This window comes from Cajanus cajan, chromosome 7 (genome assembly GCF_000230855.2).
Source record: "Cajanus cajan strain Asha chromosome 7, NIPB_CcT2T_4, whole genome shotgun sequence".
Taxonomy (NCBI): domain Eukaryota; kingdom Viridiplantae; phylum Streptophyta; class Magnoliopsida; order Fabales; family Fabaceae; genus Cajanus; species Cajanus cajan.
The window spans coordinates 30,915,128-30,987,216 of NC_138523.1; the positions used below are offsets into that span (position 1 = coordinate 30,915,128).

General features: G+C 38.7%; 1 protein-coding gene across 1 annotated transcript; it reads left to right on the top strand.

The window, feature by feature from the left end:
- Window positions 1-45,124: 45,124 nt before the first annotated feature.
- On the top strand, window positions 45,125-54,165 carry LOC145949515 (uncharacterized). Its single transcript, XM_083059509.1, has one exon. It carries the CDS (start codon window positions 46,755-46,757, stop codon window positions 50,103-50,105), a length of 3,351 nt encoding a protein of 1,116 aa, XP_082915635.1. The 5' UTR covers window positions 45,125-46,754; the 3' UTR covers window positions 50,106-54,165.
- The last annotated feature ends 17,924 nt before the right edge of the window (window positions 54,166-72,089 follow it).

The following is a 72,089-nucleotide window of genomic DNA, read 5'->3' on the forward strand; positions in this document are numbered from 1 at the left end:
AGCTTCAATACGGCCGTATTGAGTTCAGTACGGCCGTATTGGGCTTTTTCCCTCCACTTCTTTATTTTGAGCTATTCTAAGACCTCTGGACCTACAGAGAACCCTCCTAGGGCCTTCGAGGAGTCCTTCTGGCTGATTATCCTTCAGTCTTCGAGAGTCTTCAAGCTTTATTTCCGACCCGGACAATTTTAGGGGTCTACAAGAAATAATGAAGAATGATTTTATTATAATCATGATGGAAACATGTGCCCTATCGAGGCTCGGGGGTCGGGCTGTCCCCGAGGAGTGATCTCTAATAGTCACTGAATTTACACATCCCTATTAGAAGGAAAAGGACATTTGATGACGACAGCTGGCCTTGACGTTTGTGAACCAGCCTTCCTAAAGATCTGGCTTAAAGAACGTCGAGAAGGATCTTGATTCCTCTTCGTTCTTTGATCTTTAACAGGGTTGTATCCTAACCCTTGTTTCCCCGGATTGTCCTTGATAATGGGTAGCTCCGGGATTCCTTGGGAGTCCTTGCCTAATTCTTGTCTTGGCAAGTATCCGTTCTTTGTGAGCGTATGAGCTACCTTCTTCATTTCTCGGGGAAACGTTTCAACATTGGCGATTTCCAATGCTTGGAAGGCGGTTTCTAAAGCTTCCTCTGCTGCATCCACATAAAGTATGTTGGATGGCTTGCTGATGAGTATGTCATCTTTAGCTTGTTCGGTCACCAGTTTGTCACCCACTATGAACTTGACTTTCTGGTGGAGCGTAGAGGGTACAGCTTTTGCATTATGAATCCAAGGTCGGCCGAGGAGACAGCTGTATGCAGGAGTAATATCCATCACTTGGAATTCGACGTTGAAGATAGTGGGTCCAATTTGGATTGGAAAATTGATCTCTCCCACCACTTCTCTTTTAGAACCATCGAGGGCTCGAACGATCATGTTGCTCGGGCGCATTTGGACTCCCTTGATTGCCAATTGCTTGAGCGTTCTTTTTGGCATTACGTTCAAGGAAGATCCATTATCTACCAAGACTTTTAGCGATGCGATACTCCTTGCACTTTATAGAGATGTGCAAGGGCTTGTTGTGGTTTGATCCCTCGGCGGGGATTTCTTCATCGATGAAGGTGAGGTGATCATTAGCCTTGATGTGACTAACAATCCCCTCAAACTCGTCTTGGAGATAGTGTGCGACACGTATGCCTCGTTCAAGACTTTCAACAGATCTTGTCGATGCGGTTCGGAGCTTCGGATCAACGACGACAGCGTAATCTTTGCTGGCGTCTTATGAAGTTGATCCTCGATGGAGTACTCGCTCTATCGGATATACTTTAACAGCTCGTCTGTCTCCTCCTCAGATTCTTTTTCCTCGGTTTTCTTTTCTTCTTTTTCTTTATTCTTGGGGGCTTTATCATGAAGATCTTCGGGAGTGTAGATCCTGCCACTCCTAGTCATGCCCCCAAGTCCAGCGATGTTGGAGATATCGCTGTCGGCAGAAGAGTGGATGTCGTATATCCACGGCACAGCCTTATTTGATTTGCAAGGGAAAGGCCTTGGAACTGTGATCCTTAATGGTGTTGGACCTTCCCCTTTGTTTGTCTTGATTACCAACAACGGAGTTGATGTGCGCTCGCTTGGCGCGGTTGTTGGCTTACACTTAATAACAAATGGCGTGCGATCCATCTTGAACATACGCATCGATTATTTCTTTCTTTTTATTAATGTTTATTAATGAATTACTAGGAGAGATGTATGAATGACTCCTAGATCTCTCCATGATCTATATGCATGATATGAGATGATGAAGTTGAATATGCATGCATAGTGTTTATTCAACTAAGCATTATCATGTTTTTAGGATGTTCCTAAGATGATGCATGATATTGCTTGGTTTGGATAAATAACCCTTTTTTCTTTTTTTTGGGTATTTTTATTTATTATTATTATTTTTTTTTTTATATTTTTTTTTTGTATTTTTGGGTGAAAAGGGAAACTACCTATATGAATGTGATGAAGGTAGATGTTAACACCATGCAATGGAAGATTCTTATCCCCATTTATTCTTATTTTTTTTTTAAAAAAAAAAAAAGAAATGTTGTATGTTTAAATAATGCAATGTATGCTCATACAATGTCACATAATCAATGCACAAACAATTCACTCATCCACGAACAGTCACGAGCGAATCACGAGGTAGGGGTCTCCTACAGAAAAGTGCATATTCAAGGAGGATCTAACTGTTCTCACTTGGTCAAAGGCCCCCAAGGTGCCCCCATTATAGGGACCCAATTCCTCTCATCGTAGGTCGATGGAAAGTTCCAACGCACCGTCGGACTCAAGTTCATGGTTATCACCTTGAGTGATGTTTTCCGACAACGGTCTCGTAGGCTCCTATAGACCCATTCAACCGGCCGTACTAACATCCACTCCCTATGGATTACCACTCATGCCCCCGGGTATAGAGGGAACTGTTGTGTGCAAAGGTTTGTGTGCAATTTTTATTTCAAACAATTGCGGAAATTTAAACAAACAACAGTTATTTAAAGCCAAATATATAAAGCATGTTTTTATACAAGCAAAGGGGTAATAAAGTAATTTTAACTATTATTTGTTAAAAACAATCTGTCACTAAATGGGATTGACTCTCGAAGCTTCCCCAGTGGAGTCGCCATCTGTCGCCACCGGCCCGAAACGGGCTTTCGGCATTCGCGAAGGATGGTTGGACTCGTTTTTATTGTTTAAAAATATGGATTGCTAGAATGACGTATTCTCAAACTGAGACCTTGTCAAACGAGCAATTTTATTAAATGATTCACCAATCCATATTAATCCCAAGCGGGACCCTCCATGGATTAGTGGTTTTCGCAAAAGGAGGGTTCTTTGGAGTCGCCACCAATGTTTTACTCAAAACATTGGAAAAAAGGATAAGGCAATCGATTCAAAAATCGACTTCGGCCATTACAACCAGAGTCGGGTAAGGGAGTCGGTTACGCGTGGGGAAGGTGTTAGCACCCCACAGCGCCCCTTTCGGGTTCCCTATGACAGATTATTTCTAAAATAACAGCGTAAAATTACTAAATTACCTCTATTTATTATAAGCGATTATAAATTAACTATCTACATGATGACAGTTAAATATACAAACAGAAAGCAGTAAAAGGAAGGATTTTAAGAAGAAAACCTTTGAAGCGTGCTTTTATATATTTCGTAAAACTGGGAAGCTTTTTGGCGTTCCCTCGCTCTACAAGCCCGCTCGCTCCCTCCTATAAAATTTTGACTACGGAAATCCAGAGGATTTCCTTTCGACTAGGTTCGAATCTCCAAGCTAAGTGCTCGGAATTCCAGAACTTCGTCGGATCGACTCCCAGAGAGATTTCTAGGGCAGAACACTGCTCAAAAACCCCAGAATACTCAAGGAGGGAGTCAAAACTGAGTGAAAAAGTGTGTATTGACGTCAAATGACGCCATATTTATAGGAAATAGGAGCAATACGGGCGCTGGGGTCAATACGGCCCGTATTGAGAATTTGTTCTTCAATACGGCCGTATTGAACTCAATACGGCCGTATTGAAGTTCACAAATCTTCAATACGGCCGTATTGAGTCCAGTACGGCCGTATTGAAGTTCAAAACTGCAATACAGGCCGTACTGGTCCCCAAGCAGCCCGTATTGGTCCCAATTCCTCCTATTTTCTATTTTTAGCTATCCTAAGACCTCTTAGACCTATAGAGAACCCTCCTTGGGCCTTCTGGAAGTCCTTCTGGCTGATCCTTCTTCAGTCTTCGAGAGTCTTCAAGCTTTATTTCCGACCCGGACAATTTTAGGGGTCTACACTAGGAATCTTTGAGGAGCATTTGAGATCACATAGTGCGTCAACACCAAGTCAATGTATGATGGAGGACCATCATTGAGGATACATATGGGCCCCATCACTAGGTCCATGGGTAGGAGAGTGGAAGGGGAGGAGGGAGCTCACCCACCAAAGGAAACCTTCCTCATGATCATAGAGTATTAATACTCTCCTAAGCTTTATTAGTATAGGGTTTAATTTTTCTTCCATTTTTACCCTTGTATTTTGGGGTGTTTAGGACCTAGAATTTATTTTCTCTTGTATTTCCCATTTTACCCTTGTATTATGGGGTGCTTTAGATCTTAGGATTTTATTTTGGGCTAAGGTATTTGATTAGGGTGAGAAAAGGGCTAGACGCATTTTTGGTGATTATTGGACCTATTTTCGGACTTAGGATGGCTTAGGCCCAAGTGGAGGGCAAAGGTTGCATGGTCTTATCATGCACTTATATGTAGCCTAACTAAACCCAAAGATTCCATCCTTGGACACCAAGTTGCATTTAGGGTTAATTTAGGTTTCATTTGGTGTGCATTTGGCCTTGCATTTTCGGCCATGCACTCTCCAAATGCAACCCTAGATGCCTTCTACTCCTATAAATACCCATAGCCTAGCACCTTGTACACACTTTGGAATATATTGATATTGAGTGAGCATTTCATGCCTCAACATCTCTTCCTTAGTCACTAGGTTTGATTCGTCTAACCTTCTCCTATCTCCACCCTTGGAGAGTAGGAAACCTAGAGTGGCCTCCATCTTCATCTTGGAGTGAGCCAACCTACCTTGAGCCTCCACCCTACACGCCTAACCCTTCACTCACCCTCACGCCCAAAAGTTCCCTCCACCCTAAAACGTCTCCATCTCTTTTCCTTGGTGAGCCTAGATCCTTGGGCAAAGGTGACCCTCTTCAAGACGCCAATTTCATCCATGGAAGGGAGGTCTCCATCATGTGGTATCTAGAGCCAAGGTTCATCAAGGGTAACCTCTAGCTTATTTTCTTCTTTTCAGTCATTTTCCCTTGTTTGTCATTCCTTGTTGTGGCTGAATGTTTTGCTTCACATTTTGGTTCATATTATGCTTCTTGTGAACCTTCCTTGAACATTTTAGGTTTCCTTGTTAATTGGTATCCATGCTTTTAATTTTTAGGTTTGAGTGATGAGTCATTATTTTCCTCTATGTATTTATCTTTCTGTACTTATTTTAATTGATGTTTTGGGCTTAATCGCTTATTAATTGTACATTTTTACTATTCGGGCTTCATTGGGCCAGTAATTCGAATTTTAATTAATTTTGATTCACTTGGTCTAATTTTTGTTTATCAATTATTTTTAGGTTAATTGTGGAGCAATTTTGGGCTTGGATATTAATTTTGGACTTCAAGAGATAAAGTGACACGTTAGCGCCATGTCAGAACTACAGTGCCACATCAGCAACATGCTTACATTTTTGTTAACCTTGTATTATTCATTTTTGGGCCAGACACATCCAGAGGGGGCCCAATTTCGTTTTAGGTCATAGGAGTCTAGGTTAGGGCTGACTTGGCAGCCACTAACATTAACATTCTGATGTGACCATGTTTTGGACAGCTTCCTTCCCTTTGTTGTTTTACGTCTTGCTTCCTCTCTTTTTTCTGCTCTCTATTCTTCACGTTTTTTCTCCCAGTCACGTTTGGTTTTGCTGGTTGTATTTTGAGATTGCATTTTTTTTGAAAGAGTACAAATTGTTAGTTTCATTTTCTTCTCCTTCTTCCTTGCATTTTCGTTTCCATTTCTGTTGAATGGAAAGCTAAAACCCTTGGGGGTTGGCTCCTTGAGCAGATTGTAATCTCTATTTAAGGTTTTATTTGTATATGTATCTGTGTTCTGCTTTCTTCTTCTTCATTAAACATCTGCATTGAAATCATGCTTAATGAATCAGGTTGCTCACAGGTTGCTTAATCTTGTGGGGAGGTTTAATTTTGTATACGTTTGTTTAATTTGTGTAGGGAAATCCTGAGTTAATCTTCGCTTAGTTGGTTAACTCGGATTGAAGAAGGATTAAGTTATGAACAGAGAAATATTTTGAGAACTAGGGATAAAAGAGTTGCAATCTGAATAGGGAGCCAATCCGTTTTTCATTTGTTTTGCTACCTGGGTTTTATTGCGTTTTATTGTGTTATAAACTGAAGAAGCTGAAGGAAACCCCCCCCCCCCCCACTTCGTGTGTTTAAGCCTTTGATAGAAGAATACGGTCCTTGGGAGACAACCTAGGGCAACTTCCTAGTACTGCATTTAATTGTTTTATTTTACCAGATACGGCTTCGATCATTGAGTCTCAAATGAACATAATGAACATACTTTTTGATTTTTGAATCCTTTCAAGTTTTGTCTAAGTCTTGTTTTCCATTTTGTCTACAAAAAAATTCCATGTATGTATGCCAAACACCTTGCATCACTACATGAACTAAACAAATATTATGATGCATAACATGAAGTGGGCATGACATATAGAAGCCATTTAGGAGTCATTCATGCATGCTATTTAGTGCTAGCATGTTCCATGTATTTTTGAGTATCCATTTGTAAAATGCTTCCTTGCGTATGCATTTAAATTGCCGCCCCACTTTTCCTTGCATTTCCACTTGATCTAGTATATATTTGTTGATTGAAAACCCTAAAAGAATCTAAGAGGTGTGCTGAAATTTTTTTTTGCAAAACAACTTGTACTAGATAGTACAAATCCAATTCCACTCAAAAGATACCCTAAACACCTCTAAGAAACCGCCACTTGTCCTCCTCTCCTTTTCTTAAAATTTGACCTAATTTTCTATCCACCCATAAGTGAAAAACCTAAGCAACAAAAAGGGTTGAACATAAAAAAAATTTTGGACCCAAAAGAATACAAAAAAAAAAATTAACGTGAAAAAGAAAAGAAAGAAGAAAAAAAATTTGGACCAAAAAGGACTTGTTGCTAGACTTGTGGACTTGGACCCTTACCTATGCTTTTGGGAGTTGGAATTATGACATTATTGAACCTATTTTGAGACCTTAAAAGTGGCTAGACCGAATCATATAAAAGACTTAATCAAAGTGGACTAAACAACTAATCTATTCTAGTGCCATTCTAAGACTACTATTTTGTGTGCTTCCTTTTTAATTTGTGTCTTAATTTTAGCTTGTCATTTTTTGACCTCTTATGTTTTGTCTCAATCAATTCTCTCTGAGTTTAGCTTTTCATTAATTGTGCCTTTTCAGTTTTTATTTCTTGGACTCTTACTCTTGGGTTTGTTTCATTTTAAGTGTAGGTGAAGAACAATTCTAGACAACTACCAAACCTTTGGTGGATTTGAGTGGAGAAGCAAACCGAACCTATACCTAGTCCTTTGGAGGGATTTCCACTATCAAAAGGAGTGCTTAAACACTTGGAGAAGACTAACCAGATTTGTTCTTTGTGAAGGAAACCAATTGGAGGAGTTGAAGACCTAATTTTTCTTTTCTCTTAATTCTTGCTTAATTTCTTTTGGGCCACTTGTATTTGGGCCTTGTTTCTTTTATTTTGGGTTGTAATTGGCCATTTTAAACCTCTTCATTTTTGTTAGTAACTTCGTGTAGTTGGAAGGTGATTTGAAAATCTTCACCTAGGAATTCGACTAGTATATGCTGTTGGTCCCTACGGTTAGAATCTAGAAGGGGGGGTTGAATAGATTCTATGTTATTTTTCCTTTTCTTCTTTGCTTTCTAAATCTTTACCAAACAAATCTTGATTTAAAACAAACCTTTAAACATAAAAGGTAATTCAGAGTTATAAATGCACAGCTTATCCAACAAGATTTGAATAACAAGATATGTAAAGATTGAATTTATCAATTACCAAGAATCTTTAAAGTTCAGTTTCTGCAGATAATGTTTTTCTTCATCAACATTAATCAAGAAACTTATACAGAATGTAAAGAGTGTAAGGGTTAAGAAAATCATGCACCAAGATATATACTGGTTCAGCCATCCAAAGGCCTACATCCAGTTTCAGATTTAGATACACCTCTAAATCCAGTCAAATCCACTATTGATATTCTTTACAAGCACCCTGCACAAGCAATATCCAATCAATGAATTTAACAAGCAAATCTTGACACCCACAAGATTAACAAACCATTTCTTGACTCCACAAGAAACATATAACCCAAGAATATTGATCCCACAATATCCTACTTGAGAAAAACCTATCTCAAGATTTCTCTTTACACAACTCTTCCAGAGATTCTCTAATCTCAAGAGTTAAAACCATTCAAACAATAAAAGATCAGAAACGAGTACACCTGTTCGTGTAGATATGATCTTCAACAATGTAAACCAGTTTAGAATGAATTTTCTATATGAACTTCATCTTCTTGAATTGATCTTGCACACTTCTTTTTCCAAAAGTTGATTTTCAGCAGATATGATCTTTCTTTCTTTTTCAGAAAATCTTTTTCTCTTTTGCAGTAATGTGTATTCAAAAAAAACTTCTTTCCGTGTGTGAAAATTCTCTTTTTTCTCTTCTTTTTTCTTGTCAAAAAAACTTCAGTTTTAATCTTATTTAAAGACAATTTTCATGTGCAAGGAAACAGTTATTTCAGTTATATTCATAACAGAGATAATCTATTACCTGTGATGGTAATCTATTACCACGAGTTAGAATAACTGAACTAATTGTTTCAGCTCCTGTTTTAATCTATTACCTAACATGGTAATCGATTAACACGATGCCAAAATAACACAAAACTCACATTTTGAACAGAGGTAATCGATTACTTTAAAGAGGTAATCGATTAACACGATCCTTTTTCCTCTTGAAATCATCAGAATCAGTTTGGTAATCTATTACCACACATGGTAATCGATTATTCCAGTATCAATCAGTTTTTCAACATGAGTCAGGTAATCTATTACCAGTTCAGGTAATCTATTCCTTAACTCAGAAAATTTCTGATGTTTTCAAGTTTTCATTTAAAGTCTCAAACACTCAGTAAATTAATACTTCATGTTCTCAACAATGAATGAAATAAGAAAAATGAGTATTATGATATTTTCACCTTCATGTTAATTACTAATTTTTAACACATAACAAACAAACACATACAAGCCTAATCTTTTAAACAATCAATACATTATCCTTTTGACATAGGCTTAAAATAAAAAGCAACATGAGCAAAACATCAAAACTAAAACTTCTAGGGAACATCTTCCAGATGTAGATTCTTCAATCTTCAACAATCTCCCCCTTTTTGGTTTTGATGAGCCAAACTCTTCATGTTGACTTTCACAATCATCATGTTGTTTTGTTTCACTTGTTTGTTTGAAATTTGAACTTGAATTTGAACCTGCATATGTCTAGAACAAAAACTTCCATACAAAGCATTATGCAGTTCTATTTCCATTTCTTTCTTATACAATACATAAACAACCATATAAACATTTAATCAGTTTCTCATGAATTTCTCCCCCTGTTTGGCTTAACCAAACCAAAAAAAAACAGAGTAAACAGAGAAATAACATGATACTTATGCAACAAAAACAACAAGCACTTAATAAGACTTTCATCATATAAGCATTAAAAATGTTCAGAAGCATACAAATACTACAACTATTACAAACTTTAAGTCTGAAATATAAATCAAAGTATTTATGCAGAACAAATTAAAATGCAGTGCCTAAAATGTAATGCATAACTAAAGTTCTTCAGGGTAGGGTATGTTCATCGCATCCAGTCGTTCAGATATAGATTCAAAACAAGCCTTCAGCTCTTGATAATCTCTTCTCTGAGTTTCTCTGATGTCATCTAGCTTTGCCAGAACAGATAGCTCAAAAGTAGAAAGAGGCTTGGGCTCTTCAGCACCTTCCTCTTCTTCAATTTGAACTTCAGGTTGAGACGGCTCTGTAGTCTCAGCAGTAGGAACATCTTCCTTTGCTATCCAACCAGCATCTGTTTTCACTAGCTTCATCATTTTCAGAGCTCTATCCTTGATATCATGAACATCTCTGGTGACCTCTTTTGCTTCACCAGTTAAGGGAACTTTATAGAACACCAATACCTTGCTTATGAACACAGCATATGGACACTTGCAGTCCATTAACCTCCTTGTCTTTAGCATTATGTCTTCTACCACATATACCCAATCAACTTGAATGTTGTTCTTAAAAGCTGCGAGCAGTGCCATATCTTCTTCACTGATTTGTGCGTGATTGCTCCCCCTTGCTGCCAGAATCCAGACAATTACATAATGTAGGAGTCTATCTTCCATTCGTAGACCTCCAGCATTATATGTAATTTTCCTCTTTTCTTTTCTTTTGTATTCTTTATTAGCCTCCCAGGCTGAAACATCCCTCAGCTTTTGAATTAATTTGAATTCGAAACAGATTTAAAGAGGGTTTTTGAGTACAAAAAAAACAGGGGTTCGCGTCAGGTAATCGATTAACCCAGTTGGTAATCGATTATCTCGCAACTGAAACAGGGTAATTATGCAAGTGAGTGAGTGGTAATCGATTAACCCGCATGGTAATCGATTATCACAGTGGGTATGCATCAGAAATTGCATCAAAGTAGCAGAGGTAGTCGATTACTGAAAATTGATAATCGATTACTGCTGTTGATTTTTCAGCAATTTCTTCATTTCTTCCAATGGTAATCGATTAACCCGATAGGTAATCGATTATCACAGAGAAATGTGTGCAGATACAGGGCATACTGTGTTTTGTGTGATTTCCTATTATGAGTGCACATACATCAAGTTTAAACCTATAAGTGCTTAGCAATTTCATGCATATTCACACAATCATACTTTAATTATGAGATTTAGGATAGATTGGACTCACTAATGATACCAAGATTGGTTCTTAGCTTGAAAAATCTTTCCTTTGGTAGAGGCTTTGTAAAGATGTCAGCAAGTTGATCTTCTGACATTATGAATTTGATGTCACAGTCTCCTTTCTCTACATGATCTCTGATAAAGTGATGTCTAACTTCAATGTGCTTAGTTCTTGAGTGTAGAATAGGATTCCTTGAAATGTTAATTGCACTTGTGTTGTCACACTTCAGTGGTATGTGATCAATCTTCAAACCAAAGTCTTGAAGTTGATGTTTAAACCAAATTGACTGAGCACAGCAGCTTCCAGCAGCTATATACTCAGCTTCAGCAGTTGAGAGTGCTACACAAGCTTGTTTCTTGCTCTGCCACGATATGAGACATTCTCCAAACGTGTGGCACGTTCCACTTGTACTTTTCCTATCCAATTTACAACCAGCAAAATCGGAGTCAGAGTAACCAGTTAAAGATGGAGAAGTACCTTTAGGATACCACAATCCAACATTGATTGTGCCTTTCAAATACTTCAGTATTTTCTTTACAGCCTTCAGATGTGATTCCTTTGGTTTTGATTGGAATCTAGCACATACACATACACTGTACATGATGTCAGGTCTGCTAGCTGTTAGATACAGAAGAGATCCAATGATCCCTCTATACATTGATTCTTCAACATCTTTTCCTGCAATATCACTATCTAGATAACAATTAGTAGACATAGGAGTATTTGATATCTTACAATTCTCCATATCAAATTTCTTTAACAGTTCTTTGCTATATTTAGTTTGATGTAGAAAAATTCCATTTTCCATTTGTTTGACTTGTAGTCCTAGGAAGAAGCTTAATTCTCCCATCATAGACATATCAAACTCCTTCTGCATATTGGAAACAAATTCTTCACAAAGAGATTGGTTAGTTGATCCAAATATTATATCATCAACATAAATCTGAATCAGCAGAATATCTTTTGATTTTCTCTTTATGAAAAGAGTTTTATCAACATTACCTCTTTGAAAGTCATGAGTTAGTAGAAACTTACTTAGCCTTTCATACCATTTCCTTGGAGCTTGTTTCAGTCCATACAAAGCTTTCTTGAGCTTGTAAACATGCTTAGGTAATTTGCAGTCAACAAAACCAGGTGGTTGATCTACATAAACTTCTTCATCAATTAAACCATTTAAAAATGCACTTTTCACATCCATTTGATATAGTTTGAAATCAAACACACAAGCAAATGCAAGTAAAAGCCTAACAGCTTCTAATCTAGCAACTGGAGCATATGTTTCACCAAAGTCTATACCTTCCTGTTGATTGTATCCTTTGGCTACTAATCTAGCTTTATTTTTAACTATAACACCTTCTTCATTTAGTTTGTTTCTGAAAACCCATTTTGTACCAATGACATTCATATTCTTATTGAAAGGAACTAAAATCCAAACATCATTTCTTTTGAATTGATTCAGTTCATCATGCATGGCCATTATCCAGAATTCATCTTTTAATGCATGTTCCACACATAATGGTTCAATTTGAGAAACAAATGCCATATCATCACTTAGAAGATTGAAAGAGTGTCTAGTAGAAACTCCCTTATTTATATCTCCAAGAATGTTATCCAGAGATAGATCTTTGGGTTTCCTCCATTCTTTGGGTAGTGATGTGTCTTCAGATGGTGTTTTCTGCTGTAGTTCCAGTTTTTCTTCTTCTTGTGTAATACTGTCACCTGTCTCATCTTCATCATTAAGAGATTTTCCTTTTTCAAGGATGTTAGTTTCATCAAAGGTAACATGTATAGATTCTTCAACAGATAAGGTACTTTTGTTAAAGACTCTATATGCTTTGCTAATTGCAGAATATCCAATAAAAACTCCTTCATCAGCCTTAGCATCAAATTTTCCAAGAGTGTCTTTTCCATTATTCAGAACAAAACACTTACAGCCAAACACTTTAAAATGTGAAATGTCAGGCTTTCTTCCTTTGTAAAGCTCATATGGTGTTTTCTTTAAAATAGGTCTAATCAAGATTCTATTTAGAACATAGCATGCAGTGTTTACTGCATCAGCCCAAAAGTATTTTGGTAAACCATTTTCATTTAACATGGCTCTTGCTAGCTCTATTAGAGATCTATTTTTCCTCTCTACAACTCCATTTTGTTGAGGAGTTCTAGGGACAGAAAAATTGTGATTAATACCATTTTCTTCACAAAAAGTTTGAAAAGATTCATTTTGAAATTCACCACCATGATCACTTCGCAAAGATTTAATTTTCAAGTCCTTTTCATTCTGAATTCTTTTTGAAATGATTCTAAAGGCTTTAAAAGCATTGTCTTTATGGGATATAAATGCAACCCATGTGAATCTGGAGTAGTCATCAATGAGAACTAAAGCATAAGTGTTTCCACCTAGACTTTTGGTTCTTGATGGTCCAAAGAGATCCATGTGCAAAAGTTCCAGCGGTCTAGAGGTTGACATAACTTTCTTTGATTTAAAAGAAGCTCTAGTCTGCTTTCCCTTTTGACATGCATCACAAAGTCCTTGTTTAGAGAACTTGATCTTTGGAAGACCACTAACAAGATCTTTAGATGCAAGTCTATTTAACTGATCTGCATTTATATGTGCAATGCGTCTATGCCATAACCATGTTACATTATCATGTGATGTGAGACAAGAATTGGATGATGAATGCTCTAAGTCTAAGATGTATATGTTATTGACTCTTTTTCCTATAAGCAGGACTTCATTTGATTCCTTATCACAAACCATACAGCATTGATTATTAAAAGAGATATTGTAATTTTTGTCACAAAGCTGGCTAATACTAAGCAGGTTATATTTGAGACCTTCTACATACAGGACATTTTCAATGAGAGTATTGGAATTATTACCAACACTGCCTGAGCCTAGTATTCTGCCTTTGTTGTTATCTCCATATGTTACAGATCCTCCTTCTTTTTCCTGTAATGAGATAAATTTGCTTTTATCTCCTGTCATGTGTCTTGAGCAGCCGCTGTCTAAGTACCACATTGATTGCTTTGCTCTCAAGCACACCTGCAACACAAGTTATTCAATTTGATTTTGGTACCCAATGGATCTTGGGTCCTGGAGAATCAGTGAGTACATAATCTAATTTCTTAATCCATTTATATTTTCCACTAGGAATGCCAAATTTCCTTATCATGCATCTGTAGTAGTTATGACCAGATTTCATACAATAGTTACATGAGTGGGAATTAATGGATTTCATAACATTAATATTCTGTTTTTCTTTATCCTTTGCTTTTAATGCAGCATACAATGTTTCACAGTTCTCACATGGTGACTTTAGTTTAGAGATATCTGAAAGTAGTTTCCTGTTATCATTCTCTAAATCAGAAATTTTATCTCTCATGTGTGTCATTTTCTTTTTGTAAACATTATTTGATTTTTCTAATTTCTTTGCTTCAGCATACAGTTCAGCAAATGCATTTTGCAATTCATCATACGAGTCAATAGATGAGTCAGAATCATATACCTCATAATCTGAATTATGTTTGGTCATGAGACAGAGATTTGCTTCCTGATCCTCATCACTATCACTTGAAGTTGTTGAGGCATTCTCTTCCCATGCTATGTATGCTTTCTTTTTCTTTGATCTGAACTTTTGTTTCGTCTCCTCATTCTTTTTCAGGCTTGGACAGTCAGCTCTCATGTGTCCAGCTTTTCCACATTCAAAACATTTGAACTTTGGAGATGAGTTTTCATTCTTCTTGAAGGATTTCTTCTGACTGGAGAATCTCTTATTGTTGTTCTTCCTTCTCATGAATTTTCTGAAATTCTTCACCATTAGATTTAATTCTTCTTGTTCAGAACTTTCATTGCTGCTATCCTCTTCATCACTTGAGGATTCTTTTACCTTTAAGGCCAGACCTTTTGCCTTTTTATCTTTTTGTTCTTCATCAGCAATCCTTGACAGATCCATCTCATATTCTCTTAGCTTTCCAAATAACTCAGCACTTGTCATCTGAGCTAAGTTCTTTGACTCTGTAATTGCTGTGACAGTAGGTTGCCATCTTCTGTTTAGTGACTTCAGGATTTTGACATTTACTTCTTCTTCCACGAAGTCTTTCCCTAATCCTTTTAGGTGATTTATTATGTGAATGAACCTCTTTTGCATATCCATGACAGTTTCACCTTGATTCATTCTGAAGGTTTCATATTCCTGAATGAGTGTGTTCTTTCTAGCTCTTCTCACTTCTGGAGTTCCTTCATGTGTTACTTGGATTAAATCCCAAGCTTCCTTTGCTGTAGAACAAGCTGAAATTCTAAAAAATTCATCAGAATTTAGTGCAGAATGTATGATATTTAAAGCTTTTGCATCATTCTCTGCTCTTCTAATTTCACTTTGATCCCAGCTATCATATGGTTTCTCAATTTCTTTTCCTCCCTCTATCTTAGTGGGTATTTTGTAATCTGTGATTACAGCCTGCCAAATATTTCTATGAACAGATTCCATGAAAATTTTCATTCTAACTTTCCAAAAGGGATAGTTATCTCCACAAAACAATGGGGGTCTGTTTATAGAAGCACCTTCAGCAAACGGTAATTGATTACCAGCCATCTAACCTTTCTAAAGATCTAGTCTTGAATGTTTTACAAGATACAGCTCTGGTACCAATTGTTGGTCCCTACGGTTAGAATCTAGAAGGGGGGGTTGAATAGATTCTATGTTATTTTTCCTTTTCTTCTTTGCTTTCTAAATCTTTACCAAACAAATCTTGATTTAAAACAAACCTTTAAACATAAAAGGTAATTCAGAGTTATAAATGCACAGCTTATCCAACAAGATTTGAATAACAAGATATGTAAAGATTGAATTTATCAATTACCAAGAATCTTTAAAGTTCAGTTTCTGCAGATAATGTTTTTCTTCATCAACATTAATCAAGAAACTTATACAGAATGTAAAGAGTGTAAGGGTTAAGAAAATCATGCACCAAGATATATACTGGTTCAGCCATCCAAAGGCCTACATCCAGTTTCAGATTTAGATACACCTCTAAATCCAGTCAAATCCACTATTGATATTCTTTACAAGCACCCTGCACAAGCAATATCCAATCAATGAATTTAACAAGCAAATCTTGACACCCACAAGATTAACAAACCATTTCTTGACTCCACAAGAAACATATAACCCAAGAATATTGATCCCACAATATCCTACTTGAGAAAAACCTATCTCAAGATTTCTCTTTACACAACTCTTCCAGAGATTCTCTAATCTCAAGAGTTAAAACCATTCAAACAATAAAAGATCAGAAACGAGTACACCTGTTCGTGTAGATATGATCTTCAACAATGTAAACCAGTTTAGAATGAATTTTCTATATGAACTTCATCTTCTTGAATTGATCTTGCACACTTCTTTTTCCAAAAGTTGATTTTCAGCAGATATGATCTTTCTTTCTTTTTCAGAAAATCTTTTTCTCTTTTGCAGTAATGTGTATTCAAAAAAAACTTCTTTCCGTGTGTGAAAATTCTCTTTTTTCTCTTCTTTTTTCTTGTCAAAAAAACTTCAGTTTTAATCTTATTTAAAGACAATTTTCATGTGCAAGGAAACAGTTATTTCAGTTATATTCATAACAGAGATAATCTATTACCTGTGATGGTAATCTATTACCACGAGTTAGAATAACTGAACTAATTGTTTCAGCTCCTGTTTTAATCTATTACCTAACATGGTAATCGATTAACACGATGCCAAAATAACACAAAACTCACATTTTGAACAGAGGTAATCGATTACTTTAAAGAGGTAATCGATTAACACGATCCTTTTTCCTCTTGAAATCATCAGAATCAGTTTGGTAATCTATTACCACACATGGTAATCGATTATTCCAGTATCAATCAGTTTTTCAACATGAGTCAGGTAATCTATTACCAGTTCAGGTAATCTATTCCTTAACTCAGAAAATTTCTGATGTTTTCAAGTTTTCATTTAAAGTCTCAAACACTCAGTAAATTAATACTTCATGTTCTCAACAATGAATGAAATAAGAAAAATGAGTATTATGATATTTTCACCTTCATGTTAATTACTAATTTTTAACACATAACAAACAAACACATACAAGCCTAATCTTTTAAACAATCAATACATTATCCTTTTGACATAGGCTTAAAATAAAAAGCAACATGAGCAAAACATCAAAACTAAAACTTCTAGGGAACATCTTCCAGATGTAGATTCTTCAATCTTCAACATATGCTTTAAGTGCTTTCCTTTGTAGGCTTTATAGCTTTTGTAGCATAATTGCCTAGGTCTTTACTTTGTCTATTTGCTTCGTTTAGAAGGCTTCAATTTTCCTACTAGGAGGGCCGTACACACACACACATAAATTTTGTGAAAAAATTGTTTTGTAAGAAAGGTATAAGGAGGCTTAGTGATTCTTACTTGAAAAGGCTTGGTTTTTAAGTGATTCCTTGTAGTCCACCTCCCTTGATAGTTCAATTTGTACACTTAGGCCTTCTAATACTAATTAATCTTACACCTTCAAAATATTTGTGAAAACCTTTTATCACTCACTCTTTGTGAAAACCTTTTTTTTGAGCCAATCTTTTGAACTCTATTTTTGAAAACTTTTGTTGATCAAAGATGAGTGATCATTCTAGTGTACATGGTCATAATTCTTGTAGTACTAGGTCTAGTGTAAGGGTTGAACTTAGGGAATTAAAAGAATTCCTAAGAAAAAAAAGGAAGAAAATATAAAAAGAGAGGAAGAATGGAGAAGAAGAGAAAAAGAAAATGAGAAAAACAATGAAGAAATAAAAAGGTTGTTTGCTAGGTTAGTTGTGGGAGGAAAGGCTAGTGGCTCAAGACCAAGAGTCTCTTCCCCTAAATCCTCAAAAGGCAAAGGGGTTAGAATACCCTCAAGTGTTCATGAGGAGTGTAGACACCCAATTTCGTCCAAGGGGCATACAAATAAAGAAATGGATGTCTATTATCAAGGAAAGGAACTCCCAAAGCAGGAAAACAACAAGAGGACATCAGAGGGCCGAAAGCCCAAAACAACTAGTTTTAGTGGCCCAGAACGGGTTTTTCCAAACCAATCAAAAGGTCGTTCCAAACTAATCAAAAGACCTAAAAAACTTGGTCTTGAATGGGCCATTCCTAAACCAGAACGGGTCGTTCCAAACTGTTAAAAAGGCCTAAAAACCTAGTTTGGAACATGCCGTTCTAAGTAAGGGAATATAGTGTTAATCTCAACTCCAAAACGGGCCGTTCTCAGTTCAGAACGGGCCGTTCCCAGGTGCATGATTAACACACAACGTTCGGATCCAGAACAAGCAGTTCTAATTTTGGAACGGGCCGTTCTGGTCACTTTTTGATGCCTATAAATAGACAGCTTGGGCACAGTTCTCAAGGCCACAAAATTTCGTTCAAGACTCCTTAGAGCTCGAAATTTCTCTCTCTCTCCCTCCTATTGTATTTCTTGAGATTTGTGAGGCATATTGTATTGTGAAAGGTTGCCATAAAGCACCTTCTCCATATTTGAAGATTCAATAGAGCTCGTTCAAGAGGTATTTCAATCAATCTTCTTCTATATCTTTTATGTCTCATCTTTATCTCTATCTTTTATTTGTAACAAATGCAATCATGTAGATATTTTAGGGTTAGTCATATAATTTAAATTTTAAATATGTAAATAAATATTAATAAAGGGAATTTAATATTTAATTTATTAATTCTTATCATGTTAACTTCATCATAGGGTACCGATTGAGGGCGCTGTAGGGGAGCTTCATACCTTCCCTACACGTAACAGACCCCCGAACCCAATTCTGGTTATCAAGGCCATTGTTGGATCTTTAAAAACCTTTTCTTTTTCTAATGTTTTGAGTAAAATATTGGTGGCGACTCCATGAACCTATTTTCAAAACCATTAATTAAGAATTATTCTGGTGTCCGGGCATTCCTTAATTAATGAGACTTTTAAAAAGATGTCTAAGCCATAGGTCGCAAGATTGGAAATTTTCGGGTTGCGACAGATGGCGACTCCGTTGGGGAAGTTTTAAGAGGGTCAGGCCTAAATAAATGATGAAGTTAATAAAATAAGAATAATAATTTAAATATTTTTCCCCTTTACCTTGTTTGTTTTCTTTGTTTGGCTTTGATATCTGTTTTCTTATTTAAAATCCACATCTGTTTGAAATAAAATTGTACGAAAACCTTTGCACACAATAGTTCCCCCTACACCCGGGGGCATGAGGGTATTAAATATATGGAGTGGTTGACGTACGACCGACCCAAGTTTGGCCTTGGAGCCTGCGAGCCTTGTCAAAAATCACACTTAAGGTGATAACCGGTTACTCTAGCCCGAAATACTGTGATAGACCTTAGAGTTTGCCAGGTGACGGCGACAGAGATACTGGGTCCCTATAATGGGGGCACCTTGGGGCCTTAAGACCGGTGAGATTAGAACTGTCCTATACAATGCACTTTTCTTACAGGGACCACAAACCAAGGATTTGAACGTGACTATCCGCGGGTGTACATTTGTTTGAGCATATGTGTGTTGCATTTGTTGTGTTCTCTTTTTGTTCATTTCAAATAGAGAGGAATTATAGAAAAATAAACAGATATCAATTAAAAAAAAAAACTAAAACTCTTCTGTATACCCTAACTCTAAAGCATCATATAGGATAGTTTATTTCAAAAAAAAAATATAGCAAAAATCATGCATCATAACCTTTAGTAAAATAAAAAAAAAATGATAAAATTTAGGCAGAAAACAAACATCATGGATCTCGTAAGATAGTACATTAGCATACACTCATTAGAAATGGGAGGCACATATAATAGTATGCAAAGATGTTCTCTAAACAAGAATCAATGAGAATAATATTCGTTGAATTTCTCAAGTGTCTTTGCATTCTATTTTATGTTTCATATAAATAACACGCATTCTTTGTAAATAATAAATAAGAATAAAAAGGGAAACCTAATCTGTGCGTGTTAACCAGATAATAGAAATTACTGTAATCAAATGCGAACCCGACACATCAAATCGGAGAACACTTATCAGTAATTAGGGGCATCACACGCCCGACGATTCAATCACCGAGACTTTCCCATGCGAAAACGACAATTGTCGGGATACGAGGAATGATCAAGAATGGACGAATCCTTGTTTCTAGGGAATTACAAGACAAAACACAATTGAAGAATAAAGGCATTGCATGACAAAAACCCGCTAGGATGAAAACCCGTAAAGGGCATCCTAAGCAAAAATTAGGGTGAAAAAAAAAAGAATCAAAATCCCGATAGGATACGTCCTATGCAAAAGTTAGGGATATATAAAAATAAGAAATGTCTATCTGAGTTGGAATCTAAAGGTGGCTCGAGTATTCCCTTCGAAAGCAAGAATTCACAAAGGTTTCACTCCAAATGCAAAACACCGACGTTCAAGCAAGTGGAAAGGTTTTCTTTTGAAATTATCAAATCATTCATGACTCTATAGGGGGCAACCTCTGTCTATCTCTCTGTGTATGAATCACGAACTCGGGGCATGCCCGAGTCTTCGAGCTTTGTTAAAGGGGCACGTGTAAATTGAAAGTACTGTTTTAAATTCCATAACACTCCTTCATTTCTTTTCTCCCTTTAAATTTTCACTCTAGGCCTCATCCACTAACCCCAAATAAACAAAGCTTATTTGCAATAAAAATGTTATTCAGACAATAGTATGGAAAGGGTAGGAGAGAAGTAGTCACGTGAATTCAAACATGACTAGGGTTTGATAAAATAAAGACATCCCATACCTCACAAGTGCTGCAAAAAATGAAGGCTCGGCAGGAAACCCACTAAGGGGGCTGCGCAAAAGTTAGAGCAAGATCTACTAGGCAACCCACAAGTAAAAATGGGTAACCTAGGCAAAAGAAAAGATCAAAAGAAAAAATGTCCGCTAGGTAACACATCTCAAGTGACTTAGGTAAAAGTTAGGACGTTAAAGCAATAACCTGAGTTGAAAACCGAAAGGTGGCTCAGAGGAATCATCCAATCAGAGTACGACTCCGAGTCATCACTTCACTTTCCAAAAAGGCTAAACACAATGATAGCTTCTTTGTAGAAAATATGATTTGCTTAATAGCCATAAACACTAAAGCCCACCTTGGCCAACCATTCTTCTAGAAACCCCTTTTGAAAAAAATCCCTTTTAACAACCTTTTGAAAAAATACAAACATCTCTTTTCTTCATTTCTCTTGACCCTTATGGCATTAAAATGGTACTAAAAAAATACATGGAAAATTCACAGTGAATACTAACAGAGGAAAGGCTAAGATGTCCCCGAACAGAGTTTAGAGACATTTGACTACACACTGATAATTGAGGAGCCACTGAAACCTTGAGTTCAAAAGAACATATCCCGACAATAATAAAAAATGACACGAAAAGAAAGGAATCATCAACATTAACCTTAACGCGTACAGGTTAATTTCCCGACATTAAAAAAAATTGAATTGCATGTTTAGGAAGAAACACACGAGCATAAAATGCATCGCATGCATATGAGGTAGGGGCATATGGAAGGGCATTACACAGAAAATAAATAAAAGAATCATTCTTGTCTTTCATTTTCATTGCATCCATGCATTCTACTTGCTATGGGTTAGAAGGAGTGATCAGGACAAAGCACTCGTAAAAGTAAAATAGCCAAGCATGAGCCGAAACGGTGTCAAACAGAAACCCCAAGTGATTCTATGTGCCCACTAAGCAAAGACATATCAGTAGTGGAATAGAATGGAATCGACCAAACAAGCAAGTCTATAAGCATGAAGAGGCCACCATGCCTTACTTCTTCACCAAATGAAAGATGATCCAAGAGAATGCCAAGACTAGAAATGGCTCCCTAACCAAAGCCAGGAGTGGCTTCCAAAATGATACTCATCAATAAAGATTCAGCAAATAACATCATGGGAATAGATCCCTCCACCAATAAAGAGCAAAAGCAACAACACGAGAAAAAAGGCAAGCTTCGTAAATGTTGAAAAAGCCGAAGCATTTCAAAAATAGCAAAAAAAAGGAAAGCTTCAAACATGAAAGAGCCGAAGCTAAACAAAAATGAAATTCAGAAAAGAAAAAAAAACCTACCACAAGCAAGCGCCTGGAGAGGCATCACAATACTCACATGGCAGGGACAACACCAGAATCTCTGTCAACCATCTACTCCTTTGCCCACTAGCACAAGGGCACCACTTACCAACAATCCTCGTCAAGGCACAATCACATCATCAACACCAGCAGACGACCTAGAGAGGCTATGAAAATACTACGGCTTGGAAAGGCTATGAAAATACTACGACTTGGAGATGCTATGAAAATACTACGGCCTGGAGAGACTACGAAAATACTACGGCCTGGAGAGGCTACAAAAATACTACGGCCTGGAGAGGCTATGAAAATACTACGGCCTGGAGAGGCTACGAAAATACTACGGCCTGGAGAGGCTACGAAAATACTACAGCCTGGAGAGGCTACAAAAATACTACGGCCTAGAGAGGCTATGAAAATACTACGGCCTAAAGAGGCTATGAAAATACTATGGCCTGGAGAGGCTATGAAAATACTACAGCCTAGAGAGGCTACGAAAATACTACAACAACAAAAAGGGTTACCTACCTTTAGAAAAGGCTGGCTGAAGCCTTAAAATATCAGTCCAGCCTGGAGATGCTACGAAAATACTCCCTCTTAAACAAGCTACAAATAAAGGGACACACTATCACAACAAAAATAATGAAGCATCTATTCGAAGAATGAAGATCAAGTGTATAATTTGTTACCATTGTTATCCCATAGAGTATGCAACCCAACACTCAGCTACTCTAAAAGGTAATGATATGACAAAATAAACCTATCCAAGGAAAGCAACATAGAAGCGTCACACAAAGAGACAAAGAAAAGACCCAGACAAAATGTCTACGTCTTTACTTGCCTTTGGAAAAGCAACACATAGTTATTCCAAAGGACAAGTAAAGAGGGGCAGCTGTAGACACCCAATTTCGTCCGAGGGGCATACAAATAATGAAATGGACGTCTATTATCAAGGAAAGGAACTCCCAAAGCAAGAAAACAACAAGACAGGACATCAGAGGGCCGAAAGCCCAAAATAACTAGTTTTAGTGGCCTGGAACGGGCTGTTCCAAAACTGGAACGGGCTGTTCCAAAACTGGAACGGGTCATTCCCAAATTGGAACGAGCCGTTCCGAGGCACCTAAAAGGCTTAAAGACTCTTGGTTGGAACGGGCCGTTCTAGACCAGAAAGGGTCGTTCCAAACCAATCAAAAGATCTAAAAAGCTTGGTCTGGATCGGGCCGTTCCTAAACCAGAATGGGCCATTCCAAACTGTTAAAAAGGCCTAAACACCTAGTTTGGAACGGGCCTTTCCAAGCAAGGGGATATAGTGTTAATCTCAACTCCGGAACGAGTCGTTCTCAATTCAGAACGGGTCGTTCCCAGGTGCGTGATTAACACACAACGTTCGGATCCAGAATGGGCCATTCCGGCTTTGGAATGGGCCGTTCTGGCCACTTTCTGATGCCTATAAATAGATAGCTTGGGCACATTTCTCAGGGCCACAAAATTTCGTCCAAGACTCCTTAGAGCTCGAAATTTCTCTCTCTCTCCCTCCTATTGTATTTCTTGAGATTTGTCAGGCATATTGTAGTGTGAAAGGTTGCCATAAAACACCTTCTTCATATTTGAAGATTCAATAGAGCTCGTTCAAGAGGTATTTCAATCAATCTTCTTCTATATCTTTTATTTCTCATCTTTATCTCTATCTTTATTTATAACAAACGCAGTCATGTAGGTATTTTAGGGTTAGTCATATAATTTAAATTTTAAATATGTAAATAAATATTAATAAAGGGGATTCAATATTTAATTTATTAATTCTTATCATGTTAACTTCATCATAGGGTACCGATTGAGGGCGTACCTTTCCTACACATAACAAACCCTCGAACCGAATTCTGGTTATCAAGGCCATTGTTGGATCTTTAAAAACCTTTTATTTTTCCAATGTTTTGAGTAAAATATTGGTGGCGACTCCATGAACTTATTTTCAAAACCATTAATTAGGAATTAGTCTAGTGTCCGGGCATTCCTTAATTAATGAGACTTTTAAAAAGATGTCTAAACCATAGGGCGTGAGATCGAAAATTTTCAGGTTGCGACAAGGAGGAAGGGCATCATACCCAACCTCCAAGTGATAACTTTTATAGTATTCATGACAATGATGATTACTATCAAAGACCCCCAAGGCAACCAAGACATAGGGAGTCTTCCAATAGGGAACCCAACATCACTCTTCCCTATTCACTAGTACAAAAGAGGTCTTTTACGTCAGAAAAGGGTGCGATATTAAAGCGGGAGACGTAAATTTACGTCGGACAATGCTATATCCGACGTAAATTTACGTCAGACAATGCTATATCCGACATAAATTTACGTTGGACATAGTGTGTCCGACGTAAATTGATGTGTGTTTTTTAATTTTTCTTACTTTTTGATACACCCAAAACCTGCATACAGTCCAAAATACAAAACCTAACCCAGGCAGTCCAGAATAATAATTCAAATATAACTTATATTTCAAAATTGAACGACAAAAAGAAAATAATATATAAATCTTAAAAAACATAAATTAAGACAATGTAAATCCTATTATCCTAAAAAAGCTATAAAACATATGTTTGTTAATGCTATAAAACTAGAAACATAATATCCAACTAACTAAACTTAGAAATCTAACTATTATATACTTTGAAGAAAAAAAGTTGCCCATTGTTCTCTTATCTTGATGATTTCATCTTCGGGCAATGGAGATGGATCTTGAAAGACCTAAAACATTAATTTAAGTGTCATTAATATGCAATGTTAATTATCATAAAGGTAAATATACTTAAATAAATTTTGATATGAATTACCTGCCCCCAAGAATCAGTAATACCTGCAAAAACTATGGCTCTCATTCAATACATGATGAAATAGCCACATTCAAACGAGTCTTGTTGCTTATTACACTAAAATGGGAAACAAATAACTATTATTTCCAAAGTCGATAAATTCAAATATTATTGCCTCTATTAATTAATTTGCTAAGCTTAGGGTATATGAATTCCAATGTCTTTGATCTGGCTCTTCCACTTAAAATATTAACTCCAGACACAATTCTAATTAATTAAAATAAAAACAGATGTTAGCCAATATATATAGTTACAGTTTTAAAACATAATGAAAAATTTTAGTTACCCTTGTATTTGGCATTTAATTTCGTGACTTGGTTTTCGATATAGTGAACAAAATCACACCACGGTGTATTCCTTAGGAATGATTACCATTAACTGCCAATGGGACCTACATTGTATGACAAACAAATTAGTTATAAAATTACCATGATTAAAAAGCCAATTAAAAAACTAACCCGTCAATGTATGGAGCCATGTATATATCTCTTCCTGATTCACTCATCCATGTTTGCATATATTACTGGATCTGGACCTGAGTGTTTCCTGATTTTTGGATAGATTGAGGCTCAATAAATCCATATGCTTGTGCTTGCTCCACACTCAATTTGTCCATGTACCTAACACAATTAATTATTATAAGTTAAATGTAATTATTGTAATTTTAGACTCATAAAAGAAAATATCACTTACATGGCCCACAACTGTATGATAGATATATTTAACATGGAGTTTCCCCCAACAATATCTAATGCGTTGGACAAGGATATGTATAGTGGAACATTAGAGCTATCAACTCCAAAAGGTCAGCAGACTCAACCCATGAAGCCTCTGCCCTAGCTTTCATCATTTTTTTTTTTTTTTTTTTAATTCATATCCCCCTTTTGACAATAGATGGGGTGTATCATTGCTCTGTCGTTCTTAGGCAGCTACTCGTTTGGCCTGAAATAATACAAATAAGAAAATAAGATTAATTAAAATATACCTTAAGTATTTGTGTCAATGTAAGAATTATCAATAACTAACCTTCCAAGAAGGGTCCAATCTAGTGGAACGAAATTACATCCACTCCTCATCAGTAATCTGGTACTTTAGACAGGGAGTCTCATTTTGTCGCTCTCCAAATACATACTCCCATGTCAAGAAAGTATTGAAGTCTCTCCACCTGGTGGCAAGGGCAGATAACATCTTCCTCTTCATGACCTTAGTGTTGGGAATGTCTAAATTTTACTATCAAAATAACAATAAATAATAAATAACGTATTTAAGTTATATAATATTGAAGGGATCTGAAAGTATATACCTGAATATCCTGCCACATGAGGTTCTTGTCAACCTCCTCAACGTCATCCCATGATGGAATGATAATAGAAACACGACATCGAGCTAGGACTCCCAAATAGCTCCTAAACTTTGCAGCATTTGGGCCTGATGCCTTGCCAGAACGAGGATCCACCTCATCTGGTGTCCTGTCCTTGGCAATGCATCCAGTTGTCAACCCAGACAATCGGGTGATAGATCTACCTTCCCTCCTTCCACTTCCAGACCCTGAATTTGCCATAATCCTGAAAAATTAAACTCTCGTTATTAAAATGAATTAACTGAGTAGACAAATAAAGTAAAAAAGATAATAACAATATAGCAACAAAATAACTAATAAAAAAACAAATAATACACAAACACAAACCTATTAGGTTGGTATCTTTTCCCATATTCCTTCATCATGATCACTTCGAATAGCATGCATTTCGTCCACTTTATTGTCCGCAATAGGACCAAATGATCTGCTTGAGAAAGACGGTATCTCATGCATATCTAGAGACTCATCTTCATGAGTTCCATGCATGGTTCTTCCTTCGAGGACCACTAACCATTTCTCATTACATGGATCCCTGACATAAAAAAATTGTGTTGCTTGATATGCCATAATAAAAGGTTCATCCTTATAACCGACCTTGTTCAAATCAACCAAAGTAAACCTTAAACCATCTGTCCGCACACCCATATTGCCATCAACCCATTTACACTTGAATATAGACACTCTAAACGTAACATAATCAATTTCCCATATGTCTTGTATGACTCTGAAATAACTCATGGATGCTGCAATGGGATTTTTATCTTTAGAACTAGCAAAGTGCACAGCCTCAGCCTGAATTGTAACCCCACTATTTTGTAGTCTACTTTTGTCATCTTCTATCTTTGTATAGAAACAATATTTGTTAATGTCATACCCACCAAGTGTAATGACATCGTTGTTTGGCCCACGAGCGAGTCTTAAAAGTGTATCAGAAGCATTAACCTCACCGTAAACTTTTTTCTTAAACCAAGCTAAGAAACTCTTGTTATGTTCATTCAATACCCATTTCTCATTCATTCGGGGGTGTGCTATCTTGATTTCATGTATGTGTTGCGATATGTAAGGAATTACTTCATTAGTGTTGTTCAATATGTACAAATGTGCTTGGTCAACTTCTGTTTCACTCACAGTTCTAATATTTAAACTTCGAGTACCCTTACCAAAATGTTTCCCATCATGTCGAGTCTTAAGAATTTCTATTGGTTCTGATTTTGACATGTACCCTGAACAAAACTCAATGGCTTATGCTGCAATGTACCTCTGCACAATAGAGGCTTCTGGGCAGTATTGATTCTTGACATATCCTTTTAAGATCTTCATGTATCTCTCAACAGGGTACATCCATCTAAGATAAATCGGGCCACACAATCGAATCTCCCTAACCAAATGAACTATCAAATGCACCATGATATCAAAAAATGCAGGTGGAAAATACATTTCCAATTGACACAAGATTGTGATTGCTTCATTTTCTAACTCATCTAACTTTAGAGGGTCAATTACTTTGTTGCAAATGGCATTGAAGAATAAACACAATCGAGTAATAGCAACTCTAACAGAAGATGGTAAAATGTTACGAATAGCCACATGCAAAAGTTGTTGCATTAAGACATGACAATCGTGAGACTTTAAACCAATTAACTTCAAATCTTGCATAGACACCAGACTCTTAACATTTGAGGAGTACCCTTGTGTAACTTCAACACTGAGTAAGCACTGACAAAAGCTTTTTTTTTTTGATAGAGTATGACAAGCTGGAGTCAAGTAAGTGCATCTTCCAATAGACTGAGGATGTAGCTCAGAACGTATACCTATGTCTGCCAAATCTTGTCATGCTTTCACTCCATATTTAGTCTTTCCTTTTATGTTTAGCAATGTCTCAATTACACTATTAAAAACATTTTTCTCCACATGCATCACATCTATACAGTGTCTAACATCTAGCTTGCACCAATAAGGAAGATTAAAGAATATTGATCGTTTCTTCCAGATATTTCTCTTAGTTGACTTCTTTTGCGTCTTTCTGAACACAATGTTGATGTTCTTCACCCGCTGATATACTTCTTCACCATTGCGCGGTGTCGAGGCAATTTCATCCTCCTGACATCCATTGAATGCTTTCTTCAATCTACGGTATGGATGACTATGAACTAGAAACTTGCGATGCCTAGTGTTGTCGCCACCCGCCGAAACGGACATTGGCATTTGCGACGATGGTCAGACTCTTTTTAGTTTTGAAAAATGATGGATTGTTAGAACGACTTATTCTCAAACTGAGACCTCATCGAACTAACAATTTTGTTAAATGATTCTCACCAATCCATGTTAATCCCAAACGGGACCCTCCATGGATTAGTGGTTTTCGCAAAAAGGGGTTCTTGGAGTGTAGACCCCTAAAATTGTCCGGGTCGGAAATAAAGCTTGAAGACTCTCGAAGACTGAAGGATAATCAGCCAGAAGGACTCCTCGAAGGCCCTAGGAGGGTTCTCTGTAGGTCCAGAGGTCTTAGAATAGCTCAAAATAAAGAAGTGGAGGGAAAAAGCCCAATACGGCCGTACTGAACTCAATACGGCCGTATTGAAGCTTCAATACGGCCATACTGAAGTCAGTACGACCGTATTGACACTTCAATACGACCGCTGCGAACTCAATACGGGCGTATTGAAATTTCTGACTTTCAATACGACCGTATTGAACCCCAATACGACCGTATTGAAGTTCAAAAATTTCAATACGGCCGTATTGGCCCTGTAGGCCGTACTGCGCCTATTCCCTATAAATATGACGTCAATTGGACGTCATTCCACACTTTTCAACATAGTTTGAACCCTCTCCTTGAGTATTCTGGGGTTTTTGAGCAGTGTTCTGCCCTAGAAATCACTCGGAGAGTTGATCCGACGAAGTTCTTGAGCCCCGAGCCATTTTGCTTGAGGATCGAACCTAGTCGAGGGGAAATCTTTTTGATTCCCTTAGTTAAAATTTCATTCTAGGAGAGCGAGGAGCGGGCTTGTAGAGCGAGGGAACGCCAAAACGCTTCCCAGTTCATTTTTTATAAAAAGCACGCTTCAAGAGGTTTCCCTTCAATCCTTCCTTTTACTGCTTTCTGTGTGCACATTTAAACTGTCATCATGTAGGTAGTCAATTCATAATTGTTTAGAATAAATAGGGGTAATTTAGTAATTTTATACTGTTCTTTTAAAAATAATCTGTCATAGGGAACCCGAAAGGGGCGCCGTGGGGTGCTAACACCTTCCCCACGCGTAACCGACTCCCTTACCCAACTCTGGTTGTAGTGGCCAAAGTTGATTTTTAAATCAATTGCCTTATCCCTTTTTCCAATGTTTTGAGTAAAACATTGGTGGCGACTCCACGAACCCTCCTTTTATGAAAACCGCTAATCCATGGAGGGTCCCGCTTGGGATTAATATGGATTAGTGAGCCTCTTAATAAAATTGCTCGTTTGACGAGGTCTCAGTTTGAGAATAAGTCATTCTAGCAATCCACATTTTTCAAACAAATAAACGAGTCCAACCATCCTTCGCGAATGCCGAAAGCCCGTTTCGGGCCGGTGGCGACAGATGGCGACTTCACTGGGGAAGCCTTGAGAGTCAGTCCCATTTAGTGACAGATTATTTTTAACAAATAATAGTTAAAATTACTTCATTACCCCTTGCTTGTATGATAACATGCTTTATATATTTGGCTTTAATAACTGTTGTTTGTTTAATTTCCGCAATTGTTTGAAATACAAACTGTACACAAACCTTTGCACACAACAGTTCCCTCTATACCCGGGGGCATGAGTGGTAATCCATAGGGAGTGGATGTTAGTACGGCCGGTTGATGGGTTTATAGGAGCCTATGAGACCGTTGTCGGAAAACATCACTCAAGGTGATAACCATGAACTCGAGTCCGACAGTGCGTTGGAGCTTTCCATCGGCTTACGACGAGAGGAATTGGGTCCCTATAATGGGGGCACCTTGGGGGCCTTTGACCAAGTGAGAACAGTTAGATCCTCCTTGAATATGCACTTTTCTGCAGGAGACCCCTACCTCGTGATTCGCTCGTGACTGTTCGTGGATGAGTGAATTGTTTGTGCATTCGTTATGTGACATTGTATGAGCATACATTTGCATTCTTTAAACAAACAACATTCCTATTCTATTAAAATAAGAATAAATAGAAATAAGGATCTTCTAGTACATGGTGTTAACATCTACCTTCATTGCATTCATATAGGTAGTTTCCCTTTTCACCCAAAAAATACAAAAAAAAGATACAAAATATTCAAAAGAAAAATATGTATTTACCCAAACCAAGCAATATCATGCATCATCTTAGGAAAATCCTAAAAACATGATAATGCTTAGTTCAATAAACACAATGCATGCATATTCAACATCATCATCTCATGCATATAGATCATGGAGGGATCTAAGAATCATTCATTTCATACATCCCTCCTAGTAATTCAGTAATAAACATAAATAAAAAGAAAGGATTAAATCGATGCGTATGTTCAAAAATGGATCGCACGCCGTTCGTCATCAAGTGTAAGCCAACAACCGCGCCAAGCGAGCGCACATCAACTCCGTTGTTGGTAATCAAGACGAATAAAGGGGAAGGTCCGACACCATTAAGGATCACCGCTCCAAGACCTTTCCCCTACGAATCAAATAAGGCTGTGCCGTGGATATACGACATCCACTCTTCTGCCGACAGCGATATCTCCAACATCGCTGGACTTGGGGGCATGACTAGGAGTGGCAGGATCTACACTCCCGAAGATCTTCATGATAAAGCCCCCAAGAATAAAGAAAAAGAAGAAAAGAAAAACGAGGAAAAAGAATCCGAGGAGGAGACAGACGAGCTGTTAAAGTTTATCCGACAGAGCGAGTACTCCATCGTGGATCAACTTCATAGGACGCCAGCAAAGATTACGCTGTTGTCGTTGATCCTAAGTTCCGAACCGCATCGGCAAGCTCTGTCGAAAGTCTTGAACGAGGCATACGTGTCGCACACTATCTCCCAAGACGAGTTTGAGGGGATTGTTAGTCACATCAAGGCTAATGATCACCTCACCTTCATCGATGAAGAAATCCCCGCCGAGGGATCAAACCACAACAAGCCCTTGCACATCTCTACAAAGTGCAAGGAGTAGCACATCGTTAAAGTCTTGGTAGGTAATGGATCTTCCTTGAAAGTGATGCCAAAAAGAACGCTCAAGCAATTGGCAATCAAGGGAGTCCAAACGCGCCCGAGCAACATGATCGTTCGAGCTTTCGACGGTTCTAAAAGAGAAGTAGTGGGAGAAATCAATCTTCCAATCCAAATTGGACCCACTATCTTCAACGTCGAATTTCAAGTGATGGATATCACTCCCGCATACAGCTGTCTCCTCGGCCGACCTTGGATTCATGATGCGAAAGCTATTCCTTCTACGCTCCACCAGAAAGTCAAGTTCATAGTGGGTGACAAACTGGTGACCGAACAAGCTAAAGATGACATACTCATCAGCAAGCCATCCAACATACTTTATGTGGATGCAGCAGAGGAAGCTTTAGAAACCGCCTTCCAAGCATTGGAAATCGCCAATGTCGAAACGTTTCCCCGAGAAATGAAGAAGGTAGCCTCCATGCTCACCAAGAACGGATACTTGCCAGGACAAGGATTAGGCAAGGACTCCCAAGGAATCCCGGAGCTACCCATTATCAAGGATAAATCCGGGGAAACAAGGGTTAGGATACAACCCTAACAAAGATCAAAGAACGAAGAAGAATCAAGATCCTTCTCGACGTTCTTTAAGCCAGATCTTTAGGAAGGCCGGTTCACAAGCGTCAAGGCCGGTCGTCGTCGTCAAATGTTTTTCTCCTTCCGATAGGGATGTATAGACTCAGTGACTATTAGAGATCACTCCTCGGGGACAGCCCGACCCCCGAGCCTCGATAGGGCACATGTTTCCATTATGATTATAATAAAATCATTCTTCATTAATTCTTTATTGCTTCTTTTCTCGCTTGCAATAAAATTCTAGACCACATTATTTTAACCCTGTTTGAATAAACATGAATGAGGTTAAAATCATCTTAATAATAATAAACCCACATCATTTTTATGTGGAAGTGTGTGTGTCAACTTGGAACACCTTTTCTTGGCCTCAATAAGTGCCATCATGGATAAAGAAATCCTAAAGAGCAAAAGACCCGCTAGGAATCCCACAAAAGGGTGACCTAGGCAAAAATTAGGGTTACAAAATAATGAATAAAAACAAACGCCCGCTAAGACACCACAAATGGGTGTTTTAGGCAAAAGTAAGAGCCATCAAAAAAGAAAAAAACAGAATAAATCCATGATGGTACCATCAATTGAATTCAACAAAGGGGCTCAAGAAAAGCTATCCAAGTTGTCAAAGCACAATCATTAATAACAAAGATGTGCTTAACCTCATAAGTGTTTAAACAAACAAACCTAAACACAATAAGCCTACCTTGGCCATCCATGCTTACAAAAACAATTTTTCAAAAATAAAATAATCCCCTCTAAAACACAAACTTTTGAAAATATATCCTTTCCTTCTTTTCTCTCTTGTCCCAACGATTTTTGAATAATCTAGTGGAAACATGGAGATATAGTGGTCAATAGGAGGGTTGACACATCTCTTAAAGAAAGGGAAGAATCATTTGGTTGATGACACCAAAATCAAAATACGCATCATTCCTCGGTAACAGAAATCGGCAGCGCACAGTCCGTCTGGAGGAATGGCAAAATCCAAACACAAAAACGCATCGGTTAATTCTTTTGAAAAAAGAATCAAATAGAATTAGGTGCATCATACTGCATACATGCATACAGATGATAGGTGTACTGGAAGATCACTTATTCTCTGTTTATTGAAAAAACAAAAAAAATATATAATATAAATTTCAGAAAAAACAATGCGCCTGTACCATGTTCAGTACACCCGTACTAAAATCAGGGTTATGAACAAAATTTCAACTCAATACGGGCGTACTGAAATGGATGCGGCCGTATTGGCCATAAAGAAATTTTCAAAGACCTCGTCATGAGGCAACTACATAAAATAGAAAAAATAGAAAAATTGCTTGTGTATGACAACAGCAAACAAAATGCAAAGATTCAGAAAATCAACAACGTCATACAGAATAACTGAGCCTGGAGAGGCTCGCCGAAATAATACTCTCAGAATAATTGAGCCTGGAGAGGCTTGCCGAAATAATACTCGTACAGAATAACTGAGCCTAGAGAGGCTCGCCGAAATAATACTCCCACAGAATAATTGAGCCTGGAGAGGCTTGCCGAAATAATACTCCTACAAAATAACTGAGCCTGGAGAGGCTTGCCGAAATAATACTCTCTCATAAATTTAATTTCTTTAGCACTTTTAATTTCTGTACAGCAAAAGCCAAAAACATAAAAAAGGCAAAATACAGAAAAAGCCAAATCAGAAGAAAAGGCAAAATACAGAAAAAGCCGAAAATAAAAAAGGCAAGGATATAGAAAATCCAACAAACAATTTATACCAAATAACTAAGCCTGGAGAGGCTTACCAAAATAATACTCCACATCCTCCACAGTATGCAGAATAACTGAGCCTGGAGAGGCTCGCAGAAATAATACTCCCCAGAGGGAACCTCAGCTCAAGCTCACGGAAAAATCCCCAGCGAGAGCTATCAAAGCAAAATCGACGCAATCCCCAATGGAAGTGCGATCATCCAAACAGTATATACAAGTCAAAGGACTTAACACTTCCTCAGTGGAAGATAGCTCTCCGACTCAAAGCACTGAGCGAGGCTAAGCCTGTAGAGGCTTCCTAAATAATACTCTGGGATACAATAAGATCCCCAAATCCCCAATCGCCTACTCAAGAGGCATCCCTGCAAAAAGGAGAAGAAAATCAAAAATATCAATAAGTATTCCCCAAGTGGAATCCGGCTCTTAGCCAAACATCGAACGTCAAGCCAATACGCCTAACAGAAGAGGCTAATCAAAATCAACGACGAAATCCCCCAGCGGATAACAGCCTACACAGAGGCAAAAATCAGAAAATCAAAAAGAGATACCCGAATAAGGATGAACCGGGATACTCCACCAACGTCAAAGGACGTCAGCCAAACATAAGGCGTCGCTCAACTCAGAGAGAAAGAGCATCTGTGTCTACACCCCAAGGAGTCAGAAATTCCCCATGGGTACCAACAATGCAATGCAAGTTGGGGCACAGGAACCTGTGAATGACTGCACATCCCCTAGACGGATCCCTGCGTTATCCAGCCCTCAGTGGCACAAAATCAGAAAAAACCGTCGAAGCAGCATCGTGGACTGTGGAGACAAAATCATCTCAAAGCCTAAAAGGCAATACTCAGCTACCCAGTTGTCGAGAGCACCGAGGTATGCACAAGTCTGGAGAGACGGTACTCAAACGAAGTCTGGAGAGACAGTACTCAAACAAAGTCTGGAGAGACGATACTCAGACGAAGTCTGGAGAGACAGTACTCGAACAAAGTCTGGAGAGACGGTACTCAAACAAAGTCTGGAGAGACGGTACTCAAACAAGGTCTGGAGAGACGGTACTCAAACAAGGTCTGGAGAGACAATACTCAAACGAGGTCTGGAGAGACAATACTCAAACAAGGTCTGGAGAGACAATACTCAAACAAGGTCTGGAGAGACGGTACTCAAACAAAGTCTGGAGAGACGGTACTCAAACAAAGTCTGGAGAGACGGTACTCAAACAAGGTCTGGAGAGACGGTACTCAAACAAAGTCTGGAGAGACGGTACTCAAACAAAGTCTGGAGAGACGGTACTCAAGGTCTGGAGAGACAATACTCAAGGTCTGGAGAGACAATACTCAGCCATCAGCGTCGTCAAAGGCACGTTGGTGTTAAACTTAGCTACCGAGGTTGTCAGAAGCGCCGAGGTATGCAATAACCTGGAGAGGCTACTCAACAATTTTCCCACCTGAAGACACTACAAGTCGGAAGGATGGCACATCACCCGGACAATTGGGTCAACTCCTTTACTTGTCAGCCGGTACACCAAAAGACCGTTTGACTAAGTAAAGGGGGGGGCAGCTGTAGACCCCTAAAATTGTCCGGGTCGGAAATAAAGCTTGAAGACTCTCGAAGACTGAAGGATAATCAGCCAGAAGGACTCCTCGAAGGCCCTAGGAGGGTTCTTTGTAGGTCCAGAGGTCTTAGAATAGCTCAAAATAAAGAAGTGGAGGGAAAAAGCCCAATACGGCCGTACTGAACTCAATACGGCCGTATTGAAGCTTCAATACGGCCATACTGAAGTCAGTACGACCGTATTGACACTTCAATACGACCGCTGCGAACTCAATACGGGCGTATTGAAATTTCTGACTTTCAATACGACCGTATTGAACCCCAATACGACCGTATTAAAGTTCAAAAATTTCAATACGGCCGTATTGGCCCTGTAGGCCGTACTGCGCCTATTCCCTATAAATATGACGTCAATTGGACGTCATTCCACACTTTTCAACATAGTTTGAACCCTCTCCTTGAGTATTCTGGGGTTTTTGAGCAGTGTTCTGCCCTAGAAATCACTCGGAGAGTTGATCCGACGAAGTTCTTGAGCCCCGAGCCATTTTGCTTGAGGATCGAACCTAGTCGAGGGGAAATCTTTTTGATTCCCTTAGTTAAAATTTCATTCTAGGAGAGCGAGGAGCGGGCTTGTAGAGCGAGGGAACGCCAAAACGCTTCCCAGTTCATTTTTTATAAAAAGCACGCTTCAAGAGGTTTCCCTTCAATCCTTCCTTTTACTGCTTTCTGTGTGCACATTTAAACTGTCATCATGTAGGTAGTCAATTCATAATTGTTTAGAATAAATAGGGGTAATTTAGTAATTTTATACTGTTCTTTTAAAAATAATCTGTCATAGGGAACCCGAAAGGGGCGCCGTGGGGTGCTAACACCTTCCCCACGCGTAACCGACTCCCTTACCCAACTCTGGTTGTAGTGGCCAAAGTTGATTTTTAAATCAATTGCCTTATCCCTTTTTCCAATGTTTTGAGTAAAACATTGGTGGCGACTCCACGAACCCTCCTTTTATGAAAACCGCTAATCCATGGAGGGTCCCGCTTGGGATTAATATGGATTAGTGAGCCTCTTAATAAAATTGCTCGTTTGACGAGGTCTCAGTTTGAGAATAAGTCATTCTAGCAATCCACATTTTTCAAACAAATAAACGAGTCCAACCATCCTTCGCGAATGCCGAAAGCCCGTTTCGGGCCGGGTGGCGACATGGAGTCGCCACCAATGTTTTACTCAAAACATTGGAAAAAGACATAAGGCAATTGATTTTCGCAAATCAACTTCGGCCATTACAACCAGAGTTGGGTAAGGGAGTCGATTACGAGTGGGAAAGGTGTTAGCACCCCACAACGCCCTTTTCGGGTTCCCTATGACGGATTATTTCATAAATAATAGCGTAAAATTACTAAACTACCCCTATTTATTAGAACGATTATGAGTAAACTATCTACATGATGAAAGCTTAAACGTGCAATGCAACAATCAAAAAGCGGTAAATGAAAGCGGTAAAAGAAAGGATTTGGAAAGAAACTTTTGAAGCGTGCTTTTATAGATTCAAAAAGGAATTAGGAGGCTTTTTGGCGCTCCTTCCCACTACACGTTCGCTCGCTTCTTTCCCTAAAAATAATGTTTACTATGGAAATCAAAGAGATTTCCCTTCGACTTGTTCGAGTCTCAAGCTAATGGCTCGTGAACTCAAGAACTTAGTCGGATCGGTTCCCGGAGAGATTTCTAGGGCAGAGAATAGCTCAAAAACCCAAGAATACTCAGCCAGAGGGTGGAGGAATGCTCCAAAAGTGTCCAAAATGTGTGGAAGGACGAGCCAATGACGTCCTATTTATAGGATTGAGGCGCAGTACGGCCTAGGGGGTCAATACGGCCCGTACTGAGTTTTTGAACTACAGTACGGTCGTATTGAATTTGGTACGGCCGTACTGAAGTTCAAAAACTTCAATACGGCCGTATTGATTTCACTACGGCCCGTACTGAGTTTTTGAACTACAGTACGGCCGTATTGATTTCATTACGGCCGTATTGTAGTTTAAATGGCTCAGTACGGCCGTACTGAACCTCTAGGAGGGTGTATTGAGCTCCAATCCTCACACACCCTTATTCTAAGCTACTCTAAGACTTCTAGACCTACAAAGAATCATCCTAGGGTCTTCCAGGAGTCCTTCCGGCTGACTTTCTTTCGGTCTTCGAGAGTCTTTGAGTCTTATTTCCGACCCGGAAAATTTTAGGGGTCTACAGCTGCCCCCCCTTTACTTAGTCGAACGACTTTTTTTGGTGTACCGGTTGACAAGTAAAGGAGTTGACCCAATTGTCCGGGGAGTAAGCCATCCTTCCGACTTGTAGTGTCTTCAGGTGAGAAAATTGTTGAGTAGCCTCTCCAGGTTGAGTTTGTCCTCTCCAGGGTGAGTATTAGTCGTCGCCTCTCCAGGCTCATGCATACCTCGGTGTTTCTGACGACCTCGGTAGCGTGAGTTTGCCCTCTCTAGGGTCTGCATGCCTCCGTGTTTCTGACGACGTTGGCAGCTGCATACCTCCGTGTTTCTGACGACGTCGGTAGCTGAGTATTAGTCGTCGCCTCTCCAGGCTCGTGCATACCTCGGTGTTTCTGACGACCTCGGTAGCGTGAGTTTGCCCTCTCCATGGTCTGCATGCCTCCGTGTTTCTGACGACGTTGGCAGCTGCATACCTCCGTGTTTCTGACGACGTCGGTAGCTGAGTATTAGTCGTCGCCTCTCCAGGCTCGTGCATACCTCGGTGTTTCTGACAACCTCGGTAGCGTGAGTTTGCCCTCTCCAGGGTCTGCATGCCTCCGTGTTTCTGACGACGTTGGCAGCTGCGTACCTCCGTGTTTCTGACGACGTCGGTAGCTGAGTATTAGTCGTCGCCTCTCCAGGCTCGTGCATACCTCGGTGTTTCTGACGACCTCGGTAGCGTGAGTTTGCCCTCTCCAGGGTCTGCATTCCTCCGTGTTTCTGACGACGTTGGCAGCTGCATACCTCCGTGTTTCTAACGACGTCGGTAGCTGAGTATTAGTCGTCGCCTCTCCAGGCTCGTGCATACCTCGGTGTTTCTGACAACCTCGGTAGCGTGAGTTTGCCCTCTCCAGGGTCTGCATGCCTCCGTGTTTCTGACAACGTTGGCAGCTGCATACCTCTTTGTTTCTGACGACGTCGGTAGCTGAGTATTAGTCGTCGCCTCTCCAGGCTCGTGAATACCTCGGTGTTTCTGACAACCTCGGTAGCGTGAGTTTGCCCTCTCCAGGGTCTGCGGTTTGCCCTCCCCAGGGTTGCATACCTCCGTGCTTCTGGTCACTTTGGTAGCGTGAGTTTGCCCTCTCCAGGGATTTGTGATGATTTTGTCTCCACAGTCCACGATGCTGCTTCGACGGTTGTTTTTGATTTTGGTGCCGCTGAGGGCTGGATAACGCAGGGATCCGTCTAGGGGATGTGCAGTTACTCATAGGTTCTTGTGTCCCAACTTTCCATTGCGTAGTTGGTGCCCACTGGGGAAATTCTGATTCCTTGGGGATGCAGACACAAAGATGCTCTTTCTGAGGTGAGCGGTGCCTTATGATTGGCTGACGTCCTTTCGACGTTGGTGGAGTATCCCGGTTATCCTTATTCGGGTGACTCTTTTGATTTTCTGGTTTTGTTGCCTCTGCGTAGGCTGTTATCCACTGGGGGATTCTGTCGTATTGATCTTGATTGGCCTCTTCTGTTAGGCGGATTATCTTGACGTTCGGTGTTTGGCTGAATACTGAATTCCGCTTGGGGAATGGTTATTGATCTTTTCGGATTTTCTCTTTTTGAAGGAGTGCCTCTGAGTAGGCGAATGGGGATTGAGGATCTTATGTATCCCAGAGTATTATTTAGAAAGCCTCTTCAGGCTTAGCTTCACTCGTCGCTCGAGTTGGAAAGCTATCTTCCACTGAGGAAGTCTAAGTCCTTTGACTCGGATATTTTGTTTGGATGATCATGCTTCCATTGGGGAATCTTGCTGATCTTGCTCTGATAGCTTTCACTAGGAATTCGGCCCAAGAGTGCAAGCTGAGATGTCTCTGGGGAGTATTATTTCGGCAAGCCTCTCCAGGCTCAGTTATTCTGTACGATTGTCGGATTTTCTGAATTTTTGCCTTTTTTGTCGATTTCGGCTTTTTTCGGAATCGGAGGGATCTCAAACACACTCACAGATAAAGTATGCAGAGGAATGAGAGGAGGAGGGACGTATTTATAGAAAAAATTAGGTCAGTACGGCCCGTACTGAATTCAGTACGGCCGTACTGACCTTACTGTTTGATGTACAAAAGAATGGGCCAATACGGGCCGTATTGAATTCAATACGCCCGTATTGGTGTGGACGTTATGGCCAATACAACCGTATTCATTTCAGTACACCCGTATTGAGTTGAAAATTTGTTCATAACCCTAATTTTAGTACGGGCGTACTGAACATGGTACGGGCGCATTGTTTTTTCTGAAGTTTATATTATTATTATTATATATATATATATATATTTTTTTTTTTTTTTGAAATAAACAGAGAATAAGTGATCTTCCAGTACACCTATCATCTGTATGCATGTATGCGGTATGATGCACCTAATTCTATTTGATTTATTTTTCAAAAGAATTAACCGATGCGTTTCTTTGCTTGGATTTTGCCATTCCTCTAGACGGGCTGTGCGCTGCCGATTTCTGTAACCGAGGAATGATGCGTGTTATATCGAGATTGGTGTCATCAACCCAGTGATCCTTCCCTTCCTTTAGAAGACGTATCAACCTTCCTATTGACCACTATATCTCCATGTTCCACTAGATTATTCTAAAATTGTTTGGGACAAGAGAAAAGAAAGGAAAGATATTTTTGTTCAAAAGTTTGTGTTTTAGAGGGGATTATTATTGTTTTGAAAACGGTTTTTGTAAGAATGGCTGGCCAAGGTAGGCTCATGTGTTTATGCTTGTTTGATTAAACACTTATGAAGTTAAGAAAGTCTTGTTATTGACGTTGTGATTCGACAACTTAGATAGTTTCCCTTGAACCTTTCTTTTTGAATTCAGCTCATGCTACCATCATGGATTTCTTTTGCTTTTTGATTGTCCTTATTTTTGCCTAAAACACCCCTTTGTAGCGTCTCAGCGGACCTTTGTTTTTGTTCATTTTTGCAACCCTAATTTTTGCCTAGGTCTCCCTTTCGTGGGATTCCTAGCGGGTTCTTTGCTCTTATTTTTGCGCAGCCCCCTTTTTGGGTTTCCTGCCGAGCTTTTTTTGTTTTTAGGATTTTGTCCTTAAAGGATTTCTTTTTTATCCATGATGGCACTTGTCGAGGCCAAGGAAAGGTGCTCCAAGTTGTCACACACACTTCCACATAAAAATGATGCGGGTTTATTGTTATTAAGACGATTTTAACTTCATTCATGCTTATTCAAACAGGGTTAAAAATAATGTGGTCTAAAAATTTATTGCAAGCAAGAAAAGAAGCAATAAGAACTAATAAAGAATGATTTTATTATAATTCTAGCGGAAACATGTGCCCTATCGAGGCTCGCGGGTTGGGCTGTCCCCGAGGAGTGATCTCTAACAGTCATCAGGTCTATACATCCCTATCGGAAGAAGAAGAGCACTTGATGATGACGACCGGCCTTGACCCTTGTGAACCGACCTTCCTAAAGATTTGGCTTAAAGAATGTCGAGAAGGATCTTGGTTCCTCTTCGTCCGTTGATCTTTATTAGGGTTGTATCCTAACCCTTGTTTCCCCGGATTATCCTTAATAATGGGTAGCTCGGGAATTCCTTGGGAATCCTTGCCAAGTCCTTGTCCAGGCAAGTATCCGTTCTTGGTGAGCATGTAGGCTACCTTCTTCATTTCTCAGGGAAACGTTTCGACATTGGCAATCTCCAATGCTTGGAAGGCGGTCTCTAGAGCTTCCTCTACTGCATCCACGTAAGGTATGGCAGATGGCTTGCTGATGAGTATGTCATCTTCGGCTTGTACGGTCACCAGCTTGTCACCCACTATGAATTTGACTTTCTGGTGGAGCGTAGAGGGAACAGCTTTTGCATCATGAATCCAAGGTCGGCCGAGGAGACAGCTGTACGCGGGAGTAATGTCCATCACTTGAAATTCGACATTAAAGATGGTGGGTCCAATTTGGATTGGAAGATTAATTTCTCCCTGTCGCCACCCGCCGAAACGGACATTGGCATTCGCGACGATGGTTGGACTCTTTTTAAGTTTTGAAAGATGATGGTTTGTTAGAACGACTTATTCTCAAACTGAGACCTCGTCGAGCTAACAATTTTATTTAAATGACTCTCACCAATCCATGTTAATCCCAAGCGGGACCCTCCATGGATTAGTGGTTTTCGTAAAAAGAAGGGTTCTTGGAGTCGCCACCAATATTTTACTCAAAACATTGGAAAAAGATATAAGGCAATTGATTTTCATAAATCAACCTTGGCCATTACAACCAGAGTCGGGTAAGGGAGTCGATTACGTGCGAGGAAGGTGTTAGCACCCCACAACGCCCCTTTCGGGTTCCCTATGACGGATTATTTCATAAATAACAATGTAAAATTACTAAATTACCCCTATTTATTAGAAACGATTATAGATTAAATATTTACATGATGAAAGCTCTAAACATGCAATGCGACAATCAAAAATCAATAAAAGCGGTAAAAGAAAGGATTTAGAAAGAAACCTCCGAAGCGGGCTTTTATATATATCAGAACAACGTTAGGAGGCTTTTTGGCGCTCCTTCCCACTACACGTCCGCTCGCTCCTTTCCCCTAAAGACAAATTTTTACTATGGAAATCAAAGAGATTTCCCTTCGACTTGTTCGAATCTCAAGCTAATGGCTCATGACTCAAGAACTTCGTCGGATCGGCTCTCGGAGAGATATCTAGGGCAGAGAATAGCTCAAAAACCCAAGAATACTCAGCAGGAGGGTTGAGGAATGTGTAAAAAGTGTGGGAGGACGTGCAAATGACGTCCTATTTATAGGATTGAGGCGCAATACGGCCTGGGAGTGTCGCCACCGGCCCGAAACGGGCTTTCGGCATTCGCGAAGGATGGTTGGACTCTTTTATTTGTTAAAAAATATGGATTGCTAGAATGACTTATTCTCAAACTGAGACCTCGTCAAACGAGCAATTTTATTAAAAGGCTCACCAATCCATGTTAATCCCAAGCGGGACCCTCCATGGATTAGCGGTTTTCATAAAAAGGAAGGGTTCATGGAGTCGCCACCAATGTTTTACTCAAAACATTGGAAAAAGAGGTTTAAGGCAATCGATTCAAAAATCGACTTCGGCCATTACAACCAGAGTCGGGTAAGGGAGTCGGTTACGCGTGGGGAAGGTGTTAGCACCCCACAGCGCCCCTTTCGGGTTCCCTATGACAGATTATTTAAAAATAATAGTGCGAAATTACTAAATTACCTCTATTTATTCTAAGCAATTATAAATTAACTATCTACATGATGACAGTTTAAATATGTACACACAGAAAGCGGTAAAAGAAGGGACTTTAAAGAGATAAACCTTTGAAGCGTGCTTTCTTATATATCTTGACAGAAATTGGGAAGCGTTTTGGCGTTCCCTCCCTCTACAAGACCGCTCGCTCCCTCCTATAAAATTTTAACTATGGAAATCCGGAGGATTTCCCTTCGACTAGGTTCGAGACTCAAGCAAATGGCTCGTGACTCAAGAACTTCGTCGGATCAACTCTCCGAGTGATTTCTAGGCAGAGCACTGCTCAAAAAAACCCAGAATACTCAAGAAGAGGGTTAAAACTCAGTCCAAAAGTGTCAAATGACGTCCAATTGACGTCATATTTATAGGGATGAGGCGCAATACGGCCTCTGGGGGTCAATACGGTCCGTATTGAAGTTTTGAACTACAATACGGCCGTATTGAATTCAATACGGCCGTATTGAAGTTCAAAAAACCTCAATACGGCCGTATTGAAGTTCAGTGCAGCCGTATTGAAGTTCAGTGCAGCCGTATTGAATTCAATGCAGCCGTATTGAAGTTCAGTGCAGCCGTATTGAATTCAATGCAGCCGTATTGAAGTTCAGAAACTTCAATACGGCCTATTGAGTTCAGTGCGGCCGTATTGTAGTTTAAAATGTTCAATACGGCCGTACTGAACTTCTGGGAGGCCGTATTGGGCTTCATTCCCTCCACTTTCTTATTTTTTGCTACTCTAAGACCTCTAAACCTACAGATTGTCGTCCTAGGGTCTTCCAGGGTCTTCCAGGAGTCCTTCCGGCTGACTTTCCTTCGATCTTTGAGAGTCTTCGAGTCTTATTTCCGACCCGGACAATTTAGGGGTCTACAGCTGCCCCCCCTTTACTTAGTCAAACGGCCTTTTAGTGTACCGGTTGATAAGTAAAGGAGTTGACCCAATTGTCCGGGGAATAAGGCCATCCTTCCGACTTGTAGTGTCTTCCGGTGGAAAATTTGCTGAGTAGCCTCTCCAGGTTTTGCTTCGCTCGTCGCCCGAGCCGGAAGCTGCATACCTTCGTGCTTCTGAACACTCTGGTAGCGTGAGTACCCGCCTCTCCAGGCTCAACTTCACTCGACGCCCGAGCTGGAAGTTGTGAGTACCGCCTCTCCAGGGTTAGCTTCGCTTGCCGCCCAAGCTGGAAGCTGTGAGTACCGCCTCTCCAGGCTCTGCTTCGGTGCTTCTGACATCCTAGGCAGTTGAGTTTGCCCTCTCCAGGGTTAGCTTCGCTTGCCGCCCAAGCTGGAAGCTGTGAGTACCGCCTCTCCAGGCTCTGCTTCGGTGCTTTTGACATCCTAGGCAGTTGAGTTTGCCCTCTCCAGGGTTATACCTCCGTGTTCTTGACAACCTCGGGGGTAGTTGCATACCTCCGTGTTCCTGACAACCTCGGGGTAGCTGAGTATTGCCTCTCCAGGCTATACCAACGTGTTCTTGACAACCTCGTGGTAGTTGCATACCTCCGTGTTCTTGACAACCTCGGGGTAGCCGAGTACCGCCTCTCCAGGCTTTACCAACGTGTTCTTGACAACCTCGTGGTAGTTGCATACCTCCGTGTTCTTGACAACCTCGGGGTAGCGTGAGTTTTCCCTCTCCAGGGATTTGTGATGATTTTGTCTCCACAGTCCACGATGCTGTTTCGACGATTGATTTTTGATTTTTGTGCCACTGAGGGCTGGATAACGCAGGGATCCATCTAGGGGATGTGCAGTTACTCATAGGTTCTTGTGTCCCAACTTTCCTTTGCGTAGTTGGTACCCATTGAGGAATTTCTGTTTCCTTGGGGTGTAGACACGAAGATGCTCTTTCTGATGTGAGCGGTGCCTTATGGTTGGCTGACGTCCTTTTGACGGTGGTGGAGTATCCCGGTTATCCTTATTCGGGTGACTCTTTTGGATTTTCTGATATTTGTTGCCTCTGTGTAGGCTGTTATCCGCTGGGGATTCTGGATGTTGATTTTTGATTGACCTCTTCTGTTAGGCAAATCATCTTGATGTTTAGTGGTTTGGCTAGATGCCGAATTCCGCTTGGGGAATATTTATTTTTTTATTTTTCTCCTTTTGTAAGGGTGCCTCTTGAGTAGGCGACTGGGGATTTGGGGATCTTATGTATCCCAAAGTATTATTTAGAAAGCCTCTTCAGGCTTAGCTTCACTCTTTGTTTGAGTTGGAAAGCTATCTTCCACTGAAGGAGTTTAAGTCCTTTGTCTTGGATATTTTGTTTGGATCATGCTTCCGTTGGGGAATTTCGATGATCTGGCCTTGATAGCTTTCACTGGGAAATTTGGTCCAAGTTGAAAGCTGAGATATCTCTGGGGAGTATTATTTCGGCAAGCCTCTCCAGGCTCAATTATTCTGTACAATTTTGCTGGATTTTCTGTATTTTGCCTTTTTTGTCGTTTTTGGCTCTTTCTGTATTTTTTTGCCTTTTTTGTCATTTTTTTGGCGTTTTCTGTATTTTTGCCTTTTCTGTTGATTTGCGGCCCTTTCTGTTGACCGCTGCCATTGATAAATCATGATTTGATATGTATCTTTTCCTTTAATTTAGCTATTTTACATTCCATCCATGGCTAATTATAGGATTTAGATAGATATGTGTGTTGTTGGGCCTAATTGGATAGTTGGGAATTATTATTCTAAATTTTGCTGTTTTTGGGCTGATGAACATGTCTCGGTTTTCAGGCCATAACTTGGGCTGTGGTGATCCAAATGGAGCAAACTCGGTGGTCCTGGAAAGCTAAGACAAAGACCTAAATATTTACAGAAGGAGCCGTTGGCAAATTCGTCCATCTAGAAGGTCCAATTCGGTGGTCAAAAATCGGTGCGGAAATGGAATCCAACTCATCCCACCAACAACACCAACTCATCCCACCAACTCTCCCATTTCGTTTTGTCTACTCTTTTCCCCATTATTTTACAATTTTTTTTTGTGTTGTATGAAGGCTATAAATAGGCCTTCATTTCTCCATTGCAAGATGTCCCAAACACCTTCAAATAAGTTACTCTTGGGTGTTCTTCTACCTCCCTTTCTTCTTCTTCTTCTCAATTTCTTCTTAGTCTTTCTTGTTATTTAATGTTATAATGTCTTTTAATTTTATGGATAGCTAAGTTTCTAATTCAGCTTGTGGTAATAAGTTCTAATGGATTTTGAGGTTTGAAGAAAATTTTGTGTATCCTCAACTCTTAATAATTGAATTTACCTTTATCTTTCTATCTTGTTTATGCTTATATAATTGAATTTGAATTGATCACTTAAATTCATTACATAAGATGTTCTCATTAACTCCTTGAACTAAGACCTATGTGATGCTTACTTACATTGGACTTAAGAAGGAATGCAAGACCAAGAATTATGTGACACTTGTTTACATTAATTTTGAGAAAGACAAAGGAACATTCATGGACTTAATTGATTGACTCATTAATTGTTTGCCGATTCAAGGACTTGGAGTTTAACTAGGGATTAAATGTGAATGAATAATTCTAACCTTGTTAACTCAAATCATGTTTGCTTAAACATTTGAAGAATCTCCTAAATTAATTGACGCTTGATTGATTAACTTTGGGACAAGCAAGATTTGATTAATTAAATTCTCCAATGGATGGCTTGTTGGATTCTTGGACTTAGAGACCAAATAGGGATTAAATTTGGACGCTTGATCCTAACCTAATGGACTCAAATGATGTTCGCTTGAACTTTGGAAAGAATCTATTTAAGTTTTGTTGGTGCTTAACTAATTGAACTTAAATGCAAGAAATTAATTATTATTTGAGATTGAGATTTTGAACCAAGGATAAATCCAAAGAACGAAAATCCACAAGTTGAAGTTTTTATCATCTAAGTTTATTATTCAACTTCTTGTTCTAAAAATTATATCAAACTCCAAACCCCCCCTTTTCCAAAATTTTGTTAATATTGCTAATATAATAAAAAGAATTTCCTTTGATCCTCGAGAGACGACTTTAGGGCACTACTGTGCTACAAGTTTAAACTCATTTTATTTTGTGTTTGATAGAGGCTTCGACAACCTCTCGTCAAATTGGCGCCGTTGCCGGGGATTAAAGGTGTCATTTTGTTATATTAGATATCTTTCATTTTATTTTATTTTCATTTTCTCTTTGTATTTTTGTATAGTGTATGACAAGATCTTCTATTAGTCCTTTACTTGATTTGGATCCTGAAATTGAAAGAACACTAAGGATAACTAGAAGAAGACTTTTTAGAAATACTTCTAATAATCAAAACAATAACATGGCTGATAATAGAACACTAAAACAATTGGCTGCACCCGATGTTTCAAATCCACCTTTATGCATTCAATTTTCTGCTAACGAGGATGACTGTGAACTAAAATCAAGTTTAGTTCATTTGTTACCCAAATTTCATGGACTTTCAGGTGAAGATCCCCACAAGCACTTGAAAGAGTTTCATGTTGTATGTTCAACCATGAAACCTGCTGGTAGCAATGAAGAAAGCATAAAGTTGAAAGCATTCCAGTTTTCACTAGTTGATGCAGCCAAGGAGTGGTTGTATTATCTCCCTCCTAAAAGAGTCACATGGGATGAAATGAAGAGGCTGTTTCTAGAAAAATACTTTCCTGTTTCTAGAACTGCAGCCATAAGAAAGAACATATGTGGCATCAAGCAAATGAATGATGAAACACTGCATGACTATTGGGAGAGATTCAAGAGGCTGTGTGCAAGCTGTCCACAACATCAAATCAGTGAACAACTTCTAATTCAATACTTCTATGAAGGTCTCTTACCAATGGATAGAAGCATGATCGATGCTGCTAGTGGTGGTGCTCTAATGGATAAAACTCCTGCTGCTGCCAAAGACTTGATTGCAAATATGGCAGCCAACACACAACAATTTGGTGCAACAAGAGGAACTAGTTCAAGGTCAGTAAATGAGGTACAATTATCTAGTACTGAACATCAAAGACTAGAGAATAGATTAGATGAATTGACCTCTTTGGTGCGAGGATTGGCCATGATGAAACAAGCGCCTGCTAAACTCTGTGGCATTTGTGCTTGTCCCTCTCATCCAACTGATGCATGCCCTCAGCTACAAGAAGATAATCCTGAAGAAGTAGCTGCTGTAAATAACTTCCCAAATTCCTCACAACCAAGAAATGACCAAGCCAGAAATAACTTCAATCCCAGATACAATGATCATCCTGGTTTCAGATGGAGCAACAACAACACATCACAACAACAACCATTTCCAAATAGGCAACCTTTCCAACAAGCTCCAAGGCAGTCAATGCAACAACCACAACAACAACAAAATAACCCTTCCTTGGAGGACCTTGTCAAACAAATGGCTATGCAAAACTTGCAATTCCAACAAAGAACTGATGCTAGCATTCAAAACTTGGAAAAGCAAGTAGGACAAATGGCATCTTCCATAAGCCAACTTCAAGCACAAGGATCAAGTAAGTTGCCTTCTCAAACTATTCCTAATCCTACAGGAAATGTTAGTGCCATCACACTTAGATCTGGAAAGACTGTGGAAGTTAAAAATGATGTGAAACCTGCCACTGCATCTGAGAAATCTGAAAACAAGGAGAAGCAATCTTTCCAGTCAAAGGATGAAGAGCCAAGCATTCCACTACCCTTTCCACAAAGAGTTTTACAAACTAGGAAAGCTGAAGCTGAAAAAGATAAAGAATTGCTTGAGACTTTCAGAAAGGTAGAAGTAAACATTCCTCTGCTAGATGCAATCAAACAAATCCCTAGATATGCCAAATTCTTGAAGGAAATGTGCACCCATAAAAGAAGGCTGAAAGGGAATGAAAAAATAAGTCTGGGAGAGAATGTTTCTGCTATCATTCAACCAATGCCTCATAAATGCAAGGATCCAGGTACGTTCACTATCCCTTGTACAATAGGTAATTGCATATTTGAAAATGCCATGTTAGACTTAGGTGCATCTATCAATGTCATGCCTATGTCTATCTTTAAATCTTTGGGGCTTGGTCCTTTAATTCCAACTGGTGTGGTGATTCAACTTGCAAATAGAAGTAGTACTTACCCTTCAGGATTAATTGAAGATGTCTTAGTTAGAGTAGGAGAACTAATTTTTCCTGCTGACTTTTATATCCTAGAGATGGAGGGTGAAACTACAACTAAGGTACCAATCATTTTAGGTAGACCTTTTCTTAAAACTGCAAAAACAAAAATAGATGTGCATGCTGGAACTCTTTCCTTAGAGTTTGGTGATAATATAGTCAAGTTCAACATTCTAGATGCCATGAAACACCCTAGGGAAGAACACTCTGTATTTCACATTGATTTGTTGGATGACTTGGTTGATTGTTATGCACATGACCATTTATGCATTGAATTTCCTGACATACATGATCTTGATGATACCATAAATTGTCATTCATGCATAAACAATAAATCAGAATGTGCTGCTTGTACTGACATAGAAGAATTTTTAAGCACTAACAATTTTGCTGAGGAATATAAAAAAGAAAAATATGCAGAAATTTTAGCTGCAGAATTGATAACAACAAACAGAATGTTGCCCTCCATTGTGCAACCACCAGCATTAGAGCTAAAACCTCTTCCTGATCATTTGAAGTATGCTTACCTTGAAGAAGGTTGTAAACTTCCGGTCATTGTTGCAAAAGACTTAGATGCTGAACAAGAAAGGATGTTGTTACAAGTTTTGAAGGACAACAAAAAGGCAATAGGGTGGACACTTGCAGATCTCCCTGGAATCAGTCCTTCTACCTGTATGCATCGGATTCTCCTTGAAGAAGATGCTAAACCAGTAAGGCAACCTCAAAGGAGACTTAATCCTCAAATTTTGGAAGTAGTAAAGAAAGAGATATCTAAGTTGCTCCAAGCAGGTATCATATATCCTATCTCTGATAGCAAATGGGTAAGTCCTGTTCAAGTTGTTCCAAAAAAATCTGGAGTGACTGTAGTAGCAAACAAAGACAATGAACTAATTCCAACGAGAGTGCAAAATAGTTGGAGAGTTTGCATTGACTATAGAAAATTGAACCAAGCCACAAGAAAAGATCACTTTCCGTTGCCATTCATTGATCAAATGCTTGAACGATTGGCTGGGAAATCTCATTACTGCTTCTTGGATGGATACTCAGGATACTTCCAAATCCACATAGCACCTGAAGACCAACATAAGACCACATTCACTTGTCCTTTTGGAACTTTTGCATACAGAAGGATGCCATTCGGCCTATGCAATGCTCCTGGTACTTTTCAGAGATGTATGGTAAGTATTTTCTCTGAATTTCTAGAAGATTGTATGGAAGTTTTTATGGATGATTTCACTGTCTATGGGTCTTGTTTTAAAACATGTCTAGATAATTTATCCAAGGTGCTACACAAATGCATTGACTCTAATCTTGTCTTGAATTTTGAAAAATGTCATTTCATGGTAAAACAAGGCATAGTTCTAGGTCATGTCATTTCTGAAAGAGGTATTGAGGTAGATCCTGCTAAAGTATAAGTTATTTCTAGTTTATCTTACCCCGCATGCGTGCGGGAAGTGCGTTCCTTTCTTGGTCATGCAGGATTTTATAGGCGCTTTATCAAAGACTTCAGCAAGATAGCATTGCCACTGTCTCGCTTGCTACAAAAGGATGTTGAATTCAATTTTGACCAAAAGTGCAAGGAGGCATTCCATACACTGAAGAAAGCTTTGACAAGCACGCCTATAATACAACCACCATACTGGACACTCCCTTTTGAACTGATGTGTGATGCATCCAACTATGCTCTGGGAGCAGTTTTGGCCCAAAGAATGGGCAAGGCACCTCATGTCATATATTATGCTTCTAGAACTTTGGATGCTGCACAAGCCAATTACACTACCACAGAAAAGGAACTTTTGGCTATTGTTTTTGCATTAGACAAATTTCGATCTTATTTGCTAGGTTCCAAGGTGATAGTGTTCTCTGATCATGCTGCTTTGAAGTTCCTACTAAAAAAAACAGATGCAAAACCTAGGTTACTACGGTGGATGCTTTTACTCCAAGAATTTGATTTGGAAATAAGAGATAAAAGTGGAGCTGAAAACTTGGTTGCTGATCACTTGAGCAGAATTGAACAACCACTTGATCCGATACCCATACATGATACTTTTCCTGATGAGCAATTGTTGAAAGTTCAGACAATCATTCCATGGTTCGCCGATTTGGTAAACTTTCTTGTTGCTAATGTTCTGCCTAAAAAAGCATCTAAATCTTACATTGCTAAATTAAAGAGTGATGCAAAATATTTTGTATGGGATGATCCTTATCTTTGGAAATATGGTAGTGACCAAATAATTAGGAGATGCATACCTGATCATGAAATTCACTCTATTCTTAGCTTTTGTCATAATCATGCATGTGGTGGTCATTTTGGTCCCCAACGAACAGCTAGGAAAATTTTGGAATCAGGATTTTATTGGCCTACTATTTTCCATGATGCATATCAATTTTGTAAAACTTGTGAACAATGTCAAAGGACTGGTAATATAACTCGAAGGAATGAGATGCCCCAACAACCTATGTTATTTTGTGAAATTTTTGATGTTTGGGGTATAGACTTCATGGGTCCATTTCCCACATCCTTTGGTTTTGTTTACATTTTACTTGATGTTGATTATGTATCCAAGTGGGTGGAAGCTAAAGCCACTCGAACTGATGATTCAAAAGTTGTTGTGGATTTTGTTAGGTCTAACATTTTCTGCAGATTTGGCATTCCAAGAGCCATCATCAGTGATCAAGGGACGCATTTTTGCAACCGCAATTTGGAAAGCCTCTTGAGAAAATATGGTGTTGTACATAAAACTGCTACACCGTATCATCCTCAATCAAATGGACAAGCTGAGGTGTCAAATCGAGAGATAAAACAAATTTTGGAGAAAACAGTCCAACCAAACAGAAAGGATTGGAGCAAGAGACTTGAAGATGCTCTGTGGGCTTATAGAACTGCATACAAAACACCAATTGGGATGTCACCTTTTCGATTGGTCTTTGGTAAAGCATGTCACCTTCCAGTGGAAATTGAGCATAAGTCATATTGGGCAGTAAAACAATGCAACTTAGCTTATGACAAAGCTGGCATGGAAAGAAAGTTGCAATTACAAGAACTTGAAGAGATTCGCTTAGAGGCTTATGAGAACTCAAAAATGTACAAAGAGAAGACCAAAATTATCCATGACAAAATGATATCAAGAAAGGAATTCTCTGTTGGACAAAAAGTTCTTCTTTACAATTCTCGCCTCAAGCTCATGCCCGGAAAGCTTCGTTCCAGATGGATAGGACCTTTTGTAGTTACTGATGTGTTCCCTCATGGAGCAGTAGAGATCAAGAGTGAATTATCACAAAATAAATTTAAGGTCAATGGCCACAGACTAAAAATTTTTCATACAACTGAAGGATACCAAGAGCAAACTGTTGAGGAACTCAGCTTGCATGATCCATTCCAACCTCCATAAATGAGGGAGTTTCTTTATCCTCTCCTTTTATTTCACTTGTCATAATTTACATTGCATAACATTGAGGACAATGTGAGATTTAAGTGTGGGGGGATTATTCGTTATATGTTTTTGTTATTTTGGGTTTTATGTTTGGTTGTTATGTAAAGTTTTGCATGTTTCTCTTTGATTTCTGGGTTTTGATAGTTTTTAGGCACTTGCTTCACTCTAAGATATGAGTTACTTGATGTTACATGGATTGAAATCCCTGTCTTTCTCTGCTTGTAAAGTTGATTATGAGGTTTGAGAGGTTGTATTGAAGGTAACAAATATACCCTGTGTGAGGAATTAAGCCATTCTCTATTCTTTCTTGTGTGATATGCCTCTTGATTGCTTGCACAGTTGCCTTGTCTTGACTCTATTTGATACTTCTTGATTCACATGCATGTTTGGATATGATTAAGGCATTTTTGTTCCTATAAGCCTCTAGCCAAATAAGCCTACCTTGAATTAACTCCTTTGATAACCCCTGCTAAGCCTATTTACCCTTCTTTGTTTGAAGCTCATTACAAGCCTTAAGTGAAAAACCAAGATCACCTTAACCTTAGGGAATTTTGGAGCTTTGGAATAGTTTTGGGAATAAATTCTTGAATAAGTAAGGGATGTATCATTGGTTATTAAATTTTGGCTAGTTAATTCTTCCTGTTGTATATGTCTTAGTGTTTCATGATGTGTGAAAAAAAAAAAAACAAAACAAAACAAAACAAAACAAAACAAAACAAAAAAAAAAAAAAAAAAAAAAAAAAATTGTTTGAGGAAAAGGAAAATAATTGGTGTTGGAGGTGTATTAGCAATTTTTGGGTTTGCTCTTATGCTTATTTCATACTTATTCCCCATTACTCCTATAGTTCCTCTGGTTTATAGCTACTTATCCTAAATTTTATCCCACCTTGTCCTTATTACAACCCTGAAAAGACCTTATGATCCTTTTGTGCATGTTTATTGGGCATTGATTTTAGAGGCTTGCCAAATCTATCTGTTGCTTGTTTTTTTCATGAGTGCTTTGAGAGTATACAGTTGCCTAGACACTTGAGAGATACAGTGATACAGTGCATCTTGTGAGGTTCTGTTACTTTTGATTCACCTCTTGAGCTGATTAATTATCTTGCCATGCCTTGAAATGCTTGGATAATTTCCATAAGTGTCTAGTTTCTCTGACTCTTTTTGTGTTGGATATTGTCTACTCCTTTTCTTTTCCCAGGATTCATTGAGGATTGCGTAAATCTGTTTGTTTTCTTGTGTGTATTGATGTCTATATTTCTTTCTATCTTTGGAATTGTTCTCTACTTTGCTTTCATGATTTTGCCCAGGAGTGCAAAAAGCTAAGTGTGGGGGTATTTGATAAATCATGATTTGATATGTATCTTTTCCTTTAATTTAGCTATTTTACATTCCATCCATGGCTAATTATAGGATTTAGATAGATATGTGTGTTGTTGGGCCTAATTGGATAGTTGGGAATTATTATTCTAAATTTTGCTGTTTTTGGGCTGATGAACATGTCTCGGTTTTCAGGCCATAACTTGGGCTGTGGTGATCCAAATGGAGCAAACTCGGTGGTCCTGGAAAGCTAAGACAAAGACCTAAATATTTACAGAAGGAGCCGTTGGCAAATTCGTCCATCTAGAAGGTCCAATTCGGTGGTCAAAAATCGGTGCGGAAATGGAATCCAACTCATCCCACCAACAACACCAACTCATCCCACCAACTCTCCCATTTCGTTTTGTCTACTCTTTTCCCCATTATTTTACAATTTTTTTTTGTGTTGTATGAAGGCTATAAATAGGCCTTCATTTCTCCATTGCAAGATGTCCCAAACACCTTCAAATAAGTTACTCTTGGGTGTTCTTCTACCTCCCTTTCTTCTTCTTCTTCTCAATTTCTTCTTAGTCTTTCTTGTTATTTAATGTTATAATGTCTTTTAATTTTATGGATAGCTAAGTTTCTAATTCAGCTTGTGGTAATAAGTTCTAATGGATTTTGAGGTTTGAAGAAAATTTTGTGTATCCTCAACTCTTAATAATTGAATTTACCTTTATCTTTCTATCTTGTTTATGCTTATATAATTGAATTTGAATTGATCACTTAAATTCATTACATAAGATGTTCTCATTAACTCCTTGAACTAAGACCTATGTGATGCTTACTTACATTGGACTTAAGAAGGAATGCAAGACCAAGAATTATGTGACACTTGTTTACATTAATTTTGAGAAAGACAAAGGAACATTCATGGACTTAATTGATTGACTCATTAATTGTTTGCCGATTCAACGACTTAGAGTTTAACTAGGGATTAAATGTGAATGAATAATTCTAACCTTGTTAACTCAAATCATGTTTGCTTAAACATTTGAAGAATCTCCTAAATTAATTGACGCTTGATTGATTAACTTTGGGACAAGCAAGATTTGATTAATTAAATTCTCCAATGGATGGCTTGTTGGATTCTTGGACTTAGAGACCAAATAGGGATTAAATTTGGACGCTTGATCCTAACCTAATGGACTCAAATGATGTTCGCTTGAACTTTGGAAAGAATCTATTTAAGTTTTGTTGGTGCTTAACTAATTGAACTTAAATGCAAGAAATTAATTATTATTTGAGATTGAGATTTTGAACCAAGGATAAATCCAAAGAACGAAAATCCACAAGTTGAAGTTTTTATCATCTAAGTTTATTATTCAACTTCTTGTTCTAAAAATTATATCAAACTCCAAACCCCCCCTTTTCCAAAATTTTGTTAATATTGCTAATATAATAAAAAGAATTTCCTTTGATCCTCGAGAGACGACTTTAGGGCACTACTGTGCTACAAGTTTAAACTCATTTTATTTTGTGTTTGATAGAGGCTTCGACAACCTCTCGTCAGCCATACACAAGCAATTTTTCCTATTTTCTATTTTATGCAATTGCCTTATGATAAGGTCTTTGAATGTGCAACTATTGTGTGATGCACAAATGCAAGTTTTATTATTTAATGTTTTTAGAAAAATGAATGGCTCTCCCTATCCTCCTTTTCTTGGAGGAACTTCTGTCATTGACGTGAGGGAATATTTTTGTGAGCCTTTTTACGCAGGAGATTACGGATTTTATAGGAACCCCTCCCATTTTCTTTTATTGACCGATTATTAAGGAATTTCATACAATTTTTTAGAAATACCAATTTAGAGGCATAATCACATGGTCAAGAGAGAAAAGAAATGAATAGATATTTTATTAATATTCACAAGTGTTTTTACAGAAAGATATACAGAAGGAAATTTCTGAAGAATGGCTGGCCTGGGTAGGCTATTTACATTGGGCTTAACAATTATATCTGCAATTGTTGCTCCGTACGTTCTTCTAGTTGTTTCGGGTGATATGCCTGAGTCAGGAGTGTAGACACTGCAAGACGCTTGCTTCTAGAAGATAATCACACGAATCGCCTTTCGGTTTTCGATTCAAGTGATCGTTGCTTGCTTTATTTTTATGTCTTATTCTTTTGCCCCTAACTTTTGCCTAGGACGTATCCTAGCGGGGGTGATTTTGCCTTTGTTTTGCCTAGTACCCTTGTACTGGCGGGCTTTTTATTTTGCCCTAACTTTTGCCTAGGACGCCCTTTTCGGGTTTTCATCCTAGCGGGCCTGTGCAAGCAACGTCTTCAAGCATAGTACTTCTTTACCACGTCAGCGTTGACTGGGTATCGAAGTTCTTCTCCATCCATGTCCGTGAGGATCAGTGCTCCTCCTGAGAAGGCTCGCCTCACCACATATGGTCCTTCGTAATTTGGGGCCCACTTTCCGATTTTGTCCTTTTGAGCTGGTAGCAACTTCTTCATTACCAGTTCTCCCTCATGATAGACTCGAGGGTGGACTTTCTTGTCAAAAGCCTTTTTGATCTTTCTCTGATAGGCTTGACCATGGCATATGGCGTTCAGCCGTTTTTCTTCAATAAGGTTTAACTGGTCATACCGGCTTTGAACCCATTCTGCTTCGGAAAGTTTTGCTTCCATGATTACCCTCAGAGAGGGTATTTCGACTTCGACGGGTAGAACTGCCTCCATCCCATAGACAAGGGAGAATGGAGTAGCTCCGGTAGATGTGCGTACGGAAGTCCTATAACCATGGAGAGCGAAGGGTAACATCTCGTGCCAATCTTTAAATGAGACAACCATCTTGTCGCCACCGGCCCAAACGGGCCTCGGCGGTCGCGAAGACGGTCAGACTCTCTTTTATTTTAGTTTTGAAAATGTATTGGATTATTAGAACGACTTGTTAAATGTCTCACCAATCCATGTTAATCCCAAGCGGGACCTTCCATGGATTAGTGGTTTTCATAAAAAGGAAGGGTTCGTGGAGTCGCCACCAATGTTTTACTCAAAACATTGGAAAAAGGGATAAGGCAATTGATTTTATAAATCAACTTTGGCCATTACAACCAGAGTTGGGTAAGGGAGTCGGTTACGCGTGGGGAAGGTGTTAGCACCCCACAGCGCCCCTTTCGGGTTCCCTATGACAGATTATTTCTAAAATAACAGTGTAAAATTACTAAATTACCCCTATTTATTCTAAGCAATTATAAATTAACTATCTACATGATGACAGTTTAAATATGCACACAGAAAGCAGTAAAAGGAAGGACTTTAAGAAGAAACCTTTGAAGCGTGCTTTTATATATTTCGTAAAACTGGGAAGCTTTTTGGCGTTCCCTCGCTCTACAAGCTCGCTCGCTCCCTCCTATAAAATTTTAACTATGGAAATCCGGAGGATTTCCCTTCGACTAGGTTCGATCCTCAAGCAAAATGGCTCGGGGCTCAAGAACTTCGTCGGATCAACTCTTCGAGTGATTTCTAGGGCAGAACACTGCTCAAAAACCCCAGAATACTCAAGGAGAGGGTTGAAACTATGTGTGAAAGTGTCCAATGACGTCCAATTGACGTCATATTTATAGGGAATAGGCGCAATACGGGCTACAGAATCAATACGGCCGTATTGAAATTTTTGAACTTCAATACGGCCGTATTGAGTTCAATACGGCCGTATTGAAACTCAGAAATTTCAATGCGCCCGTATTGAGTTCACTGCGGCTGTATTGAAGCTTCAATACGGCCGTATTGATTTCAGTACGGCCGTATTGAAGTTTCAGAAACTTCAATACGCCGTATTGAGTTCACTGCGGCCATATTGAAGCTTCAATACGGCCGTATTAAGTTTAGTACGGCCGTATTGGGCTTCATTCCCTCCACTTCCTTATTTTAAGCTACTCTAAGACCTCTAAACCTACAGATAGCCATCCTATGGTCTTCTAGGAGTCCTTTTGGCTGACTTTCCTTCGATCTTTGAGGGTCTTCGAGTTTTATTTCCGACCCGGACAATTTTAGGGGTCTACAGCTACCCCCCCTTTACTTAGTCGGACGGCCTTTTGGTGTACCGGCTGACAAGTAAAGGAGTTGACCCAATTGTCCGGGTGATGTGCCGACCTTCTGACTTGTAATGTCTTCCGGTGGAAAATTGTTGAGTAGCCTCTCCAGGTGGGTGCATACCTCGGCGCTTCTGACATCCTCGGTAGCTGAGTTTACCCTCTCCAGGGTCAACTTCACTCGACGCCCGAGCTGGAAGTTGAACACCAATGTGCCTCTGACGACGCTGATGGTTGAGTACTGTCTCTCCAGACCTTGAGTACCGTCTCTCCAGACTCTGAGTACCGTCTCTCCAGACTCTGAGTACCGTCTCTCCAGACTCTGAGTACCGTCTCTCCAGACTTTGAGTACCGTCTCTCCAGACTTTGTTTGAGTACCGTCTCTCCAGACTCTGAGTACTGTCTCTCCAGACTTTCTTTGAGTACCGTCTCTCCAGACTTTGTTTGAGTACCGTCTCTCCAGACTTCGTTTGAGTACCGTCTCTCCAGACTTCGTTTGAGTACAGTCTCTCCAGACCTTGTTTGAGTACCGTCTCTCCAGACTTTGTTTGAGTACCGTCTCTCCAGACTTTGTTTGAGTACCGTCTCTCCAGACTTTGTTTGAGTACCGTCTCTCCAGACTTTGTTTGAGTATCGTCTCTCCAGACTTTGTTTGAGTATCGTCTCTCCAGACTTTGTTTGAGTACCGTCTCTCCAGACTTTGTTTGAGTACCGTCTCTCCAGACTTTGTTTGAGTATCGTCTCTCCAGACTCTGAGTACTGTCTCTCCAGACTTTGAGTACTGTCTCTCCAGACTCTGAGTATCGTCTCTCCAGACTCTGAGTACTGTCTCTCCAGACTTCGAGTACTGTCTCTCCAGACTTTGAGTATCGTCTCTCCAGACTTTGAGTACTGTCTCTCCAGACTTTGAGTACTGTCTCTCCAGACTTTGAGTATCGTCTCTCCAGACTCTGAGTACTGTCTCTCCAGACTTCGAGTACTGTCTCTCCAGACTTTGAGTATCATCTCTCCAAACTCTGAGTACTGTCTCTCCAGACTTGTGCATACCTCGGTGCTCTCGACAACTGGGTAGCTGAGTATTGCCTTTTAGGCTTTGAGATGATTTTGTCTCCACAGTCCACGATGCTGCTTCGACGGTTTGATTTTGATATTGGTGCCACTGAGGGCTGGATAACGCAGGGATCCGTCTAAGGGATGTGCAGTCATTCATAGGTTCTTGTGTCCCAACTTGCATTGCATTGTTGGTACCCATGGGGAATTTCTGTTTCCTTGGGGTGTAGACACAGATGCTCTTCTTGAATTGAGCGATGCCTTATGTTTGGCTGACGTCCTTTGACGTAGGTGGAGTATCCCGGTTATCCTTATGCGGGTGACTCTTTTTGTTCTTCTGGTTTTGTCGCCTCTGTGTAGGCTGTTATCCGCTGGGGGATTTTGTCATTGATTGTGATTAGCCTCTTCTGTTAGGCAGATCATCTTGACGCTTGATGTTTGGCTAAGAGCCGGATTCCGCTTGGGGAATATTTATTGATATTTTTGATTTTTTTCCTTTTTTGAAAGAGTGCCTCTGAGTAGGCGAATTATCTTGATGTTCAGTGTTCGGCTGAGTGCCGGATTCCTCTTGGGGAATGGTTATTGATCTTTTTGTGATTTTTCTTGAAGGGGTGCCTCTGAGTAGGCGACTGGGGATTTAGGGATCTTATGTATCCCAGAGTATTATTTAGGAAGCCTCTGCAGGCTTAGCCTCACTCAACGCTTGAGCTGGAGAGCTATCTTCACTGAGGAAGTTTAAGTCCTTTGACTTGGATATTCTGCTTGGGAGATCGTACTTCCATTGGGGATTTTGACGATCTTGCTTTGATAGCTCTCGCTGGGAAATTTGGCCCGTGAGCTTGAGTTGAGGTTTCTCTGGGGAGTATTATTTCGGCGAGCCTCTCCAGGCTCAATTATTCTGTACGATTTGTCGAGTATTATTTCGGCGAGCCTCTCCAGGCTCAATTATTCTGAAAGAGTATTATTTCGGCAAGCCTCTCCAGGCTTAGTTATTCTGAAAGAGTATTATTTCGGCAAGCCTCTCCAGGCTCAATTATTCTGTACGATGAGTTGCTTTTCTTGTTCAGCCTAAGAATGCAAGCTGAGATGTCTTTTGGTGAGTATTATTTTGGCAAGCCTCTCCGGGCTCAGTTATTTTGAGAGAGTATTATTTCGGCGAGCCTCTCCAGGCTCAATTATTCTGTACGAGTATTTTTTCGGCAAGCCTCTCCAGGCTCAGTTATTCTGTATGATTTGTTGGATTTTCTGTATTTTGCCCTTTTTTCGATTTTGGCTTTTTCTGTGTTTTTGCCTTTTTTGTTGATTTTGGCTTTTTCTGTATTTTTGTTGATTTTGCCTTTTTGTTGGTTTTGGCTTTTTCTGTACAGAAATGTCTCAGTTATTCTGAGAGAGTATTATTTCGGCGAGCCTCTCCAGGCTCAATTATTCTGAGAGTATTCTTTCGGCAAGCCTCTCCATGCTCAGTTATTCTGAGAGTATTCTTTCGGCAAGCCTCTCCAGGCTCAGTTATTCTGTATGACGCTGTTGATTTTCTGAATCTTTGCATTTTGTTTGCTGCTGTCATACACAAGCAATTTTTTCTATTTTTTCTATTTTATGCAATTGCCTCATGATGAGGTCTTTGAAAATTTCTTTATGGCCAATACGGCCGCATCCATTTCAGTACGCCCATGTTTGAGTTAAAAATTTGTTCATAACCCCAATTTTAGTACGGGTGTACTGAACATGGTACGGACGCATTGTTTTTTCTGAAGTTTATATATTTTTTGTTTTTTTTGTTTGTTTTTTCAATAAACAGAGAATAAGTGATCTTCCAGTACACCTATCATCTGTATGCATGTATGCGGTATGATGCACCTAATTCTATTTGACTCTTTTTTCAAAAGAATTAACCGATGCGTTTTTGGATTTTGCCATTCCTCCAGACGGGCTGTGCGCTGCCGATTTCTGTAACCGAGGAATGATGCGTGTTATATTGGGATTTGGTGTCATCAACCAAATGATCCTTCCCTTCCTTTAAAAGATATGTCAACCCTCCTATTGACCACTATATCTCCATGTTTCCACTAGATTATTCAAAAATCGTTGGGACAAGAGAGAAAAGAAGGAAAGGATATATTTTCAAAAGTTTGTGTTTTAGAGGGGATTATTTTATTTTTTAAAAATGGATTTTGTAAGAATGGCTGGCCATGGTAGGCTTATTGTGTTTAGGTTTGTTCGATTAAACACTTATGAGATTAAGCACATCTTTGTTATTAATGATTGTGCTTTGACAACTTGGATAGCTTTTCTTGAGCCCCTTGTTGAATTCAATTGATGGTACCATCATGGATTTATTTTGTTTTTCTTTTTTGACGGCCCTAACTTTTGCCTAAAACACCCATTTGTGATGTCTTAGCGAGCTTTTGTCTTTGTTCATTTTTTCAACCCTAACTTTTGCCTAGGTCACCCTTTTTGTGGGATTCCTAGCAGTTTTTTGTCTTCATTTTGTAACCCTAACTTTTGCCTAGGTCACCCTTTTATGGGATTCCTAGCGGGTCTTTTGCTCTTATTTTTGCGCAGTCCCCTTTTTGGGTTTCCTGCCGAGCTTATTATCTTTAGGATTTCTTTATCCATGATGGCACTTATTGAGGCCAAGAAAAGGTGCTCCAAGCTGTCATGCACATTTCCACATAAAAATGATGCGGGTTTATTATTATTAAGATGATTTTAACCTCATTCATGTTTATTCAAACAGGGTTAAAATAATGTGGTCTAGAATTTTATTGCAAGCAAGAAAAGAAGCAATAAGAAATAATGAAAAATGATTTTATTATAATCATAGTGGAAACATGTGCCCTATCGAGGCTCGGGGGTCGGGCTGTCCCCGAGGAGTGATCTCTAATAGTCACTGAATTTACACATCCCTATTAGAAGGAAAAGGACACTTGATGACGACAACCGGCCTTGACGATTGTGAACCGGCCTTCCCAAAGATCTGGCTTAAAGAACGTCGAGAAGGATCTTGGTTCCTCTTCGTCCTTTGATCTTTGTTAGGGTTGTATCTTAACCCTTGTTTCCCCGGATTGTCCTTGATAATGGGTAGCTCCGGGATTCCTTGGGAGTCCTTGCCTAATTCTTGTCTTGGCAAGTATCCGTTCTTTGTGAGCATATGAGCTACCTTCTTCATTTCTCGGGGAAACGTCTCAACATTGGCAATTTCCAATGCTTGGAAGGCGGTTTCCAAAGCTTCCTCTGCTGCATCCACATAAGGTATGGTGGATGGCTTGCTGATGAGTATGTCATCTTCAGCTTGTACAGTCACCAGTTTGTCACCCATTATGAACTTGACTTTCTGGTGGAGCGTAGAGGGTACAGCTTTCGCATCATGAATCCAAGGTCGGCCAAGGAGACAGCTGTATGCCGGAGTAATGTCCATCACTTGAAATTCGACGTTGAAGATAGTGGGTCCAATTTGGATTGGAAGATTGATCTCTCCCACCACTTCTCTTTTAGAACCGTCGAAAGCTCGAACGATCATGTTGCTCGGGCGCATTTGGACTCCCTTGATTGCCACTTGATCAAGAGTTCTTTTAAGCATCACATTCAAGGAAGATCCATTATCCACCAAGACTTTTGCGATGTGGTACTCCTTGCACTTTACAGAGATGTGCAAGGGCTTGTTATGATTCGGTCCTGATGGAAGAGCATGGGCTAAAGGCCCAACCACTAGAGCTATGGCCAGGAGGTTACTTGAAGATTTGACTGCTTCAGAGCTTAGTGGGCCCGATGGGCTTGGTGGGCCTAGGGTGCTTCTTACTTGGGCTTAATTGAATATACACCATGTTTAATTGTACTTGCTTAGTTTAGGAATCTATTTTCATGTTGGTCTTGTATTTGACCATAGATTAGGGTTTAGGCTAGTTGGGCCTAGTTTTGGGCTTCATGGGCCTTTGGGCTTTTGATACCCAATATTGGGCTCATTTTCATTCTTGTAATTTTTCCTATTGATTGTATTCACTAGACCATTGTATTTTGGTCATTAGATTAGGTTTTTAGGAGGATTACATTAATAGGAGAAATAGGTTTCATTTAAGCATCATTTAGAAGTAATTTGAATTGAATTTGAGTCACATGGATAGCATGGGAAGGATCCGGCCATGTGAGCCTCAAATTCACTCCAAATCACTCCTAAATGACACTTAGATGAGGGTAGCATCCGTGTGAGTGTGTGAGTTGGCCAAAGTTTGAATTTCAAATTCAAATTTGAAATTCAAACTTGGCGCCAACTTGTTTCACCAAGGTGCCGTCCAAGTTAACCTAATTTTCCCTCCTATAAATGTAACCTTTCTTACCTTGTAACACACTTTTGAATATATGAGATATCTGAATTGTATTCAGCCATTCAAGAGTCACCGAAATTCCAAGAGAGAGAGCTTTAGAGAGTGCCTTCAAATCCCTTAGGAAAACCTAGTTTCCTTCCCTTTGAAGTGTGCAATCCCTTGTAGCTTGAGCTTGGATACTTCCTTCTATGGATTAGGTCTTCTAATCCGTCATTCCTCATCCATTTTGAGCTTCCATTCATTCGGTCTCCATCTCCTTTGAAGAAGATCCGTGCCTAGAAGAAGCTTGGAGGAGTTCACATCTTCATTTCTCCTACTTCTTCTATCATTTTTGGTATCAAGAGCAAGGTCTTCAAGGAGATAAGTGTTCTTGAGTTTTGGTCCGAATAGTCTTGTGTTTTTGTGTGTTCTTTGAGTTCTAATTGTCTTGTTAGAGTTTCAATTCGGATCTATATGCTTTGTCTCACATTTTGTTCCATAGATCCATTGGTTGATTGTTTTTGAATTTCTTTCTCAATCAACTTGTTTAGGAATTATTTGCTTGTGCTATTTTGATTTTATTTTGAGTCTCTCCATTCTTGTATGTGTCCGTGATTGGACCTCATGCATTGCATTTAGATTTTGGTTTTGAATCTATGTTTTGTCTTAGAAGTTTGTGTTTAATCTTTACATGTTGCAAATTCCTTGAATAGCATGTTTAACCTTGTTTTGTTTTGAATTTTGTCTCATATTTTGCTCTCGGATTTGTGTCTCTTTTGCCTCCTATATGTGCTTTTTCTTTTACCTTATTGTGTTCATGATTTGCTATTAGTCCTAGCAAGTTTCCTTAGAGTTAGGTTTCCATTGTGTTCTTTAAGTTTTCAAATCACATTCCCTTGAAAATCTTCTAAACATTTTGTGACTCAAAATTTCAAGTGTAATCCTACTTCTAGTGCACTCTTCTTGTGGATTCAATTTTAAAAAAAAAAAAAATGATGATTAAGAGGCTGGAAAACAGAGTTTAAAACAGAGCCTAAAAGACCTAAAAATTTGAAAAGAAAATAGTTCAAAAAGAATCCAAACCAAAACCTAAAACTAGTGCACTAGTTTCACATTTTCACTTGAAATTTGACCTAATTTTTGGCTGTTTTGTTGGTTCGGTTTCTATAGCTTGGAATCATAGAAAATTTTGAAACAAAAGGCAAATATACTCTCTGGACTCTTAATTTGATACTGGAAAAAGAAAGAATTAAAAAAAAAATAGAGAAAGAAAATTAAAAGGAAAAAGCCGAGAGGTATACAAATTGAAAAACCTACTTGATTCCTTGTTATTGTTTTGGCTACTATTTTTGCTATACTTGTCCAATTGTCTTCAAATTTTTTTTGTTTTGTTCATCTATTCTAGTACCTATCTAGGAAATCTTCTCTCTGAGTGCTAGCTTTTATTTGGAGTCTTAATTTTCAGTTTTACTTGTTGAACCTCTTTGAGTCTTGTCATATACATCTATTACTCTTAATTTTGGTATAAGCTTTTCAAATTGTGCTTTGTTGCTTGTCTAGTTTTCTTTCAATAATTTCCTGTGCTGGAAGTGGCCTTAAATCCTTGCTCAAGGATCAAGCATTGCTCAACAAAGAGTAGGAAAAATTTTGGACACTATAATCACCAAATTTGACCTAATTTAGTGACCAAAATCATCCTAAATCTCCTTCACTTGAGTGACCAATTCCTTCACCTTGTGAGGCAGCCACCTTAACCTCTTTGTTGTGTTTCTTTTGCAGGTCCAGGAGCAGCATATTGAAGGATTAGTGGTGGATTAAACACTTGGTTAAGTGTTAGAAAAGTTGAACACAAAACCGCCACCAATTGGTCTTCAAAGCCGCCACTTTATTGCTTTTTAGGCTAGTTTAATTTTTGTCAATTCTCTTGTATTTTTAAACCAATTTGTAAAGCTTGGAGGGAGTATTAAGAAGCTGGTCAGGTATATCTACACCCTTGATAGACTCTCACGTGTAGTACTAGTGGAAGTGGCTTGAAAATTTCATATGTTTCAAGCTTCCACCTAGGGCAAACCGACTAGTTGATTATCCTTGCTTCCTTCAAGTGTTTGAACTTTAATTTTGTTTACTTTGCTGCCTTGAAACGTCTAGAATTGTGTAGTTTTACTTGCTCACGTTTAGTTTAGTCTAAAAAACAATCAAATTGTGAAAAAGCATTCAAAATTTTTGTGAAAAGTTTTGGGGAATTGGAAGTACCACAAAGGAGTTTAGTGATTTCCACTTGAAAAGGCTTGGTTATTAAGTGGCTCTTTGTAGCTCACCTCCCTTGATAGTGCAACTTGTACACTTAGACTTCCAAGTGTTATTTTCATTCCTAGAAAATACAAAAAAAAAAAAAAAACATTTTATAACTTTTTGCATAGCATATACAAAAAAATTCTTTTGTTTAATCATGAGAAAATATTTCTCAAGTGGTAGTGAATTAAGCTCTTCAAAAGGTTTTTCACATTCTACTCAAAGGCTTAAATCACTAACACCTTGGACAAAGCAAGAAGCTTTACAAAAAGAAAAAGAAAAACTTGAAAAAAAAGCACAAATTGCAATTTTAGAGGAAGAAATTCACATTATTAAACAAAAGAGAGAAAAACTTTTAGCAAAAGAAAAATTGAGAAAAACAAGAGAAAAAGAAAGAAAAAAGGCATTGCTCTTAGGGAAGAGTAAGGAGGAAAATAATTCCTCTAAAGGACTTGTGAGTGAAGAGAGTTGTTCTACCACTAAAAATCATTTACAAAATACTCTCTTCATAAATAAAGACCTTAACTCTTACCCTAGTCATACCACTAGTCATGAAGTAGAGATTCAAGAACAAATCATTCTAAAGAAAAATGAATCTCAACTTCAAGATATAGTGAAGAAGGAGTGGACTACATTTAGTTCCACTTCTTGTGCTACTTCCTTGGAGGTGCCCAAGGAAGATAGCCTTCCTCTCTTTAGGAATCCTTCTACCATAGTTGTTCTAATAAAGCACCCAAATTTTGGAATATATTGTTTGATAGATACATCTTGTCATATTTCATATTCTATTTTTGATCTTATGGGAAGTTCATCTTTATTTGAACTTAATTTGCACCCTTCCCTACAAGACAAAAATAGTTTATATGAGTTTTCAAGATTTTCCAAGACATTTTATCTACCAAACAATATGATTCAAAATTGTTTAGGACGTTTTCTAGTATTCTTTTCTTTATATTTTAGGAAAAGCCTAGGCTACCATTTAGGGTATTTTAGGCAAGATATTGTAGTGTTTAAAAATCATTCTTTTCATTGTCTTAGTCATAGTGTTATTACATTCTTAGGTTTTACTTCTAGGTTATGCTTAGGAGAGGAGCCTATTTCTACTTTTAGGGAGTCTAATTTTGATAGTTTATTTTTTCTTAGGCTAGATATAAGGACTCCTCTTAGGATCCATAATCCATTTTCTCATCATAAACATGTCACCTCTTATACATGGTTTGTTGTGTATGTAGGTGATGTTTCTTATTCCATGCATCCTCGTGATTTGAGGACAAATCCTTTTCAAGAGGGAGGGGATGATGGAATCATGCCTAGGAAGGCAAGAGGTGACATATTGAAGGAGCCAAGAGGAGTTGGCTAGACATGAAGGTTTGGGCCAGTCAGGGCCCAATGGGCCTGATGGGCCTGGGAAGGCCCAAGTTGAACTTTTCATGGGCCATATTTTGTTATAGCTATTTTCATATGTTTTGTATACATCATGTTAGTATAGGTATCATATATTTTGGTCTTGTATTTTGGACCACATAGAGTAGCATTTTAGGTTTTAGGCTAGTTGGGCCTAGTTTTGGGCTTCATGGGCCTTTGGGCTTTTGGTACCCAATATTGGGCTCATTTTCATTCTTGTAATTTTTCCTTTCCATTGTATTTGTTTGACCATTGTATTTAGGTCATTAGATTAGGAAAATACAAGGAATACTAAAGTAGGCTAATTAGGTTAAATTTGGTTTAATTTGGAAGCCATTTAAGTTACATTTGAGTCACATGTTTTGCACCTTTGGTGGCTGAACATGTGACCTCAAATTAACCCTAAATGACACTCCAAATTACACTTAGATGCACCTTAGGTACCTGAATTTTCGGAGTAGCACATGGGAGCCAAAATTTGAATTCAAATTTCAAATTTGAATTCAAATTTTGGGCGCCACATGTCACCTTTTGATTTAGGCGCCCAAAGTGTGCAAAACCATGCTTACTTAAGTGTTTCTTTCACCATTTTGTATTCACTTTTGATATATGAGAATTTTCTGAATATTTCTTCAGCCAAATTCCCTCAAGAGTCACCGAATTCATCCAAGAGAGAAAACCAAGAGAATGCCTTCAAAAACCTTAGGAAAACCTAGTTTCCTTTTCTTTGAAGTGTGCAATCCCTTGAGTACTTGAGCTTGGGTGCTTCCGTCTTCTAAGTTCAGCAAGAGTTCATCATCTTCATGAGTTCTTCAAGAGTACTTCTACCTCCATTGAAGAAGATCCGAGCCTAGGAGGAGTTTAGGAGGAGATTGTGTTTCACTTCTACTACTCACCTCCATCATTTTTGCTATTGGAGGAGATTGGACCTTCACTAGGGAATATATCATCAAATTCTTTTAATAAATGAGAAACTTGAGGAGATAAAGAACTAAGTTCAATACTTAAATTATGACACTGAAGCATTCCTTTACAAAGAAGAATGTAAGAAAGTTTTTCAACAATCAAAGTTTTTTTTTTAAAAGGTTCTTGTTGAATTCCTTCTTTTAGAAAAGATTTTTCTTCATCCTTCTTTGAAAACTTATGCTTCTTTTCCTTCTTTTCTTTTTTTTTATTCAAGTTTTTTTTTTCTTCTTCTCTTTTCTTTTTCATTTGTACTTGATCCTCTATCACTTGTGAAGGGGACAAAGGATGAAGTACAAATTTCTTTTCTTTATGAGTGAAAGTAATTTCATTGGTAAGGCCATTGTGCATGGTTTTCTTGTCAAATTGCCATGGCCTTCCCAACAAAATATGACAAGCTTCCATTGGAACTATGTCACAAACCACTTGGTCTTCATAGTTACCAATAGAGAACTTGACTTTCACTTGTTGATTAACATTAATATCCCCATCTTCATTAATCCAATGAAGTTGATATGGTTTCGGATGAGGAATAATAGTAAGACCAAGCTTCTCCACCAACCTTGTGCTACAACAGTTGCAACAAGACCCACTATCTACAATGAGAGAACAAGCATTGTCTAAAACTTTACACCTTGTGTGAAAAATGTTCTCCCTTTGTGAAAGATGGAACTCATTAGGTTGGCTTCCTAGAAGCCTTCTAATCATGAGAAGTTGACCATCACAAGGATATGCACTTTCAATGGAATGGTCTTCCTCACTTGATTCACTATCACTTGAAGTAGTGGAACTAGACTCATCAACACTACTATAAATGTCTTGCCCCTTCAAAATCATCACCTTTTTAGTTGGGCATTGAGAGGCTATGTGTCCTCTCCCAAGACACTTAAAGCATTTGATATCACTAGTTTTGCTACTAGAAGTGACAATATTTTTATTTTTATCATTTTCTTTTTCTTTTTCTTTTTCTTTGCCAAATTTCTTAGAGGAATCAAAGTGACCCTCCCTCTTGTAGTCTTTCTTAACATAAGAGCTAGATTGAGTTTTTCCTTTAAAAGAGGATTTTCTCAAATTTTGTTGTTCCACCCTTATACAAAGTTGGACCAAATCATCAAGGTCCCTATAAGGGAGTAACTCAACTCTATCTCTTATGTCAAAATTAAGACCACTTAGAAATCTAGCTATGGTCAATCTTTCTTCTTCCCTTATCCCAGCCCTCATGAGATATAACTCCATCTTTTGCCTATACTCCTCAACACTCATACCCTTTTGTTGGAGTCTTTGGAGCTTATCCATAAGCTCCCTACTATAATAAGAAGGAATGTGCCTTCTTCTCATAGCACTCCTCAATTCATTCCAATAAGTGATGGGAGGATCATTGTGAAGTCTTCTCTCTCTTTCCAAGGATGTCCACCAATACATGGCTTGTCCTTGAAAAGCTAGGGTGGCCAAAGGAACTTTTCTTTCCTCACCTACTTGATGACAAGTGAAGATTTGCTCCACTTTCATCTCCCAATCCAAGTAGGTGTCCACATTATCTTTTCCATGAAAGTAAGGGAGATCAACCCTTGATTCCCTCACTTTGTGTTCTTTAATGACTCTCCTAGGTGTTGGTTGATAGTAAGCATCCATATGCATACTACCATCATTATTTTGACTTTGAGAGTCATTGGAGCTCTTGGTTGAGCTCCTAGAAGAACCTTTTGGACTTTTATTTTTATTTAAACTTTTTAAAAGTTTTTCTTCTCTTTGCTTAATCTTTTGGATTTCTTGTTCCAAAGCCATGATTTGTACTTCTTTTTCAAGTTTCTCTTTTTGTTTTTGAAGCATCTCATCATTTTTCCAAAGTTTTAGTGCTTCAACCTCCTTGACAATTCTTTCAAAACTTTTAGGAGTATCAAAGTCACTACTACCTTGAGAATGATGACTCATGGTTAAGCAAAAAGATTTTGTATGCTATATTCCCTAGTGAAGGTCCACAAGGCCTTCCCCCTTTTAGGGGTATAGAACATCAAATTGATTTTGTGCCTGGGGTTAGTCTACCCAATAGACCAGCCTATAGGACAAATCCTCAAGAAACTAAGGAGATCGAGAATCAAGTCCATGAATTATTGAATAAGGGTTGGATACAAAAGAGTTTGAGTCCCTGTGCTGTGCCTGTATTGTTAGTGCCCAAGAAAGATGGAAAATGGAGAATGTGTTGTGATTGTAGGGCCATTAACAATATCACAATCAAGTACAGGCACCCAATCCCTAGACTTGATGATATGCTTGATGAATTACATGGTGCTTCCATATTTTCTAAAATTGATCTTAAAAGTGGTTATCACCAAATAAGAATTAAAAAGGGTGATGAGTGGAAAACTGCTTTTAAAACCAAATTTGGACTATATGAGTGGTTAGTTATGCCTTTTGGTCTAACTAATGCACCAAGTACATTTATGAGGCTTATGAATCATGTCTTGAGAGAATGTATAGGAAAATTTGTGGTTGTTTATTTTGATGATATCTTAATCTATAGTAGGTCTCAAGATGATCATTTAGGACATCTTAGAGAAGTTATGATGATCCTTAGGGAAAACCAATTATTTGCAAATCTTGAAAAATGTACTTTTTGTGTGGATCATGTGGTTTTCCTAGGGTTCATTGTAAGCAAAAATGGGGTTCAAGTGGATCCCGAGAAAATTAAAGCCATTCAAGAGTGGCCAAAGCCTAAGAATGTTAGTGAAGTTAGGAGTTTTCATGGTTTAGCAAGTTTTTATAGAAGATTTGTACCTAACTTCTCTAGCATTGCTTCACCCTTGAATGAGCTTGTCAAAAAAGATATTTTATTTGAATGGACTGCAAAGCATGACCAAGCATTTCAATTACTTAAAGATCAACTTACTAATGCCCCCATTTTAGCTCTACCTAATTTTGAAAAGACTTTTGAGCTAGAATGTGATGCATCAGGAGTTGGCATAGGAGCTGTGTTATTGCAAGGAGGACACCCCATTGCATATTTTAGTGAAAAACTAAAAGGTGCCTCTCTCAATTACCCTACCTATGATAAAGAGTTGTATGCCTTGGTTAGAGCTTTACAAACTTGGGAGCACTATCTTGTGTCCAAAGAGTTTGTCATCCATAGTGACCATGAGTCACTTAAATATTTAAGAGGTCAAGGTAAATTAAATAAGAGACATGCCAAATGGTTAGAGTTTCTTGAACAATTTCCATATATTATTAAATTCAAGAAAGGAAAATCCAATGTTGTAGCTGATGCTTTATCTAGGAGACATACCTTGCTTGTGTCTCTAGGAACTCAAATTCTTGGATTTGATAATATTAGGGAATTGTATGAAGAAGATCTTGAATTTGGTGTTAATTATAAAAAATGTCAACAAAAAGCTTTTGATGGTTTCTATATGGCTGAGGGGTATTTATACAAAGAAGGAAGATTGTGTATACCCCAAGGATCCATTAGGAAACTATTAATTAAAGAGAGTCATGAAGGTGGGCTTATGGGGCACTTTGGTGTTGATAAAACCCTTAGTTTGTTAAAAGAAAAATTTTATTGGCCCCATATGCGAAAAGATGTCCAAAGGCATTGTTTTAGATGTTTAGCTTGTTTACAAGCTAAGTCTAAAGTAATGCCTCATGGAACATACACACCTTTGCCTGTTGCTTCTTCTCCTTGGGTAGATATTAGCATGGATTTTGTGCTAGGTTTACCTAGAACCCAAAGGGGAATGGATTCTATTTTTGTGGTAGTGGACCGTTTTAGTAAAATGGCTCATTTTATTCCATGCCACAAAGTAGATGATGCAAGCAACATTGCAAAACTCTTCTTTAGAGATGTGGTTAAACTTCATGGGCTTCCTAAAACTATAGTTTCAGATAGAGATACAAAGTTTCTAAGCCATTTTTGGCGTGTCTTATGGTCAAGACTAGGAACTAAACTCCTCTTTTCAACTACTTGTCATCCTCAAACAGATGGCCAAACTGAGGTAGTGAATAGATCTCTGTCTACTATGCTTAGGGCAGTCCTAAAGGGTAATCACAAATCTTGGGATGAGTTTTTACCTCATATTGAATTTGCCTACAATAGGGTAGTTCATAAAACTACCAATATTTCTCCTTTTGAGGCTGTTTATGGGTTTAATCCTTTAACTCCTTTGGACTTGATACCTCTTCCTAATGTTGAACATTTCATTCATAAGGAAGGGGCTTCAAGGGCTGATTTTGTTAAGAAACTTCATGAAAGGATTAAAATTCATATTCAAAATCAAAATGAGAAATATGCAAAACAAGGAAGTAAAGGCAAGAAGTCTATGATCTTCGAGGAAGGTGATTGGGTTTGGCTTCATTTAAGAAAAGAACGTTTTCCAAATCAAAGGAAGTCTAAACTCAGTCCTAGAGGAGATGGTCCCTTTCAGGTCTTACAGCGTATCAATGATAACGCCTATAGACTTGATTTACCCTCTGAATATGGAGTCAGCACCACTTTTAATGTCAGTGATCTTAAACCTTTTGTAGGTGCTAGCGATGATGAGGAAGAGTCTTCAGATTCGAGGACGAA

Excerpts from the sequence above, each read along its gene's own strand:
- LOC145949515 (XM_083059509.1), top strand. The coding sequence starts at position 46,755 with ATGACAAGATCTTCTATTAGTCCTTTACTTGATTTGGATCCTGAAATT.